The following is a 72,089-nucleotide window of genomic DNA, read 5'->3' on the forward strand; positions in this document are numbered from 1 at the left end:
ACAATCTGACTGATCCCTGAATCTGAGAGTTGCTGCTCAGATTTTTCAATGGTAAGGCACCCGGTGTTGAGACTTGTTTGCTTCTCCATCCAACACACAGTGCAGCAAATATTATGCCTTAGTTTTCAACGGCAGTCACTCAGGGATGCTGTACTATATGTTTGATTGCTGCATATCTTTAGACCCCTTTAATAATAAAGTTTATTCAGAAATCAGACTATTGTAGAGTGACTGTAATCTTCATTGCCCCCTTTTGGCCTCACCAGGTGTGGTTCCTCTTACTGTTGCCTATTGTGAGGTATCCTACTTGGGTCCTGGATCCCATTCTGGATCTGATTTCTCATCCAGCAGGGCTGTATCTGCCTAATCTTTGAACACTCAGGTTAACTGCTTAGTTTCTCCACTTCCCTTGATGGCCAGGAGTCCCAAGCTGTCAGACAGAGTTGTACATATCTTAGCTTCTTCCCAGAAGATTTCAACTCGTAAGGTATATGGTAGTAAGTGGAAGCTCTTCACCTTGTAGGCTTGTATCATTTCTCAGCTCCCTTGAAGGCCATCTTGACTTCCTTGTGGTTTGGTTTAACACAAAGTTTGGTTATTCTACTATTAAAGTACAATTGGCAGCTATTTCCAATTTTAACATTGGTAGGGATAATGTGCTAAGATTTCAAAGTCTTGCCTCAAGTGAACTTTTTGCTTCACTGTCCTCTCCAAGACCCTGTACCACCTTGGACTTGCCTTTCATGCTCCAGGTGCTGGCAGCACCTCATTTTGAACCCTCTGCTACTGTTGATTTGAAGTTGCTGTCTTGGAAGACTCTTTTCTTGGTGGCCATTACTTCTTCAAATGTATGTGAAAGCTGCAGTGTCTCTGTATGGTCCCTCCATATTTTTTTTATAGAGACAGAATGACCTTCAGAAGAGATCCTGATTTTCTACCTAAGATGGTATCAGAGAATAATTTGAACCAGTCTGTTCATCTGCCTGTGTTTTTTCCTTATTTCTTCAACAGAGGTGAATATCTATTGCATTGTTTTGATGTCTGTAGGCAACTGTGATTTTATTTGGAACATAATACAACTATCTCCACCTCTGATGGCACCACCAATTTCCAACATCCCTCCATTAGCAACTTAAGCATACTCTTTCTTAATACGAACATTAGAATTATAATAAATAATAAACAATATTCACAGAATAGACAGAATAAAAAATGAAGAGTTGGTATTGCATTCATTTACAAAAACAATACTGAGGTAAGACTCCACCCCAATAACATATTCATCTTTAACAATGCTGAAATCCTTAATAGGGATCTACATTCAGCCAGGTAATAACATCTCAATAGCAGAAGATATTTTCCAGTGGATATCACAAAACATGCATCACAAAGCCATCATAATGGGAGACCGTAATATTAACTGGCAATCCTGTAACTCAAAAACTCCATCAAACTCCATGAACCTACTCAGTTACAACCAACAAATCCAATCAACAACTAGAATAGATTAAAAAAAAAATAGACAATCTCCTGTTGATTGGATTCTAACCAACAAAAATCTTCCTGGATCCCTCCTGGACAGTATTAGTGATAATCTTCCTATCTATATAGGTTCACATAGAGAGAGGGACCCGAATGGAGAGATCATAGGAAGTTACTAGGCTATTGGCCTTGAGGTCTTTAGAAGCCTAGCCAAGAGTTTATTCCATGTTTAAACAAGTCAGCACCCAAAGCCCCTGTCCAGCAAGGACACAGGTGGAATCCTAGGGGTGTAGTTTCTGTTTCCCATCCAGTTATCCAGGTTGTGCTTAAAAAGGGAAAATGAGATACTCTGCTTGATGTGGAGAGGGTGTCTATTCCACAGATGGGGGAGTCTCTGGGACACAAATCTGTCACACCAACAAGTTCTATTGATGTCACATGCCAGGTTGAGGTCACGCTTGTGGGTTACTTAAGTGGAGCTTGACTTGCAGATATGCAGCAGTCCCATCAAGGCGGGTTCTGGGATTGCTTTGTATTCCAGACAGAGGTCACCTCTGAGGAGTTTGTATGAAACTGAGTAGAGGGACAGGGCTTTTAGCCAATCTGTATAGGGTAGATGTTTGAGGCCCTGGATTCTCCTGGTGAGGAACCTCTATGGTCTCTCTAGCTGCTGCATGTGCTTTATGAGGTGCACTCCAAAGGTGGCATTGTACTTAATAATTGGCATTATAAGGGAAGAATGCAGGGATGTTATGACCTCCTTCTCCCTGGATGAGATACCCTTACTTATGAGGTGGGCCATGTAGAAATCTTTCCGTATAATGGAAGCAACATGGTGGTCAAAAGTCAGGTTGCTATCAACCTGGGTTCCCAAAATCCCTCATGACTGATTGCATGCTTAGGACATTGTTATTAATGCAATAATATATGGGGACGTCACTCTCCCCAAAGGGGATGATGATGCGCTTTTTGGCATTCAGCTTGAGACCATGTTTCTGGCACCAGTCATTTATTTGGGTGAGACCCTCATGGAGGACATCCACATCACTCGGGGAATTTATGACCGCTCCCAGCTTGGGGTTATCTGCAAACTAGGTCAGCCATAGCCCAATGGTTTTGTCCTGCACCTCAAAGAAGTATATCCCGAATAACAGAGGCTCCAGGACCAATCCCTTGGGTACACCATTCGTTACAGGTCTACTGCTTGAGGTGGCTTCCCCTATTTTGATTTGGTGAGTTCTATCAGTGAGCCAGTTTGTTACCCGTCCAGTAACATATGGATTGATGCCTAGATGAGAGAGTTTATCTATTATGAGTGGGGAATAGTGTCAAAGGCTTTAGCCCGGTCAAGGTAGGTGTTGTGCACCTTCTTCCCCTCATGCATGGCTTTGGTGACTGTCTCAAAGATGTCAACCAGATTTAACAGACATGACTTTCCCTTGGCAAAGCCAAACTGTGTGGAGTTGAGTGTCTGGAGGTTGTCAATGTCCCTGTTAATGAGGTCCATGATAATCCATTCCATGGACTTGCAGATCAAGCTAGTTAGGCTGATGGGTCTATAATTTCCTAGATTGGTGGACACTCCACCTTTGTGTAAAGGGATGACCATGGCTGTCCTTCACTCGGCTAGGACAAAGCCGGTACTCAGGCTTTGGTTGAATAGGGTGCATAATGGTGCGGCAAGTTCATGCCTTAGTTCATGTAGAATGCAGCCTGGGATGTTATCGGGTCCCATGGAGGCTGTATTTTTTGCCTTTGAGAGGGCAGTGATGACCTGTTCCCTACAGATAAGGAGATGGGGCAGCTACTGGAGATGTCCTGATTTATTGAAGAGGGGAGAGAGGGGTGAAGTTTTCACTGAATCTGTCAGCCAGTAGATTGGCTATATCTACAGCATTTATGCATGTGATATCCTTGACACCAGTTTTGAACAGATCTGGGTGCTTCCTTTGAGATTGCAGACATATGTGAAGAAGGCCTTATGATTATCTCTAGCAGATGTGGCCAATTTGGACTTGAAATTGGCTTTAGAGGATTTCACTAGTGCTCTTGTTTGCTTGTTCAGGCTAAGGAGAGATTGCTTCCTATTGGAAAGCTGCTCCTTCGTGGTGCTAGACAGCAATTTTTTCCTTTTGTTATATAGTTTATTTATTGCAGATGTCCACCAGATCACTTTACTCTTCCTTGCAGAAGATGATTTTGTCCTGTCGGGTATTCCTGATTCCATGCATCTGTATAAATGCTCATATAGTACTTTGGTGTAACTTTAGACATTGGGGCTAGTTCCTGCAGAGAGGGCGGGGGCTGTGAAGCTGTTTATACCATCCCTCTGGAGGTTATAATCAACTTTGGAGAAGTTTTTTTGTTTAGCCCTAGCTAGAGGGGGGTCAGGGGAGATGGTGACTTCAAAAGTGACCTCTTTATGGTCAGAGCTTACCAGGGAGGATGGTACTCTAGGGTTGCTGCAGTGGTTACTCATGTTGATTAATACCAAGTCCAAGATATTATCACCTGTTGTGGGGGCATTGACTAGCTGTTCCATGATATTTGCACTGATAAAATTGAGGAATCGCTGGGCATTTGTGTTCTGGCATGAGAAGTTTTTCTAATCTATGGTTGGGTAGTTAAAGTCACCCAGGATCAGGGTAAAGGGTTGAATCTTGATAGATTCAAAGAGGTCCAGATAGGTGGGGTGGGCATCTTGAGTCAAATATGGGGGCCTGCAGCTAACTATGATTTGAATAGGGTCTTGTCAAAGGTTAACTGCACCTGGAGTGCCTCCTGTGTGTCATACTGTTTGACCAGCCTGGAGGGGTGTGTGTGTCTTTAATATATTTTGAAACTCCACCTCCTTTGGCTTTTCTGCCGACAGGTTGGAGTTTGAATGTATGATAGGATGAGAAACCAGGTAAGGCTGGGGTGCTCTCTGCAGCTTTGAACCAGGTTTTTGTGACTGCATAAATGTCAGCATTTTCCAGGGTTAAGAATGCTTGCAATAAGTGCAGTTTCATGTTTAGACTCCTAGCATTTAGCAACATGACTTTTAATTTGCGTGATAAGTCAGCAAGCAAAGGAGAGTAGTATTGCTGGAACTGAAATCATTCTCAAGTCTTGATGAGTACCTTCATAAGCTGGACCCTGTTTTTTACAAAATCTGAATGGAGAGATAAGTCAGCAAGCAAAGGAGAGTAGTACTGCTGGAACTGAATTTATCCTCAAGTCTTGGTGAGTACCTTCATAAGGTGGATGCTGTTTTTCAAAAAATCTCACCAAGACGACACTGATATATAGACTGTATTCTATATAGCATATATCATGGACAGAAGTAGGTTAAAAATAATAAAGATAGCTGAAAGCACAAGACTCAAGATAAAAAAGTGCCCAATCCTAGTAGGTGCACTGGAAATAAAGAAAACAACAAAGTGTAAAGACTTCTCATCTTCTTTTTGTAGATGATTTAAAGTTGTACAGTTCATCAGATGAAAAACTGAAAGTACAACTGCAGGTGGTCAAAATTTTTTCAGATGATATAGGAATTTCATTTGGTCTTGATAAATGTACAAAAGCAACATTTAAAGCAGGAAAGCTGCAGCACCTAGAAAACATCAGTTTGGGAGAGGAATATGATATAAAAGAACTTGAGCAAGAGGGACTTAATAAATATTTGGGAACTGATGAAGGATTAACAATAAAACATTAACAAATGCGAATAAAACTTAGTAAGGAATATTTTAGAAGACTTAAATTAATCCTAAAGACAGCATTGACATCTAGGAACAAAGTCCAATCTATAAACCAATGTGCTCTTCCTGTGCTGACTTACAGTTTGGAGTGACTGGCTGTCCCAAAAAGGTGTTGGATAGGTTGGACAGGAATACAAGAAGGATGCTTCATGTTCATCAAATGATTTATAAATACCACAATTATATACTCCCCCTTCTAAATGAGGTATGGGCCTCCTCAAAACTGTACATGTATAGATCTATAGATCTGGAATCATGGGACTGCATACATATCTGCTGATGTCACAAGACCCAAAAATTGTGAAAGTTTTAAAACATGAGAAAAATAAGTCTAAGATGACTTCTCTGCTTTGTTTAGCAGAAGCATATTGGTGTCAAGTTAGAATGGAAATCAGATCAGAAGTAGATTAAAATCAGGCAGCAACTGAATGTGCCAAAAACAAAAGAAGAATATAAGTTGAAGGATCAGATGAGAAGGTAAAAAATGTGGAAAATGCATATGTATAGTTGCAAGTATAGAAAACTCTTGGAACAACCTCATTTTAATCAGGATCGAATGCAGGAATGGTTAAGAAGAGGTGAATTTAAACCAAAAGACGAAAGTTTAATATTGGTGGCCCATGATAGTGGGCTACATACATGTTGTTTTACAAAGTCCATTGAACATGTGGGAGAAAGAGACAAATGTAGGTTTTGTAAAACAGAATTGAAAACAGTTGCACATCTTGTTGCTGGTTGTGATATATTAATGGCAGAAGGCCTGCATACTGAAAGGCATAATAATGTGGCAAGACTGTTGCATTAGGGATTGTGCAAGCATTATAATATTGAAGTAGCTGAAAACAGTGGAAACATGAGCCACAGAGCATTATAGAAAATGATGAAGTTTATATTACATGGGGTCACCCACTACCAACAGTTCAAAAAATAGATGTAAGAAAACCAGATATAGTAACCCATGAAAATAAAATAAAAGTAGCACTGATCATTGAAACTGCTACATCTAGTGACTACAGTGTCTTACATAGAAAGAGGCACAAAGACAAAAAAACAGGATTTGCAGGCAGAAATGAGGGAAATGTGGAAGGATATCCAAATAGCTCCAATAGTAGTAGGAGCAAATAAAACAGAGTTTACAATAGTACATAGATATGTTACCGATACATGTAACTCTGTTTGAATTGCAGAAGGAGTCATTGCTGCAAAGAGCACTTCTGGCTAACATCAAAAATTGAAACAATACTAGTTTCATGAACTTTAATCATACTTTGACTTAGGAATAGGGTCCATTCCCATCATGGTATTATAAACCCAAAAGACTTAGAGAAATTTTAAAAAGTTCATATGGAGAAAGGGATCCGAATGGAGAGATAAGTCAGCAAGCAAAAGAGAGTAGTACTGATGGAATTTAACTCCTCCTCAAGTCTTGGTGAGTACCTTCACAAGGTGGATGCTGTTTTTTCAAAAAATCTCACCAAGACAATACTGATATATAGTCTGTATTTTATATAGCATATATTTTGGATGGAAGTAGGTTAAAATATATAAAAAAAGATAGCTGGGTGCACAAGACCAAGGATAAAAAAGTGCCCAATCCTGGTAGGCACACTGGTGCCAGGACTGGAAGAAATTACATTGTAGAATCCTGGAGGCAAAGAAACATTCCAAAAATGGGGATAGGTCAGGCCCAGGGGGAGGATGCCCCCCTGATGTAGAAGGAAGGAGCAGTCCACAAAAATCACAAAAACTGATAGGCCAAAAAAGAGCCATAAAGATGATAGAGTGGACTATTGGAGATAAAAAAGAAATTATGTATTGCTATTATTTTGTAAGAAGCCCAGACATTTCAGACAGAAGAAATACAAAAAGGTTAAGAAAGAAATTAGAAGAAAGAAAACTACTTCCACAAGAAAAAAACTGTCATAATCTTCAAATAAAAAATTGTGTTCATTAATGCAACAGATTTATGGAAAACATTATATAGACCAAGAAACCTTGGGCCATTTGGAAAAATATGTGATTCAGGAAGTGCATAAATATAAAGAACAAAATCTAGAGACTTTTGAAAGGTATAAAAAAGAAATATGGACATTGGGAAGAAAGAGAGAAATCTGATATGGTGCAATACTTATACAAAGAAGAAAGCTAAATTAATCAACACAAAAAAGGCAGCCCAAAAGATATTCAAAGAGAAATACAGACAAAGGCATCCTTATATGGCAAATTTCACAATAAAAAAATAGGATTACAAAGAAAGAATGTAGAACGGACAATCCATAAAGAGCAATCCAAGACTGAAACCTAATTAACTTACTGCATATCTGTAAATCAAATCAGACTAGGACTACCCATGCCATTGACCTAAATGTGGCCTGCAACTTAAATAGGCCATGCTGGAGGGATAGATTTATCTCCCAGCGACTGCCATGTCTTTGGAACAGGATACCAATTCATGTGAAACAGAGCACCTCTATGACACTGTTCAGGAGGAACCTGGATGAATGGATGGAGCACCATAAATTCTTAATGGGGAATGAGCCACAATCCTCCTGGACATGGGCAGTCATCATTAAATACAATCTTGTGTATTGACTAACAATTCTATGGTATTACATTGGGATGAAATGACTAGGCTTAAAATGACCTCCAGGTTGATAGCCAAGTAATCTCCTATGATCCTGTTAGTAAAGTAGAAGCCAAAAAAATAAAAGATGAGGTTATGGAGTGAAGGACATAGTGCAGAAAGTCTACAACAGGTTACATCACAACATGATGAAACAGCAAGTCTCCTAAGTAAGAAGGAGCAGGAGAAATCTGAAGAAGAAATATGGACATGGGAAAGAAAAATAGATTTAATACGATAGCAAAACACAAAGTGAACAGCTGCATCGAGAAAAGACTGCACTAGTAACCAAAAAACAACCAGGCAGCAACAACAGTAGTCCAATGAAGGTCTATCCCTCAGAAATGTACCAGGATAACAGGAAAAAAACAAAGCTCCCAACAATACAAATTGAATAAAACTTTATTTGATTGGAGCGCTTTTTGTTTCACCATGTGAAACTTCTTCCGAATAAATAATCTACTCACTGTTGTTCTTAAATACCCATGGTGGGTTGGTACACCCTGGATGGACTGAAGCAGGCGTCAAGTTGGAGTTGCCATATTAACTCCCAAAGCTCTAACCAGGCATCCCAGTCCCCTCCCAGAAGGTTTCACTTGCTCAATAACCCAAAATCTAAACTGTGCATTTTTACATACTGGTAGACCCTGTTAAAGCTTCGGGAGTTAATATGGCAACTCCCAACTTAACACCTGCACCAATCCAGGGTTAAATGACTGCCCCTCTATTGTTTCTGGTTTAAAATTGAGAGCACTGGTGTAGGTGTAGGAACATAAATAAAATATAGTAGACCTAATAGATGCACTTTTTTGCATGTTTTTTTCGTTTACACTAGATCACAAAATAAAATATTTAAACCCGTATTCATGAGATGAGTATACATATTTTCAAAGTGTATATTTTTAAAATGGTTATTTTATGTAATATAAAAAACATGCACTTTATATTTTAAAATTCTGTGATTTTCTATGGTTACTCAAGTTAATTGTTTCAAACTAGTATCCAATGAAATGGTTGATTTAAAATTTGTACCAGCCCACCATGTGTATTTAAGAACAACAAGTAGATTATTATTCTGAAGAAGTTTCACATGGTGAAATGAAAAGCAATTCAATCAAATAAAGTTTTATTCAATTTGTATTGTTGGGAGCTGTGTTTTTCCTGTTATCCTGGTACACTGCTGAGGGAGAGACCTTCATTGGACTACTGTTGCTGCTGCCTGGCTGTTTTTTTTTGGTTACTAGTGAAGATTTAATTTGATGCAATATTTATGCAAAGGAGAAAGCAAAACTAATCAATACAAAAAGAGTAGCACCAAAGATATTTGAAGGGAAATACTTGCAAAAGGATCTGGACATGGAAAATTTTATAAAACAAAAAAATAAGAAAACAAAGAAAAAAAGTAGAAAAGAGGATTAGTAACAGGGAAGTTAAAGAAATAGAAACGGAGGTTATGGATTACCTACAAAGTGAGGGATTTAGTGTAGAAAATCTAACTCAGATAAGAGCACAGCAGGATACAGCAATGGATCCCCAAACTTAGGAGAAGCCAGTGGACCGGAAAACATCCAATCGGTTGCCATATGAAGATATTTTGAATCTTTTCACAGGAAACCAGTACAAATTTTCAGTTGGAGTTGTATAGCAAGAGAAGGAACAGGAAACTGTGGCAACTCTGATGCAGAAAGTATTGTAGAGTGGTAGGCCAGGAGTTTCCTTATGAAAGAGGAACAGATAACACAGGATGAAACTGAAGAAAATGTGGCACAGGAAGATGCTCTAGAACTTTCTAGAGAATGCCTGCAGGAAATGGAGAACAAAGAATGTGCCTTCAGTTTAGATGAAAATGATCTAAGAAAAGAGTTGCTTGATTTAGTAGAAATGGACAAACATATTAAGATCAATGAAAGAAATAGACTATAGAAAATCAATAAAACCCAAAACGTTAGAAGTTTGATAAAACAAACAAACACAGTAATTAGGTTGTCCATAGAGATTCATGTGATATAAGATAATTAATTATGATATATTACTGTGCATCTAAATTAATAACAGATAAAGTTCTACCACAAAACCACAGGGTACTAAGGGAAAGGAAGGGGAGAAATCAAATGCCATCATGGAAGTATCAAATAGAGAAAACTATAAAGCAATTAATACAAGAAATGTCACTGCTTGAGGAGTATAGAAGAGGGACCAGTTGCATTGGAGATTGTGCAAACATAATATTGAAGTAGAGTCATAAATAAAACATCAGGTACTTGTGCGCCAAGTGGTTTCCATAAAAACGATATGTGAGATAAATCCAAGTGCAATTCAATCTGAAAGTGTTCAATCAGATTCGAAACAAGTCCAGTATAAATCCAAGTTGTTTATTATATTCGGACTAACAAGACAAAAAACAGAGATGAGCGCTTTCACTAAAATTAGCTTCATCATATCTTAGCATTCTCCAGTTTAAATCAATGATTTATATAGTGTTGTCATTAATTACTAATTGAAGCAATTGATGGCAATTAAGCAATTATATAAGAAAAGAAAAATGATGCGTTCAAACATTTAAAAATAAGATAAAATGTCATTTTATCTTATTTTTAAATGTTTGAACGCATCATTTTTCTTATCAATTGCTTCAATTAGTAATTAATGACAACACTATATAAATCATTGATTTAAACTGGAGAATGCTAAGATCTGACAATTTTAGTGAATATAATAAACAACTTGGATTTATACTGGACTTGTTTCAATCTGATTGAACACTTTGAGATTGAACTGCACGATTTATCTGATGTTTTATTTATGACTTATCTTGAATTCTATGGTGTAAGTGCGTTAATCCGTTGGGCTGTTAATCTCTATGTTTATAAATACATAATATTGAAGTAGCTGAAAAACATTGGAAACATGAGCCACAATGCATCGTAGAAAATTATGAAGTTTATATCACATGGGATCATCCATTACCAATAGTTCAAAAAATAGATGAGAGAAAACCAGATATAATAGTCCATGAAAAGAAGACAAAAGTAGCATTGATCACTGAAATTGCTACACCCACTGACTGCATTGCCTTACATACAGAGAGACACAAAGTTATACAATACCAAGCTTTGCAGGCAGAAATGAGTGCAATGTGGAAGAAAGATACCCAGATAAGTCCAGTATCGTATGAGGAATGGGTGTTATAAAAAAGAATTTTCAGTTATACTTAGATATGTTAGCAATACATGTAACTGTGTATAAATTGCAGAAGGAGTCATTATTGGGCACATTGCAGATGCTGCAAAGACCACTTCTGAATAATATCAAAGATTTAAACAATACTAATTTCATGAACTTTAATCATATTTTAACTTAGGAATGGGGTCCATTCCCATTATGGTATTAGAAACGCAAAAGACTTGGCGCAATTAAAGAAAGAGTTTAAGGGTTCGTAGGTGTTTACTAGGCTAACAACAACAAGGGCTTTTTTAAGCCTAGCCATGCATCCCAAATCTTTGACAAGTTCTGGTCCTCTTGATAAGTGTAGGCAGGGGCTTGAGAGATGCAACATTTACAAGCAGGGACCTGAGAGATGAACCACTTACAGGTTGCCAGTGTCTATCAGAGACATACATTGCAAAAACTCAGCACTCAAAAACAAGGAAAAATATAGAAAATGATGTAAATATTACTAAAAATAGGGAAAGTTAACTGCCAAGAGAACTGGAAAATTTCACTTGCCAAGAATATTTTAAAACAAGTAAATATCTCCAGCCTCCAACACCCCCATAGGCATCTTAAAACTTGTGCATTCAGACTTAAAACAAATACATTTGTTTAATACAAAGAAAACAAATTAAGATTTATTTTATGGATATGTATGAAAGTTTGCTTTAATTTACAAAGTGCTAACCATTGTCTTGAAACATTTTTAAGAATTATATCTTAAAGCCATTGCAACCAGACTAAAACCAAGTTTTTTTTTTTAGATGCAAAGGAAAAGATAAGCCCCCAGATTCATTAAGCTCCATGCGGGAATAGTGTTATTCCTGCACGGAGCGGATCATGCCCATGTAGAGCAGCAGCACGCCTTGCATATTAATGAAGGCATGCTGCTGTATTCTCTACACGGACATGATCTGTGTAGGAATGCAGGGGGGGTGTCCGTGCAGTGCACTCTGTGCTCAGAAAGTGCTGTACAGCACTTTCTAAGCTGTGCTGGCATAATATTAGAGTATAGCTCTAATATTATGCCAGTATTTCAGTGTCTGCGGACACTGAAATGTAGGACACTGAAATGAAATCAGCAAAGAGGAAGGCAATACAGGGGGTGTGTCACAGAAGCTGTGACACACCCCTGTATTGCTAAAGCATCGTAAGGCACTTCTGCATCCTGCAGAAGCAGAAAATGTGTACCGTACAGATTCTCACAGAATTCCAGATTTTAGCCTTATATATTTGGTCCACTCTCCATAAAAGAATGGTTTCTGGCAAATTAGTGTAAAATCATTAAAGTCCGAAGTTGGAAAATAATGAGAGACATTTCAGTCTCAGGCATTATACCCTTCAGAAAATTCATGCAACTGCAAAGCCTGTTATTCTATTCAATTTCTAAGTTGGCAAGAGCAATATTTAAAAGGTTTCCCTATGTTTGGGGCTTTGTCCCACTTTCATTTATGGCTATGTCCAGATTTCTTGTTCTAAGAGGTTGAGAGGTACGCACACATAACAGGGGAAAACTCCCCCAAACGTAAATAAGCACAAGCACAGCCCCACAAAGCAGGATAGTCCATAGAGAACATGTCATGCATCAGCATGAAACATGCACAGAATCCTGAAAGCCCAATCATTGTCATTATGTCACAAATACAGTCCCAAGTAGTTGTCAGAACACCACAATGCACGCCCATATTACCTATAAAAAATAATAATAATAATATATCCTTGTTTTTAATGCCCTAAGGAATGTTTAAGTGTAGCTAAGTAGGAGTGTACATCACAGCTTAAACATCTCAGAGGAGCTAAATGAAAATAGAGAGGTGAATTTCCAAGCCAACATAGCGTAGTGGTTAGAGTTACAGCTTTACATACAGGCGTTCAAGTCCCAAGATAGGTTCTTTTCTCATGTGAAAACAGTGTTAAAATTAGTTTAGTAAACTTAAATTATGTAGCAACTATTTTTTGTTAATGAGGGTAGTGTAGCAGTTCCAAATGTGAGATGTCAGTGTATAAAAGATGTGAAACTCCCATATAAACACACATGCCCCATACAGTATAGTCACACAAGAATCTAATGTAATAAAAGCACATAGGGGCATGTCATGGAACATAAATGTAAAATTGAAATGTGTACTTAAATATTTATGTTATATTATACAATGACTGGCCATTAACATACAAAAATGAGTACGTTAAATGGTCAGCCCAAACAGAGTGCCCATTGTAAATCCGAGAATATACTGATGGAAAAAGGTCTGGTTGCCTGGACATTTTCCATTTGTATATCTCCTGTTTTTTTCTTTTTTCTTGTCTGCAGAGATAGCAATGGAGAAATGAAGATCCCTGTTGCTTTTTTAACATATCTTGCTATGTGTTACGAGTTGAAGAACATAGCGAGATATTATTAGAAAAAGCAATGGAGATAATGCTTTCAACAGAGAAATTAAGATCTCTGTTGCTTTTTTAAATATATCTCACTATGCTATACGAGTTCTTCAACTCGTATAACATACCGAGCTATGTTAAAAAAAGCAATGGAGATCTCCCCATCTCTGTTGCCACCTCTACATAGCACTGATGTACTGTGTAAGTGTGGGAACACGTCCCTTATGCATGCACAGTACATCAGAAATGCCCCAAGATACTGAAAAACCACGGAAGGGCAGCACAGAGGCATGATACAATGATATTATATAAGAAAGGTAAGCATTGTTTTTCTTAAATAATGTCATTGTATAATAGCAATAACCCATGGCTGGGTGTGAACAATGCTGGATTTACCCATGGTTGGCATTGCTTGGTCACTTGGTCTTTGCCCTCATGACCATACCACACTGACTGTGGGTAAATCTAGCATGACCAACACCAAGCCATGGGTTATTGCTTAAATATAACATTATAAGTATAATATGCATAGATGGGCCTTAATCAGTCTGTATCCATCAGACCTTGTTCTGCCCAGCAACAAAATAGTCAGTGCTGTCAAGTCTCAAACCCAGGTTACTACCCTCTACAATCAAAGCATCATACCACTATACCATCTGACTTGAGTGAAACAGTAGTACTTTAACAAACATATCATGCATTCAGGTCATTTAACATTAAAACACAGCAGCTGCAAGTGTGGAACCCATGACCCTGAACACTATAGACAGAGAACTATACCACCATACCAGCTGAGCTGCAAAAGGTAATGTTGCTTTTTCAAACATATCACACAATAGAGGCATACAACATTAGGGAGAAAGCTTTGTGGAACCTTTTGTGTGTTGTATATAGACATACATACACACACACACACACACACACACACACATATATATATATATATATATATATATATATATATCTGATGAAACATATATATGTAAACGTACAGTCATAATATAGATAAAAATATATAAAAATATAAAGGAAGGAAAATAAAAAAATGTTATTTATATATATATATATATATATATATATATATATATATATATATATATATATATATATATATATATATATACATATATATATATATATATATATATATATATGTATATACACATATATATATATATATATATATATGTATGTATGTATGTATATAACATGCAGTGCATTTATATCTCAGAACCATCCCTCTCAACCTGTTAGTGCAAGGAACCTGTACAATGACTGTAAAGGGGGGTGTGAATAGGCCACATATAGAGACATATTTCAAAATTTGTGTTACAAATGAAGACGTGTTACAGCAACAGTGTGTGTTTTACTGGACAATTACTGAAATATATAATGAGGGAAACTGAAATGTCATGTCATTTATTTACTGACATAAATCCTTGGATCATCACCGTGATTTACCAGACAAATAGAAATAAATTGTGGAACTGAACAAAAGTATGATCCAAATATCTGGACATCCTGTGAAAAATCTGGCAGTACAGCAGTATGCTCAGAAACCCTTAGTGCAATGAATGTGGATAAAACCTGACAAAGTGGGGAGACAAAGGCATGAAAATATGGACATGTCCAAAATATGTCAGTAGATAAGCTGAAAATGTTCATGTAGTAACAGTGTATGTCCTAACATATATCCACTGAAATATCACAATTCTAGGACTCAGTTGCATCTCATTAATTACTGACCTCAATCACTACATCATCTCATTGATGTGTCATGCATACTAACAGTTATGGGGACCAGACCAAGGATATTGGCCACACGACTGGACATCCTATGAATATGTGGACATAGCACAACATTAGGAAAACTCCACTGAGCTTCTGAGCAATGTCCAGACTACAATCAGACTGACATAACACTACCTAGGTCCAGATCTGGGGCTGCACACATGCATTAGCAAATATAGCAGGCACTACATGGATGTAACATTAATGGAAAACAGACACTGGTGTGAAAGTGCATACCCCCAAACAAGTGCACCACAGTCACAATGACATACCAGTAAACATACTCAACATGACAGTATAATATTGTGTGAGCAACCACATACCATTTGCCACTCACACGGTACCCCATATATACTGCCCAAATTCATAGTGTACTGGGATTCCTAAGGTGTTACATGACATTTCACAGTCAGCTCCTACAAGCTATGGAACTGACAGACCACCACCAGCTGTAGCAGTATGCGGAGTCAGATAGGTAAAGGATGCATTGCACTCACAGCTGTTAGTCTCCCTACCCAGCCCAACAAACATATGCACACAATACTGCTACACAGTCTTAGCAGTCTGTTCACAATGGCCAGACAGATATAACAGTCATATGTCCAGATTTCCACAGAATTACCAGGGTTTGGACCCACAACCCTGGTCACCACTGCATACCATGGCCAGGAGTTTGCCAGATCATTGACATGATAAGTGGAGTGCAGTTGGTAATTACTGATATACCATACCTCTACACCTCGTAGTGCAGGACATGTGGACAATGCATGGCATACTTGTGGGACAAGGCACTGGAAAGAAAGACATAACACACATAATGGTGTTACAAACTGAAACAGTAGCTGCTGTTACATGTATTGTTGTAACATCGCATCAATGAGGGATATGATGTCTGGAACACCAATGGATTACAACACTTACTGACTACAAGCTTCACATTATCCTACCAACCCCATAAAACAGATGTTGCTTGAAGAACAGACCAAGCATAATAGGCAAACATCTGACCAGTCTGTGGACAACATGCCAGTTGAAAGGTATGTCAGAAGCATATCACTGTCAGATGTCAACTTACCCAGTTAATGCATGTCCAGACAAACCCTGTCAATGTAGCAACCCCCATGTGTATAACAGCAATAATGACATACAATCTGTACCAAATTCTGGAGCCTTGTCCCCCATGTTGTTGAGCTATCACCACATGTCCTGTCCTGTGAAGTATTTCCACCTACTATCTTTGAAGCTGTAGCCCCCACACCTCCATAATGTCCCCCACACAGATAAGGGAAATGGGCAAGGCCCACATGAAGGGCATTCCATATGTTAGAACCAGCAGCTGTGTCCAGGTCCACTACACAATACTATTTGGGCACCTACATAGCTTTATGGCCTCAGCAATACCCAACAGGACATCAGCCCCCACCCCCAAGGTAGGCTGAACACCTGTGGTGGACAGCAGCAATACACAAACCACAGACTTAGTCCCTAATATTGGCCGTACAGGGCAAATCAGGAGCATGCACCAACTTGGCATCGTCAGCCTTTGTCTGGTCAAGCATATAAGGTCACAGGTGGAGTACTGTAAAGCTAGTTATGAGTACATATTGGACACATCCACCAAAGCCAATCACAAGCCCATCTTCACATATATCTGCAATCTCTGAGGCAACAAACCAACCCACCCTGTAATGGTGGCTAATCAGACCACATACACACACAACATAGCTATAGGTAACCTGCTGCAGAAAGGTTTAGGGTAAACATCACCCCCTGGCTCAGCAGCACTATAGCTGGATATGCACAGCACCCACACCCCTCCCCTCATCACCAGTGATCAGGTACATATTGCCTAATGAAAGGCAACAAACGTTAGAATCCATGGCACCTGATAAAATCTCTGTCTGTATCCTACATGAACTCAGGCATGTGCTCCCAGCTCCATTACACAATGTAGCCACACTATGCCTTGGCACCATTCGCACCCCATTTGCATGGAAGATGGCCAATATCATCCCTCAACGCATGCATGAATGAGGAGTACAGGAGTATGAAATTAACTAGCCCTCATTTGGGGGGAATATGACACTTCAGGACCAGAAGTGCAATGCAAGCAGATACAGTGCTGATACAGTGCAGGGGTATGGCGTGGATGTGAGTGGTGGCTACTGCTATTCAATGTAGCTGTACAGCATCTGTACATACTGTTGCCAAATGTATGAGTTCCTGTGATGTGCTTCCTTTTTTTTTTTTATGTCTTTCAGGTGTAATGTCGCATCAGCAAAGGTCAACTTTCTCAGTGGCTGAGACAAATATAGTCATAGAAGCCATACTACAGAACCATGCCATAATGTTTGGCTTTAGCCAGCAACATCTGCAGGAGAAGACCGGCATGTGGGATGACCTTGTCCACAGGGTAAATGATGTTGGCCTGCACGCATGTACATATTGAGCAGGTCCAGCATTGTGAAAGTGACCTCATACACCATGCCTGGCAAAGGGCTGCTGCAGTGGCCATGGACCACACAGCCACAGGTGTGGGCCTGACCTTGCAGCCCCACTGACACCCCACTGGGGAGCTCCTCAGGTACCTTGGGGCAACCAGCCCAGTACAACATCAGAGTACAGACCCTCACAAATACTGTAGGTGGATTTCATCCAGACAATGGATGTGGAGTGTGCAGGTAAGGCCCCAGTGTAGATTACTAGACTAGTGTAGCAGACAAACTTGTAATTGTAGAGTATTTATCTGCATGTGTCAGGTCAGATTGCAGTTGTGGGTGGGGTTTTCTAATACACAGACGTGCACATCTATGGTGAAGGACAGCAAGTTGTGTAGTATTGGGGATTGTACTGTAAATGTGCAGACATGCTGCATCCATCCTGTACCAATGCCACATGTGGGTCTGCTGACAATACTTCCCTCCCCCAACTACCTAGGTCCCTCTGGTCTGCATGTGGGATGGCAGCTTGCAGCTGGTGAGTATGCAATTGTTCTGTTGTGGTTTGCCAATACCCCAGGCATGTGAAGGCCATGCAATGTACCATGCACACAACTGTCACTCATAACCATATTGCTTTATATGCATGTTCACTTGTGTTGGAGTAAACTGCATTGCATCACAGTGGTCACCACAGGGGCCTATCTGATGAGAGTGTAACATCCCTGTAGCATACCTCATGCCCTGTCAGTGCAAGACCTCTGGACAGAGACCAACAAAACAGGAGATCAAATGGCCTAAGGTAGGGACATGTGTGAAACATTATTGTCATATAGTGGATACAAACAGGGTACACACCCCTGTTAAGATGCCAGGTGTTTGTGATATATATATATATATATATATATTTATATATATATATATATATATATATATATTTATATACAAATTGAGACCACAATATGTCAGTCCACACATTTCCCAAACTGTTGTGTGACCTATGACATGAACAGTTCACCTGTAAAACCAACCAATCTGTTGGCCACCAAATATGGAGTATACAAACCTGGCAATAAGCTGGATGCATATATATGCACACCCTTCAAATAATATGTTATTGCAGCAGCTTGTGATGCACTGACAGGATACGGTCTGCTTGGGTACACACCTGCCATCGAGTAAAGGCACTCTGAGTAACACCAAATGACAGTTTGCTGTCCAAGTGGGATAATCATGACATGCTCAGTTGCCTTCAACAGCAACAGCCATGGCTTGCAGACAGCTTACAAAGCAGCAAAGGGATCTCATATTTGAAAGGTATCAGTCAAGAGTAGGGTAGAACAGCATCACCACAGCATTGCATACACCATGGAACACAGTGGAGACGTTGTCAAAAGGTGGATTGAATATGGGACAACAGTGCTGTTGAAAAGAACCTGACATCCCTTCAAAAATGATGACACCACATGTCAAGACCTTGTCAGGGAGGTTGCCAGGGGACATACAGCAACACCAAGGGAGTTGCATGAATCTCTTGCTAGTACTGGTGTTGTATACTACCTGTGAGAACACTCTCCAGTATTCTGCATATGTCTGACCTATGGAGTAGGGTCAGAAGATGGAAGCATTTCCCCACACATAAAAAACATCCATGGGTGGATACAAATTGCAATACAGCACATCACATCTCCCAAAGCCAGGTGAGGAAATGTGTTATGGTGTAATGAAACTATGGATCAACCTCACTGCCACAATTCCAAAAGGTATGTGTGGTGACAAGCAACACCTCTCACAAACTGAAGACCAACATCCCCATGGTGAATCACACTGGTGGCAGTAGCCTGCTGTGGGGATACCATTCCAAAGCCAGAACAGGGCCTGTAGTAATGGTGGTGGGAATTCTAAACATTTCCGAATAACACCCATGTCTGCCCAAACTCCATCAAACATCTGCAAGAACACTAAGGATGAGGAGGTGTGTCAGCCTTCAATATGACAAAGAACTAAAGCTACATCCAAAGCTACCAAAGAATGGCTCCACCTGAACACACGCATGGTTATGGATTGGCCCAGCCAGAGCCTACACCTACACCAGACAGAAAAACCCCAGTGTGACCTGACGAGGGCTGTGCACATGAGCTGCCCTTGCAATATGACAAAGTTGGGTGACCTTTGCGTGGAAGAGTGGCCAAATAATGTCAAGTCAGGATGTGCCATGCTGATGGACACCTTCACAAGAAGAGTGAATGCTGTAAGCCACATACAACGTGCTTCAATAATGTATCATTATATGGGTGTGCACACTTATGCAATCACCATATTGTACATATTACAGTCATTATATTTTACATGTAACACGTGTTTGTTTATCAATTGGATTGCACAGGTCATATGCCATATGAAAGGTGGGTAACATATTTGGATGCATTATTGTGATCTCATCTTGTATATTACAAGAACATGGCATGTTAACAGGGTTGTGTACACTTATCATATCCACTGTAAGCTTAGAAGGTTGATGGTGTAACAGGAATTGTATGACTATAGATTCACTGCTTGTTTGGAGGTGGGACACTCACATATATGTCATTAATCAGTGATGTCACTCTTCATATCATCCCACTTATGTATCAGAGAAGCACAGTGGCTATGAGAAAGAGAGAAAACATATGAGCCAGACTGCTACACATCCTGTGAGGATATGTACAGTTGTGAGGTATGTGCTGTAATACTTACCACTGTGCTATACAGGTGAACAGTAATATATTAATACTAATCACATATCCCAGAGCTCTATATTGTCAGTAACATGTAGTAAAACTGGCTGCAATACATAATGTTGAGGGCCATGTGTCATGCATGCCACCATGAGGGTAATGTGTGGTCTGTGTAACAAATTTGTGCCACCTCACCTGTAAGTGTGTGTGTGTGTGTGTGTGTGTGTGTGTGTGTGTGTGTGTGTGTGTGTGTGTGTGTGTGTGTCAGTACCAGCCAACATAAAAGTACAGGTATTAATGTACATATGTTGTCTTCCCTTCACAGGTTGTGATGAGGTTTGCTTCCCCCCGTTTTGGAAACTGATGTCATTATCTCTGCAGACTCTGACAATGATGATATGAATAGTGAGGTAGAGGTGGGGTTGTCAGGGACTGAATCTGTGCCATTAGTTGGCATCCTGCTCTTGTGTACACCATTGCTGCACCCAGTGACAATTCCCTCATATACCCCATCACCAGTGGCCACAGATGATGGACAGTTAGCAGGTGGTGGCATTGAACAGGCTAGTGTAGTGACTTTGCAGGTGTGAGTGTAGACACTGGTCATAGCCCGAGTGCAGGCAAGGTCCCACACAGGTGGATGGACATGGGTGCTTGCAAGAGGAATGCTGGTCATTGGGCCACTGTTGCAATTGCTACAGAAGGAGTCACGTGACACATGTTCCAGGGTGTCATGGATACACAGGCACATAGTGAATGCCACAACACACAAATACTCAGGTTGGTGGATGCAACTCTCCCTGATGTACATGGTGACATACATGACCTTGTTGGGTCCACACATCAAAATACTGAGGTAATTAATAAATGCTGGGGTGAGACCTTGGCAATCCCCAACAATGGCATGTCTGTGATAGAGCATGTGGTGGGAGGTGGGCATTGTCCACATGGATGGAGATCATCACCAACAACAGCTGAGAGTGTATGGGGCCATGCACCGTCCCACTCCCTTAGTGGCAGTGACACCAGTACTACCAAAGGGGGGTTGCCATCCACATCACACTGGAGCAGACCATGGCCACATGGTCCTGTCCTGTCAGGGGCACAGATCCAGTGGACAGCTGTCACCATCAGGAAGGAGTAGTGCATCTAGCCTTCAGCTCTAGTGGTGTCAGTGATACCCCTGGCAGGACCAGTTCCCGTGTCTATGCCTGGAGATGGTGACCTGGACACACTGCCATGTAAGGTCCACAACTGTCCAATGTACCCCTGTGTAGGGCTGCCATGTGGCATGACTGTGTGCATACATGCACACACATATCTGTATCACAGGTAGGTCACCTCTAGACACACACAGCACCTCCGCACAGCCCATCTATTGGATACCCCTCCAAACACACACACACATGATGTCAACTGTATGGCCCAGCCTAGGCCTCTGGCAAACACACACAACACCCTGTGCACATGATGATACTTGTGCCACATCCCTGTCATCCATACCATTGATGCAGGGACATGCTAATATGGGTCTGATGCACAGGGTGAATATATTACAGTGTAGGTATGCAATCCTATGTAAGGTGCTGTCTGCTTGCATTTCTTATGGGTACACATACAGATGTATGTACCTTATTACCCAGGGTGCATTATTGCTGTTAGTATCACTGACTGAATGTAGTCTGACATGTTGTATTCTGTTTATGTCCCAGGTGTCTGTGTATCTGCAGGCTGTGGCTCTGCAGGCATTCCCAAGAGGGATTATGTCAGAGTGGGGATACACTGACCACGTCATAGGCAAGGTACAGCTTCATATGTACATGTTTCAGGTGTGTATGCATGCCACAGTGTGTGACTGACACTATTGTCGCACAGTGTCACCTTGCTTACATACCCCTTGTCATAGACAGGTAGCCCTCAGACATGTTAGCTGAATGTTGTGTACTACCCCAGGCTCATACATACAGAACAGGTTACTGCAGTACTGTCAGCAGGTCCCTCACATGCGTAGCCATTACATTAACTGCAACAGATTCAACTGTCAACACCTGTTGGCCCACCCATGTCTTTAACATACACTCAACCCTGATGCAGTTGATTAGGGCATGCATGATACTGTGTATGACAGGTCTGTGGTATGTATCCCTGAGTCCACCAGGTGGAACAGTGTGAGAAAATGGATATATCCTTGGCATACACACAGTAAGGACTGACACATGGGATGTGCACACAGCAACATCAACACAGTTGACAATACACGGATTAGTAAACCTACATTTTCACCATTATGTACTGTACTACTACATACACATTACATGCCCCATATAGATTATAAGCATAGGACAGAGCACACAACCTCTTACAACATGTAATGTTCTGAATGCCTTTATGGATGGTGAGGTGACTCACCACACATAAGATGTGAAGTCACGTATTTTTTCCTACAGGCCTGGACAAGTGATAGTGTAGCAGATGTTGTATCGGCATGATGTTTCAGGCAGGTATGATGCATGATGCTGACATGTGTGTCACTACCCATAATATCACATACATGGGCATTGTTAAGGGACACAGACCACATATAGTTTGCCTAAATAATAGAATAAAATAAAAGCTCTACGCTTGTTTCTGCTTTTCCTTTAACTAGTCTAGTCCACATACAGCTTTTCTGTAACAGGGCCTGTTTGTAAGCCTCTGAGCAGTGCCAAAAGGTCTGCTCTTCAATTCTTTCCTTACATCTGCTAGTTCTCTCCTCTCCCGCACTTTTACTAGTTTATTACTCTAGCACTTTACCATACTTCTTGTAGCAATTATTGTAACACACAAAAGGACTACCAGTACTAAATATTCTACAAGAAAACATCTCAAGTACTTATTAGTAATGCCCACCCCTCCCTGTGCTTTCTCCTATTAACCTGGTGAACTTGGGCATCCTGAGGCAATGTAGCAATTGCCTCGTGTACACTGACAACCCTCTCCTCTTACATCCCAACACTCAGACTTCCAAGAGATGCACTTATATATGCAAATTGGAAGCCATACACTGTCCTGCCAAGACTGGAATAGCTGGTCAAGAGGAGTAGGTCAACACTTGCACCACACCACATGGAACACATAGCCCTCAAAAACACACACGAGCACTTCCTGCACATAACAACACACACCACACCCCCACCTTCGTGGAGGTTCTCATTACAAATCTACCATAACAGCAGAGGCCTCCAAGGGAGAAATGCAATCGACCACCACAACACAACACCAATCACAATGCACATAACTCTCCTTAACAGTGTGCCACTCAACCAAAGCCCCTAAGGCAAGACAGCATGCACAACACACTAGTCATAGGTGACTCGATAGTGAGGCACACTGATGTCCCACTCACTAGACTGAATAGGGAGAAAGTAACAGTCAGCTGCCTGACAGATGCCAGGATCCACCACATAACGGATGCACTCAGGTTCCTCAACAACAGGTACAAATATGACTCTGTCATTATACATGTGGGTGTGAATGACCTGAGATGTCCCTCCCTGGACTACATAAAAAGAGGCATGGAGGTACTCCCGTATTATGTAGCCCAGCCGGATATGACCCTAGCTCTGACCAGCATCCTATCATCACCCAGAATGATACTACAGTACAAGCAGACAATTATGGATTTCAACAATTGGCTATATTTTTGGTGTCATTCCAAGGGGGTACAGTGTCTGTCTGCCTGGGATGAAATGATTGACAGACCTTAATGCTTTGCCAAAGATGGCCTGCATCTGTCACCCCCTGGCCTTCTGGATACTGGCCAAGGCTCTTGACACCCTTATAGTGCCTTGTTTAGGCTGTGTACCAAAGATCAAATTACCACCATAACAACTACAAACAACTGCAATCTGATGGTCATGCTGCTCAATGCTAGAAGTGCAACTCTCAAAATGCACTCACTCGAAGCACTCCTTAAAATGGTAAACATCAACATTAGTGCTGTAACAGAGATCTGGTTCAAAGCAGCAGAAAGCAACCCTGCACTTCCAGGCTATACCTCATTCCACACCTTTCGGCCCAAGAAATTGGACCAAAGCTCCCAAGGCAGTGGTGTTTCCATACTCATAAAGGATGCGCACCTCCACACTGGAAGCCCAGCATAATGCATCACAGATACTGCAGGTGCAGCTAACATTGAGTAATACAGAGTTTCAGGTCATAGCCTGCTATAGGTCCCAACCATGTCCCAAGACTCACACTCCTGGTTCCTAAGCACCTAGGAGAATATTAGGGTCCAACCTAACACTCTCATACTGAGTGACTACAGCTACCCCTCCATTAACTGGGAAAACTACTCATGTACCAATACACTTAGCCAATGTTTCCTGGATTCATTAATTACAAAGCCCTGGACCAGCTAATTTGTACCCCAACTACAGGTGGCAACATCCTTGACCTGGTCATTACTAACATGGGCAACTGTTGCCCTACACCAATAGTCAAATCCTCCCTGGTTAGATCCAACCACAAACTAATCACCTTGGGAATCCACATCCCTCCCACCCCCCCTTGCAAAAGTAACCACCATGACAAACTTCTCCAAAGCTAACTTTGGGCTCCTTAAAACAGAGGTGGATAAGTTCACAGAACCCATGCAAATGGAGAATATTTGCATGACCAGCAAATCATACACAAATGCACTGTACAAATTACAGTGGCAAACATACACATATGCATGGATCTTGCCATACCCAATAGAACCAAGACACTGTCCTCCAAAACAGGAAGCCAATCTGGTGGTCCCCTGTCATACACAAACTCACCAACAGAACAAATAAACTGATGTGGAATAAAGTGAAGTCCCAAAACTGGACCAACTCCCTTATGGGCCTCAACAAAAGGTTGAGCTCACTCATCAAATCCTTTAAAGCTAGCTATGAAAACAGAATTGCAGCAGATAGTAAAGACAAACACAAGGCCTTGTACAGTTATGTAAATAATCTCCACACCAATACCCAGATGTGCTCTGAGCTACTGCACAATGGTCCCTCCTATACTGAGCCAACAGATATTGCCAATATACTGTTCGACAGATTCAGTGCCAACCTTACCCCTCTCCCCCCAAAGGACCAATCACAATACCAGTAGATTGCCAGACACCCAGTATTACTGCTGCACAGGTTAAAGTAGTACTGTCCAAGGCCAGGAATACATCTTCTATGGGACCTGACAATATTTCTGGCTGTGTTCTACATGAACTGCATAATTCAAGCAAACAGCAACAGTTTTGCAGCAGCTCCAAATTATTATGATATGTTTGGCAAACTTGAAAAAGACCTGTTAAAATTAAAAAAGGTTACAATGGGACAATGTTTATTTTGAAAGTTGTCTGAAAATTCAGAGGGTGCCCAAAGGTTTAAGGATATCTGTTATGCCTGTGGGTAATGACTTTCCATCAGATTTCCTGAACATGTGGGTATCCCTAAATCAAAGAACTGGGTTACGATATGTAGAAATGTGTGATTTCAACCAGAAAAAGAAGATTTAAATAAGAATATTAGATCTGTCTTTTTCAAATTAAAAGACAACTTGACTGCGGAGAACTTTGATGCCAAATTCTCCTTGATTCAAACTAAGCTCAATAAAGAAAACAAGCTTTTAAGAAAACGGAAAACCGACACATTTCTAAGAGATAAGGCCAACTATGAAGGAGGAGATGTGAACGACCAATCTGAGAGGGGGGGGGGCATCTCAATGACGCAGCAAGTGACATCAGGGATGACAACCAGAACCGAAATGGAAGTTGTGTAGGCCAAGGAGAACACTACAAGGAAATCTAAGTGACTTGCCCAAAGAAATGAAAGCACTAGTTTGCCAAGTGAGCTGGCATAGTAAACAATGTCTGAAATGAAAGTAATGGAGCTGAAAACGTGAATAAGGGTTTTCAGAAAAAACAAGCAGTCAATTAGGGAGAGTGCATCAGCGGAATGGGAAACAGAGCAGGACTTGGACAGAGGTAGTGTCCCTGCCTCACAAAAACAATCATCAGAAGAAAAATGTGAAGAAGTATGAGCAACAGTAATCAGAACAGGTACTGTTGATGCTGCTTTTGTCATTGTCAGTTTGTCAAGTTTATCAATTAGTGATAAACTATGCCATGTCTTAAATAAAGATTGGAATTTTTTAGATTGGAATTTTTTGCCCTCGAGAAGGGCTGATAAATGCAACACGATCAATGCCTTAAGAGACTATGTCAGAAAATTGCACTTTAAATTTATGTTTCCTAATAATCCAATGAGTTCTACAGTCTTTTGTAAACCAAGTATTTACAATCCACCCTTAAAAAAGGAGTTGGAGCTTTTTTTTATGTTTTGTGAACAACAAATAATAGAATTGCTTGAAATATGACCTGAATTTAAATATTATAATTTAAGTCTGACCCAAAGAAAGTTACTTAATGAGTTACTTAACAATGCTGATATTTTAGTAACCAAAGCAGATAAGGGGAATGCTCTAGTAATTTTAGATAGAAGTTACTATGTACACAAAATGGAAAAGATGTTATTAGATCAAACTTTTTAAAAAGTGGTTATGTTCAGTGAATTCAAAAAAGTTTTTGCTTTTATTGACAGTCAGACTGAAGAATGGTTTCTAGCTGGGCATATCACTGACCAAGTTAGGCATGTTTTGTCTGTTGAGGCACCCAGAATAAGTCGTATATTCGGTTTGCCCAAAATACATAAAGATTTAAATGACCCATCAATGCGACCACCAGTTGCAAGCAATGGAAGCAAAACTGAGGCCATGGCTATTTTTATAGACAAGCATCTACAACAGGTAGTAGAAGAAAGTACTTCATATACAAATTATTCTTTTGAATTTAAAGACAAAATTAAAAACATCAGGGTAGAAGAAAATGACTATCTTGTTACACTTAATGTAAAGTCATTCTATATGGTCATACCTAATATTGAAGGTATGGAAACAGTAAGATTTGAACTAATTAGATCTAGGAAACTTTCATCTGGCATGGTGAGTCTATTAATGGAGATGTTAGACCTCATTTTAAGTTACAACTATTTTTAATTTAATGACAGACTATATAGACAGACAGATGGTGTAGCCATGGATGCGGATATGGCACCCAGTTATGCCAACATTTATATGCATGGATGGGAAAGATGCAATGTCTTTGAAAGTGTTTGTATGAAAAACATTTTTTTAAAGCGCTTTATTGAAGACGCCTTTTTTATTTGGAGAGGTGATGTCGAATCTTTACGGATTTTTTTGAGATAGTTGAATGAAGTATGCTCTTTTTCAAAATTTACTTCTGTTTATGATGACAAAGTTGTAAGCTTCTTAGATCATAATATTTACAAGTAAGGTGACAAACTATTAACAGCCATTTTTAAGAAAAAAGTACAAAATAATGCTTACTTGAATTATGATAGCTTACATCCCAACAAAACCAAGATAAATAGGGTTCCTATTAAATGCTCAAAGACGCATTCTTTCAAATGTGCTTGATCAAACTTGAAAGTACGAAAAGACAAAATAGCTCAATGGCATATCAGCGATTTCTTCCCCTGGGAAAGAAATTGCTTGTCCGCTTCCATTACTTTGCCATTTTCATGACTGTAGTGTGATCTCGGTGTTGGTATATTTAAGTAGGGGGTGTGGGGGGGTACAGCTCCTCCACATCAGGGGTGTAGGGGCAAAGCCCCCCACTTTATGTAATATTTAATTTTTTTTTTTTTTGTGGAACAGAGATTTTTTTTCCCTTGGAAAAAATTGCTGTTCTAAGCATTCGAGATTGTAAGCTTTCACTTACATGGGCTCGATAAATCATTGTTCGCTTTTTTAAGCGTTCGATGATTTAACATAGACCCGATTAATATTATTAAAAGTCAGTTAAAAGAGTGGCTGCATTAATGGATAAGGATATTGATTTTGAGAGAGAAAGTGTTGCCTTATGTAAGAAATTCATTAGCAGAGGGCACCCTGAAAATATAGTTAAAAAGACTTACAATAAAATATATCAAATAAGAAAGGAAGGGATACAGAGGGAGAAGTATCAGAAACAAGTAGATTTTACAGCATCTATGCAAATAGAGAATAGTTTAGATAATCTATCAAAAATATTATTTCAAATAACTGGAAACTTTTCAAGTTAAATTCTGAGGTTACAAAAATAGTAGGTGAAGCACCAGTTTTTGTACAAAGGAAGGGTGAAAGTTTCAAAAATTTCTTTCAAGGCAAATTAAATCCCCCTCAAAAAAGTGTGTCAGTCCTGCAATGTGCAAATGTTTGAGTTGCAATTTATGTAAAATTTTAATGACTGACACAAAATAAATTATGATTGGGAGATATCATATTCAGTTGAAAGGTAGATGTACCCGTAAATTAAGGTGTTATTGTTTATTTAGTAGTATGTTTGTCTCGTAAAGCCTTCTATGTTGGACATACCACAAGAGAATTAAACAGAAGGATCTATGAGCATAAGTATGCAGTTAATATCAAAGATGAGAAAAATGCATTAGGTAAACATTACAAAAACAATTCATGTGAAGTTGATTTTAAATTTTGTGTTTTAGATGAAGTGTTAAATGTAGAATGTAAGTTTAATGCAGAAGACGAACTTGGGTGGAAAGAATATGAATGGCAGGTTAGGCTGAATGCCTGCTATCCACCTGGGTTGAATGATAGAGCAGATTTTGTTGCCTTTTTAAAAAGGAAAGGCTTGCATCATTAATTATTGGGTCGTGTGTCTTGAGTTTTTATTTAAAAGTTTGGAAGTTTTTTAGTCACATTATTCAGTCTGAAGAAGTCCAGTGTGGATGAAAGCGCTTGTTTGATGTGGAAATCTTGTCATTAAAAGATAATTTTATACCTTGGCTTATTTCTCCAGTTTTGTTGTTTTGTTCAATTGTTGAAATCAATCAATTTCTGCTTGTACGGTGGTATCATTCTGGGCGATGGTAGGATGCTGCGCAGGGCTAGGGTCGTACCCGCCTGGGCTACATAATCCGAAAGTTCCTCCATGTCTCTTTTCATGTAGTCCAGGGAGGTATTTATCAGGTCATTCAGACCCACATGTATAATGACAGAGTCATATTTTTACCTGTTGTTGATGGATCTGTGTGCATGCTTTATGTGGTGGATCCTGGCACCTGACAGGCAGCTGACTGTTACTCTCTCCTTATTCAACCGAGTGAGTGGGACATCAGTGTGCCTCACTATCGAGTCATCTATGACTAGTGTGCTGGGCATGCTGTTTTGCCTTAGGGGCTTTGGTTGAGTGGCACACTGCTTAAGAGAGTTATGTGGCTTATGATTAGTGTTGTGTTGTGATGGTCAAGTGCGTTTCTGCCTTGGAGGTTTCTACTGTTTGGGTAGTTTTTATTGAGAGCCTCTGCGAAGGTGGATGTGTGGTTTGTGTTTTTATGTGAAGGTAGTGCTCTTGTGTGTTCTGGAGGGTTATGTGTTCCATGTGGTGTGGTGCAAGTGTTGACCTCCTCTTGACCAGCTATTCCAGTCTTGGCTGGAGAGTGCATGGCTTCCAATTTGGATATATAAGTGCATCTCTCTGAATCTTGGAAGGTAAGATGAGAGGGTTATCGGTGTGCATGAGGCAGTTGCTACATTGCCTCAGGATGCCCACGTTCACCAGGATAATGGGAGAAAGCAAAGGAAACTGACCTTTAGACATGCCTGGAGGGGTGGGTATTGATAATAAGTACTGGAGCTGTTTCCTTGTAGAATGTTTAGTGCTGGTAGCACTTTTGTGTGCTACAATAATTGTTACAAGAAGTCTGTTATGGTAAAGTGCTAGACTAATAAGCTTCAATCACAGCCTCACCTCAGGCTTTGATCCTCCCAAATGGTGCACTGCTTCAATCATCCCTCTTCACAAAGGATGAGCAAATACAGACCCTGGGAACTATCACCCCATTAGCCTGATGAGTCTGATATGCTAAGCTATGGGAATGCATCATCATGGACCTAATAACCAAGGATATAGCGAATCTCCAAACTCTGGATCCCACAAAGTTTGGTTTTGTGGAGGGTAGATCATGCCTGTTTAACCTGGTCAACTTTGTCAATCGCCAGAGCTGTGGATAATGTCAAGGTGGTCATACAGCCTACCTCAATATGGCCAAGGCCTTTGATACCATTCCCCATTCTGGAATCATAGAAAAACCACTAAGGTAGGCATCAACCCCTATATCACTAGGTGGGTTGCAGACTGGCTCACAGATATGACCCACGGTGTGAAAGTAGCTGACTCCAAGTCAGACTGCTGACCAGTCACGAATGGGGTACCACAGTGTTTGGTCCTGGGACCTCTCATGTTTGGCATCTACTTCTCTGAAGTCCATGCCATCACAAAGGTACTCTGGTTGACAAAGTTCACAGACGATTGCATGTGTGGAGCTATTATTAACTACCCAAGTGATGTTGACATCCAGCAAAAAGGCCTCACTGAGATGTATGGTGTCAGAAGCATGGCCTGAAGTTCAATGGGCAAATATGTGTCAGCATCCCCTTTTGGAAACACTCAGTTTGCATAAATTACCACATCGATGGTAGTCCACTGAACACAGAAGAAATTATAAGAGATCTGTGAACACAGGTTGACAGCAACCTCTCTTTTGGCCACCACATTGCCACTGTGGTCAGACAGCCCTTTTATGTGGCACATCTGATTACTAATGGTTTTGCATCCAGGAAGTAGGGGGCCATTATCTCCCTCTACTCTTCCCTCATTAGGCCAATCATCGTGTACAATGCCCCATTTGGTATGTACCTCAATGGACACCTGCAACAATTGGAGAGGCCGCAAACATACCTCACAAAGATGATCCTAGGTCTTAAACAGTTGTCCTATATGGACAGATTCAAAACACTCTAACTATTCTCTGTCTCATATCGCCTACTTAGAGGCGATCTCTGCTTGACTTACAAAGTCATGTCTGACCCAGCTCTGTTAAAAATGCTACATCCAAAGATATCCCAATCCTGCCACACTATATGCTCCAGAGACCTCAACCTCATTACCACAAGCAACAGAACATGCCAGACGGATGGATTCATAACCCAGTGACTGCCCATGCTATGGACTAGACGTCCCATACATGTCAAACAAGCACCTCACTGGTCCTCTTCAAGACAAATATTGATGAATGGATGGGAAATAGGGAATTCACCCTGGGGATTACTGCAGTGGCTCTACTCCTCTCTACCCTTATGTATGCCTCCCCCTGTACTCACTAACCTATCCAAAATCGATCTCAACAAATTATCAGGGTGTTACAATCATATAGCCAGATTCGCTATAGGCATGGCTTTTAGGACCCACCATTGCCAGAACCTCAAAGCACTGGGATGGCTAGAGTATTCTACCCTTCTACAGTTCAACCAGCTTATAGTAGTGCATAAAATACTCCATCAACCTGATAACAACCCTGCCCTCAAAAATATTCTCACCCCTCATAGTGCCCCCAGGCCATTATGCTCAGCTGATAAACTACTGATACTGACCCAAACATTCAGCAACTCTGCAGGTGATGCTATATTTGCCAACTCAACCGGTAAAATCTGGAATCTACTCCCTACTACCATTACCAAGGAAACCTCACTACCCCTATTTAAAAGGGAACTCAAAAAATACCTCACATCTCATTGGCTGAGCTCTTGTTCTAAACTTGACTAACAACTTCAATAATACATGTCTTGCTACCCGAACTGCTGTTTAGCCAAGTATCTGTGCCTCATAGCATTCGAATGCCTAAGTATTGTGAATTATGAAATCTGATTGTATTCTATGTTCACATTTTCTGATACGTCTCTGCCAATCAGATGTAAGTCTGCACATTATGTATATTGATATCTGCCTGTATTCTTTGTCTATATTTTTGTAAACATATCTGCCTGAGTTTATCACTCAGTGATGTATGTATTGCCTCTTTTTTGGTATGTGGAGCATTTCTCCCTGGGCATCCGCTGAAAATGTACATATATCCTGTTAGACTATCCCGGTCAACAAATGTAAAATAAATAAATAAATAAATAAATACTCCACATAGGCACCTGGAACTAATGTTGGGCAGCACAATGCCATGGTAATCCTCTGGCTAGGCTTGTAAAGGCTCTAAGACCATTAGCCTAATAGACACCTATGAACCTAAACATCTGGATATTCCATAGACATCTGTACAGAGCACTGGAATGGTCTGCACAATTGTTTAACATGCTGCATGTGATGCTGATGCCATTACCATGCTATATAAAGTAATACCATCACAAGGTGGTAAACAGGCATGGATGGTACACCAATCAAAATGCTATCAGCCAAACAGGAGAGGATATTTGCCCAAAGGGACACATACAGATACACACACAGTTACCATTAGTGAAATTAGAACCCCTATCTATCTGGTTATGTCTACTATAGCATTATGTAGTTATCAGATGTGCCACAGAGCTTATAAGATTTCTTGTACTCTCAAGGTACTTCTAAGTTGAATGACATCAGCAGGTCTGGTAAAGTAGGGTAATGGGGCAATTCCAGGGTGGTACACAAATAAAAATGGTACAACCCAGACAGTACATGATTACACACACACACACACACACACACACACACACACACACACACACACACACACACACACAGACACACACACATACATACACACACACACACACACACACACACACACACACACACACACACACACAGTTGCCAGTATTGAGATTAGAACCCCTATATAGTTATGTCTACTATAGTGTTGTGCAGTTATCAGACTTACCACAGAGCTTACTTGAGTTTCCCTCACTCTCAATGTACTTCTAAGGAGAATGACATCAGCAGGCCTAGTAAAGTAAGGTGATGGGACAATTACAGGGTGGTACACAAATCAAAATGGTATAACCCAGACAGTATATGATTCTCACACTCACAGCTGTCAGTACTGAGATGAGAACTTCTACCTATCGAGTTATTTCTGCTACAGTGTTATGCAGTTAACAGATGCACCACGGAGCTTACATGAGATCTCTTAGAATCAAGTAACTTCTAAGGTGAATAACATCAGCAGGCCTAGTAAAGTAGGGTGATGGGACAATTACAGGGTGGTACACAAATCAAAATGGTATAACCCAGACAGTACATGATTCTTACACTCACGCACACAGACACACTTGCCGGTATTGAGATTAGAACTGCTTCCTATCTAGCTATGTGTACGATAGTGTTACACAGTTACTGCATGTGCTACAGAGCTTACTGGGTTGACAACTGGCCAAAGGTGCTGATAACTGCACAGCTGAGGTGAACTGTTACAGGTGCCAGTAAGTCTGCCTTCAGTCTTTCCCTTAGGTCTTGCTAGTTGTTTCTTTCCTGCACTTCAAATAGCCTAATAGCTTTGCACTTCAGCAGGTTTATTTATCAAGTATTCTAGCACATCTGAGAGCCATCAGCAGTAGTCATTCCTCACAGACATAGCTTCAGTACTTAGTAGTCATGATCACCCCTACTGACATGATTAAAGTGCAGTTCTCTGTGCTTTTGCCCATTAACCTGGTGCACTTGGGCACAAATCCAACCACGGAATACTGGAGCAGCCCAAACACTGGAACTCACCCAATTCACCAAATTCACTTACACGTTTATTATACTTAGACAAGTTAACCTAGGTTTCGTCCTACATTCACGGACTTCATCCGAACAATGTATTCAAACCCACACTCTCTTTAAACATACCTCTAAATTAAACAATTTTTCAATTACACCTATTTAATATCCATGACAATGTTAAAGGAACATGCCCTCAAGTGTTTCTTACTACTAAAACTAAGGTTATTGAATAAAACTCATATACATACATATTGCCACATTTCAATTACATCTCCTTAAAAACAACATTTCAATTACATCTCCTTAAAAACAACATTCTGTAAAGCCTTTTACAAACTGTAATAAAATTAATAAGGATAGTCAAGGATGTGTATTGGATGTCCATTTGGATATCTGCGAAATGAAATGGCAGATAAGGTGAGATGCCACCACCTTTCCGGGCATTAACGACAGTATTAATATTTCCCCTTTATTAAAGTTAAAACATATGTTAGGTTAAAGTTTAGCTGCAGATTTGGTTCTTTGGGATATAGGGTAGTAATTTAGAATAATTTGGAACTTTCCAAAGTTTTTATTATCTATTTTTATTTTTTATAATAAAACAATTATTTTAAATGTTATTTAATGTATTTTGAATGCATTGGTGAAGTCTTTTTCTGCTAATTAATTTTATTATAATTTTATTACAGTTTGTAAAAGGCTTTACAGAATGTTGTTTTTAAGGAGATGTAATTGAAATGTGGCAATATGTATGTATATGAGTTTTATTCAATAACCTTAGTTTTAGTAGTAAGAAACACTTGAGGGCATGTTCCTTTAACATTGTCATGGATATTAAATAGGTGTAATTGGAAAATTGTTTAATTTAAAGGTATATTTAAAGGGAGTGTGGGTTTGAATACATTGTTCTGATGAAGTCCGTGAATGTAGGGCGAAACCTAGGTTAACTTGTCTAAGTATAATAAACGGGTATGTGCATTTGGTGAATTGTGTGAGTTCCAGTGTTTGGGCTGCTCCAGTATTCCATGGTTGGATATGTACACAGACAAACCTCTCCTCTAAACTCCTAACACTCAGACTTGTGAGAGATACCCCTATATCACCATATTGGAATATATGCATTCTCCAGCGAAGACTGCACTAGCTGGTCAAGAGGAGAAGGGTCAGCACCTGCAACACACCACATGGAACACATACCCCTACAGAACACACAGTATCACAACTCTGACATAAACAATAACCACACACCCACCTTCACAGTGGCACTCAATAGACATTTATTCAAACATTGGAGACCACCAGGATAGACACCCACTCTACCACCACAACACAGCACAAACCACAGGCCACATATCTCACCTACACAGTGTGCCCCTCAACGTAAGCCCCAAACGCTAAACACCTTGCCTGATACAGTCATCATAGGTGACTCAACTGTGAGACAACAGGATGTGCCACTCACTAGTTTGAACATGGATGAGGTAACAGTTAGATTTCTATCAGATGCCAGAATCCAGCACATAAAACACACAATCAGGTCACTCCACAACAAGTACAAGTATCAATCTGTCATTGTCCATGTGTGTGTGGATGACCTGAGATGCACATCCATGGTCTATATGAAATGTGACATGGTGGAGCTCTCAGATTATGTGGGCCAGGCAGTTATGGCAGTAGCCCTGAGAAGTATACTATCATCACCTTGAATGATGCCGCAGTACAAACAACAAATGATTGCCTTCAACAATTGGCTTATGTGTCTGGCGTCGCTCTCATGGGAACCAGTATCTGTCTGCTTGGGATGACAAGATTGATAGACTGCAATGGCTTGCTAGAGATGGCCTGCATCTGTCACCCCTGAGTTTCCAGGTGCCGGTTAAGTGTCTTGCCACCCCTATAGTGGATTTTACAGTGGTGGTCCAAATCGCATTACCACCGTAACAGCTACACATATATGCAATCAGGGGGTCATGCTGCTCAACACTAGACATCTACATCCCGAGATGCAGCCACTCACACCACTCCTCAAAATGGTGAACATTGCCATTTCTGCTGCACTGGAGACCTGTTTTACAGCAGCAGACAGCACCCCTGCTCAACCAGCCTACAACTCATTCCGCACCTGCCATCCCCAAAACATGGGCCACGGCTGCAAAGGTGGTGGTATCTCCATAGTGATAATGGATAAGCACACATCCAGAGTAGTATCCCAGTATAATGCATCTGACATACATCAGGTACAACTGACATTGGGTAGTAGTAGTGCAATCCAGGTCATAGCCTACTATAGGTCCACATCCATGCCCCTAGACTCTCAATCCATATTCCTCAACACCTTGGAATCAATCAAGGTCCAACCCAACACTCACATACCAGGAGAGTTAAACTACCCCTCAATCAAGTGGGAAAGATACTCATGCACCAATACACTGGCCCAACACTTTCTGTTATACATCAGTTCCAATGCCCTGGACCAGCTCATATTGACACCCAGTAGAGGAAGCACCATCCTTGACCTGTGTTGATTACTAACATATGGGACTGTTGCTTGACAACAGTAGTCAATCGCTACCTGGTCAGATCAAACATACAGTAATCACAATGGAAATCCAGTTCTCACCCACAGCCCCTGCAAAGGTAACCACCTTGGACAGCTTCTCCACAGCTGAGTTTGGACTCATAAGAACAGAAGTGGATAACTTCACAGAAGCCATACCAATGGAAAATACCTGCATGGCTGCCAAATCATACACAATTGCACTGTACAGACAAGTACATCAATGGATGGAACTAGCCATAACCCCACATAACCCTGACATGCACCTGCAAACACTAGAGGCCAGTCAGGTGGTCCCCTGCCATTAATAATCTGTACAATAGAAGGAAGAAACTGTTGCAGAAAAAGGTGGAGTCCCAAGAGTGGTAAAACACCCTTATTAGCCTCATCAACAACTTGAGATCCCTCATGGAATCATCTGAACCTGCCTATGATGGCAAAATTGCAGCAGACACAGACAGTGATCACAAACCCTTTGATAGTCATATCAGAAACCTCCACACCAATACCCAGATGTGCTCTGAGGTATTGCACAATGCTACCTCCTATACTGTGGCAACAGATATTTCTAACATTTTTGCTAACACATTCAATGCCAGATTTAGCCCTGTGTCCACCCAGGGGAACAGTCAGAATGACAGAGGAATGCCAGGCACCCAGGAGTACTCCTCCATGGTTACACCTGCATTGTCTATAGGTGAGAACACAGATTCTATGGGACCCCAAATAATCCCAGGCTATGTTCTACATGAACTACAGAGAAACCTGGCAACACATCTGTGTGCTCTGTTCAGTCACAGCCTCACCTCAAGATATGTCCTTCCCAAATGGCACACTGCTACAGTCATCCATCTCCATAAAGGTGTGGGAACTACAGACCCTGGGAATTATCATTCCATTAGCCTTATGTGTGTGATATGTACAGCTATGGAGTGCATCATCAGGGACCTGATCGACAAGCATATAGGTAATCTCCTAACTCTGGACCCCACACAGTTTGGCTTTGTGAAAGGGAGATCATGCCTGCTTAACCTGTTTGGTTTCTTTAGTCAGTCACCAGGGCTGTGTATCACAGTAAGGCACTGCATACAGCCTACATCAATCTGACCAAGGCTCCTGATACCATTCTTCAGTCAGGGATTATGGTTGAACCCACCAAAGTAAGCATCAACCTCTATATCTCTGAGGGCATTGCAAATTGGGTCACAGATAGAACACACAGTGTGAACATAGCATGCTCCAAGTCAGACTGCCAGCCAGTCACAAGTGGAGTCCCACAGGGATCAGTCCTTGGTACTCTCCTGTTCACCATCTAGTTCACAGGACTCCAGACCAACACAAAGGAACTCTGGCTGACCAAGTTCACAGACAACTGCAATCTGAAAGCCATCATTAACTCCTCAAGTGATGCAGACATTCTACAGAAAGGCCTCACTGAGACCACTGACTGGTGTGGACACCATGGACTGTAGCTTAACACCACAGAATGCATCATCAGCTCCTTTGGTAATATCTCAGTTCCCACTATGTACCACATCGATGGGAGCCCACTGAACACTGTAGGCATTATTAGAGAACTGGGGACACAGGTTGACAGCAACCTGTCCTTTCACCACCACATTGTCAGTGTGGTCAGGAAATTCTTCTATGTGGCATATGTCATTATCAAGGGTTTTGCATCTGGGAGAAAAGCGGTCATCATCTCTGTTTACTCTTCCTTCATTAGACCATCACGTATAATGACCCATTTGGCATGTACCTCAGTAGACACCTGCAACAGCTGGTGAGGGCACAGAAGTACCTCACATTGAGGATCGTAGGCATTCAACATCTATCTTACACAGACAGACTCAAAGGAAACCAACTACAGTATTCTTTGTCTCCTGTCACCTACTTAGAGTTGATCTCTGCTTGACTTGAAAAGCCATGTCTGACCCAGCACTTTTACAACTGCTACAGCTAAACACATCCCGATCTTTCTGCACCACGCATTGCAGAGACATTGACCTCATTACCTCAATCAACACAACATGCTGGGGGGACAGTTTCATCACTCAGAGACTGCAAATGCCCTGGAATAGACTTCCCATACATGTCAAGTAAAGCACCTAGATGACTCTGTTGCAGAAAGATCTTGATGAGTGGATGGGTAATAGATAGTTTACCCCAGGGATCACTACATGGGCTCTACTTGCTGGAGGCACTGGTAACTAACATCAGGTGGCACAATGGCAGGGCACATCTATGGCCTAGGCTTGTAATGGCTTCAGGGCTTTCAGCCTAGTACACACCTATGTACATATGTCTCAATCTCTTAGAGCAAGACATTTGGACAAAGCCATAAATAAAAGTGGGAAAAGGCCCAGAAATAGGGACAATTTCTAAATATTGCTCCTACAAACTTACAAAGTGTATACAACAGGTTTTGCATCAGCAAGAATTGTCTGCAGGTTATTAAGTCTGACACTCAAATGTCTGTTATTATTTTCCAACTTCAGTCTTTACTGATTTGCTACTAATTTGCCAGAAAATCACAAGTTTGTTAAAAATAGTCCAAAAATATGTGGCAAACTTCTGGACATTCTGTAAAAATCTGTACAGTTGAGAGGTATGCCTATCTACCTATAAGGGGGTTGACATCAGCATGAGGCCAGTGGGTGGGTAACTTATCAAAATACTTCTTCATACAAACACAAATTTGCCAGATCTGAGAAAAGAACCCCTGCTTATCTAGTTCTTTGTACTATAGTGTTACACAGTTATCGCATACTCTACAGAGCTTGCCAGCCTAACAACACGCCAAAGGTGCTGATAAGGGGAATGGCATCAGCAGGCTTGTAAATTAGTCCAGTGGGTGTGAGACTTGTCAAAATAGTACATCTTACAAACTTACACATATACACCACAATCGCATTTGTCACATCTGAGAATAGAACCCCTGCCTATATACCCTTTTGTACTATAGTGTTATGCAGTTATCACATGTGCTACAAAGCTTTCTGGGCTGACAACTGGCCAAAGGTGCTGTTAAGCATGGGTGCCAGAACCATAGAGCCAGGGGGAGGGGGAAACCCCCCCACACTTTTACAGCTGCAAGACCTGTCAAGAAAAATTAATGAAGTGGAGTTTTCACTCTAACATGGATTCACTCAGGGAAGTTAAACTAACTAAACAAGCTGTTCTTGTCCTCTTATTGCTCTGTGTTACAGGAGTTATGCTGGCACTGTTCTATTGGTGTTGCCAGAGTCATGCTGGTAAGGAGAGTTTTGTTCTTTTATTTGCAGGAGTTATGCTGATCCCATGCCCGCGCGCTCGTGTGTGTGTGTGTGTGTGTGTGTGTGTGTGTGTGTGTGTGTGTGTGTGTGTGTGTGTGTGTGTGTGTGTGTGTGTGTGTGTGTGTAAGATGCCCCAGTTATGTATACCTGGTGGTTAGTGTCACTCAGGCTCAAACAAGAGCCTGAATTCTCAACCTATACCACCACTTGTCATTCAGGGATTTGTGTCCATAGCTCTCCACTGTCCAGATTTTCACAGAATATTTGGCTCATACATTTCGTCTGTTCCTCTTAAAATTTGTGATTTTCTGGCAAATCAGTGAGAACTGAATTCACTAAATAATGATAGCTCTTTAAATTTCAGTCTTCCTATCTTTCAGGAAACACATAAGACAAACACTTTATTTTAGCAACTTTCTAAGATTATACAAGCAATATTTAAAATGTGTCCCTGGTTTTGGGCCTTTGCCTCCCCATATAAATTTTGGCTTTTTCCAGATTTCTTGTGCTGCGAAGTTGAGAGATTTAGTTGATCGTCAAGTGGATTTTACAAGGAGCTGAGAGCTTCAGGGGAAGAGAAGTTTAATGCTACTTATGCTAAGTCATTTCCATTGTTAGTAGTACAACAGGTAGTATACTTGCTTTTGATGCAGAAGACTGTAGGTACTACTCCCACAGTATGCAGATGGATCGCTGATACTGTACTGTGTTGTACTTTAATGAGAGTGGATGCTGCAGTCCTATGAATGTCCTGCTTTAGAAGAGTTACTTAGTAACTATTAACCCATTATCAGTTTGCCATCCATTCCCCATTGCAAAATTACTAGCTTATCATTTTCTAATGTAGCATAGGCAATTTATTCTTCAAGAGCAACATGCACTTTATTTGTAGATGAAACAATGAAATATAAAGTTGTTTGCTAGCAGCAACCTCTTCATTAGTTACAGATCCCTTTAATGTGGAATTATTTAGATGACTTACTTTTGCAGAGATTTTGCATATTTACTGATATTGGTGGATTGTAATGACAGAAATTTGAGTGGCCTTTTATGGTTGAAATTTTCTGAAATGGGTAGTTTTGTCATTATTGGTTCATACATTTTATTTCATTGCTCACTAGAATACTGTTCCAAACTACAAATTTAAAACAAATTCTAACAAGTGGTGCTGTATTATACAAGGAATATAATTTAATACAACCAGGTTAATATAATCAGGAAGGTGAATCAAAGAACATATACATGTATGCTTGCTCATATGATGCTGAAATTCAAAACAGGGGTAGAGACCAGTCACCAATGGTGTCCCCCAGGGTTTGGTGCTGAGACTTTTTTCTGTTTGGCATATACATTTCAAAAGTAAAAGGAAATACCAAAGGGCTTTGGCCAACTGCTGATTGCAAGTTAAAAGCAGTTATTGCATCCCCAAATGACTTAACCATCACACAGGAAGGTCTATCCCAAACAATAACTGGTACCAGAATCATGAATTGAAACTAAATTCCAAGAAATATATTATTGCATCCTTTGGGACTCATCTACTCCAGGGAACTGCCAAACTGATAATGTCCCCTGAGAACTGACCCAGTTGTTTGGCATTTGGGAACTTGTGTGTACAGTGACCTAACTTTTGATCAACATATGCCCAGAGTCATAAGAAAGTCTTTCTATATTGCACAGTTTATAAACAAATTGATTGTGACTAGATCTAGATATGTTATTGTTCACCTTTACAAAGCCCTCATTAGGTCAATCATTTTGTATAATGCCCACTTTGGCATGTATCTGTCTAAACCCATGCAACTATTGGAATACCCACAGAGATACCTTACTAAACAGATACAAGTCCTAAACTGTAGGTCTTGCATGGACCACCTAAAAGATTTATCACTATACTCAGTATCCTACAGAGTGCTTAGAGGTGATATATCTGGCATACAAGGCATCCTCTGACCTAATACAGATGGACCTACTGAATATCAGCAAGTCAAATGGCATCAGAAATACTCAGTCCAGTTATCTAAACTGAATGTTGTGGAGAGATGGATATATATCCAGAACAGACTATCCATTCAAGTAAAACAAAACTCATCCCTGTCCATATTAAAATACAACTTGGATCTAATGAAGGGTATTAGAAAATGTACTCCAGGATCACCCCTCATGCCACTAATGGATAGAGGCAGTTCCTAAATGCTGCATCCCTTACATGGGTCCCCTCAAATTATCTACAGTGTGATCACATTTATTCTCACTAGAGCTAATATACAATTATTGGCCATGGGATAGGTAAGACCAATCAGGAAATGTTAATTCAAACACCAAAATGAAATTTGGCTAAGCTTAAAATGCCTTCCAAGTGAGCCTATTTTGTGGTAGTAAACAGTTTTCAAAAAATGCCCTTTTTAGATCACTAAGCGTCCCTGTCAACTTCCACCCCCCACCCACCAGTATTCAACAGCTTTTGGTACCTCTGCTTTTAAGGGGAATGACATCAGCAGGCCTGATAAGGTAGGCTAGTGGATGTGAGACATATCAAAATTCTTCTTCTTACAAACATATATATACACATACACTCATTTGCCAGATCTGGGATTAGAACCCCTGTCTACCTAGTGAATTGTACTATAGTGTTATGCACTTATCACACATGCTAGAGTTTACTGGGCTGACAGCTGGCAAAGGTAACGATAAGGGGAATGACATCAGCAGGACTGATAAACTAGTCCACTGGGAAGTGTTGTGGGTGGGAATGGCCTAAAACTGTTTCACCTACAACAAAACAAATACACAACCCCTCATTGTTACATACACAACTGTCACACACACACAGCTGCCAGTATTGAGATTAGAACCCCTACCTATCCAGTTATTTGTACTATAGTGTTATGCAGCTATCACATGTGCTACAGAGTTTATATGGGTGAGCACTTTCCAATAGTACTTCTAAGGTGAATGACAGCAGCAGATATTGTGAAATAGGGCAATGTGAAGTGTACTGCATGGGAAGAGTCTCCTAATACTTGGACCTATGGGGTCATACACACACAGAGGCAGATTATGTGATATTATAGACTCAACTTCAGTACTGTTACACAATGGGGCTCACATTTTATGCTAGAATGTACAACTGTTTACAACTGGTATGCCACTGTACACAGCAGGGCCTCATTGTATGTCATTCAAGGTATTTGTGTGTGTGACTCACTATGTCTGTGTCCCCCTGTGTCTCTCTCTGTATTACTGTCTGTCTCTCAGTTCTCCACATCTATGGGTATATATGCTTGACACATGTTATCTTTTGCCCATATATATGTGTGTGTATGTGACACGACAGATGCAGATATATCACATATAGACCACCTACAGCTAGCTGAGGGTAATCCTGTTTGATATGTTTGTGTGGAGACAGTTTAGGTGTACATAGCTGCTTGCATGCACGGACAGATAAACACAATACAGTCATATATTCTGATGTGGGTTCCAACATGTCCTGTGATTCCCTAAGTGTATGAGCATGCCCAGTGTGACCTTCTATAGTTAGTGTGGGACTCCATTCCAGAAATAGGTGTACTTCAGTCCAAGGTTTTGTGTGCTACAGCCATACCTCTCAGGAGTATGCAGGAGTTTTGTTAGGGTACTTGTTTTGTTTAGTATATATTTTCTGACATATCCATAGTCTGAAACTGCAATGTATTGTGTCATTACCTAGTGCCAGACATCCTCAGATAATCACAGTGCTTTACCAGAGGACTACTAGTTGTATGATGCATATACCAATATTATAATGGCAGCTATGTAAATTCTTGCCCAGCAAGGCCATTTGTGAGGTGTAGCTTTAGGCAGTGTAGTAATGGCATACAGCTGTGTAAACAGTCCAGCAACCAGCCTAGTCAAAAAGATTTGGTGCATAACTCTATCATTTGTAAATATAAATGTTAAACTTAAAACAATGTGGCAGCATTGCCATCTGCTATAAAGAAAGCTAAGTCAACATTTCTTGTTGGTCCAAGGGTTGGAAGGGTGACCTAATGGTTAATGTGTTTGCCTTGCAAGCATTAGGTGCAGGGTTTGAGGGATAATTGGCTAGGATTAAAATGGCTCGCAAGAGCAGTTAGCTTAGTACTAATCTATGAACCTATGAATTAAAATTATTCCATCACTGCCTTTGATGTTTTACAAGTCGGCTCCAGTCTGGCTAGATGAAGGCTTCCTACCTATTGTTTTAAGGCTAAAGTTAATGGCCAGAATTTATGTGTGGAATGTCCATTATTGCTCTGAGTGTAAAATAATGTAAATGCAGTTTCTGTCAGCCTGGGAACACCAGGAAGGTGTAAAAGATGATGTAATGTTTAGCAGAACTGGAGTTAAATTTAAACAATGAGAACCAGAGATTATTAAGCATTTTTGTCTGACTAGCCATCTCACAGCAGAGGAGTATGGAAAGCTGACAAGGAGCCAGCTGGCATAGATGTACCAGGCTAGGGGGGCTGGTGCATGGAAACCTGACTAAAGCAGACCTGATTGCAGCCTTGGTTACAGCTGCATCAGAAAACAGCAACCAGGAGGACAATCAAACTGGCAGTGGAGATATAATTCTCTCGGAGAATGGACAGCTCAGCCTTTCTGCAGTGGACTTAAAAATCCAGCTGGAGCTAAAGAGACTTGAGTTGGAGGCCAGGCCTGTGGAATTAGAAGCAAATGAGAGACTGCAATGTTTGCAGGCTGAGGAGAATGAGAAACTGTTATGTCTGCAAGCTGAGGAATAAGAGAAGCAGAGGCAGCATGAGAAGGAGATGCTGACTCTTCGCCAGAGTCATGAAGATAATGAGGAAGGGAGTAACTGGACCCCAGAAGCATAAAAGGTCAGTAAATTTCTTCTGCAGTTTAAAGAGGGGGATAATTTTGATAGTTTCATTCAGATGTTTGAGAGGGTATGCAAACAGTATGAAGTTGACCAAGGGCTCTGGGCATGGTTCCTGACCCCCTTACTCCATGGTAAAGTTGTAACTGCATTAGCTAAAATGTCAAACGTTGCATGTTTTGATTATACTGCTGTAAAGAAATGTATTTTAGAACTGTTTAAGCTAACACCTAAAACGTATAGGAAAAAGTTTCATGAGCATAGACACAAGGCAGATGAAAGGGTGTGTGAATATGTTGCTGAATTGAGCACTTATTTCCACAGGTGGGTGAGTGGATGTCAGGTCACTACTTTTGATGGGCTGGCAGACCTTTTGGTGAGGGAACAAGCCCTTAGCACTTTGCCTGAGGACATGAGGAGCTGGTTAGCTGACAGACAATGGGCTACTTCAGATGATTTGGGGAAGGAGGGGGACCTATACCTGGCAAGCAGGGCAGCCCTGCACAGGAAGGGGACCCCAGTACTGCTCATGGGTCTCAAGGAACCCATGGTGGGCAGCACAGACTGCCACAACAGAATCTGCCAGTAGCAGGGGAAGCCACTAGTCCAGGTGCATGTCCAGGAGCTAGGGTTAAATGTTTTGAATGAAACCAGTGGGACCATGTGGCATACAGGTGTCCACAGAGGCAAGGTGGGGAACCAAAGGTGAGGAAACCAGTAAGTGGGAAAGACAAAATGCTAATAGTAGGTTGTCTTGAGACAACAGGGGTACTAAACTACCATCCCGCAGATGTCCTGATAGGGAAGGATTTGGATGAGGCAGTACTATGTGCCTATGCAGTTACATGCAGTGAGGCTAGGAGACAAGCATGTGGATCTGCTAGCCTGGGGGAGGCCCAGACTGCATACTTGCAGCCAGGACTGATGAGGTGGTTACTTCAGGGAGTGAACTACTCTGTAGCAGTGAGACTGAAGGTGAGCCACAGCTGCTTGTGGGTACAGATGTTCCCTTGGACAGAGTGACTTCAAAGGTAGAAGTGAGTAGTAGTACCCAGGCTGACAGTGAGGCACCACTGTCAGAGGATGCCAGACTTCCTGTGGAAGGGGAGCTGGGAAGGGTTACAAGGAGAAAGTTGAGACAGGCTCAGCTCTCAGACCCTACATTGCAAGGCCTGAGGCAGGTAGCTAGGGAGGCACCTGATTCTCAAGGAAAGAGGGAACCTGTATAATGGGACAAAGGGTTACTATACAGAGAGTGGACCCCTGAGAGAGGGCTAGGAGGTGAGAGAGTACAGCAGTTGGTAGTGCCGAGAGCTTACCATCTGGCGCTTCTAGCCATAGCCCATGATATTCCCTTCACAGGTCATATGGGCATAAAATGTACAAAGAGGCATATTATACAGAACTTCTATTGGCCTGGAATTTCCAGAGATGTAACAGGGTACTGCAGGACCTGTGAGCAATGCCAAAAGGTAGGCGAGCCAAGTGACAAGGTGAGAGCTCCTTTGATGCCTTTGCCTGTGATAGAGCAGCCATTTCAGAGGGTAGCTATGGATATTGTGGGCCCTCTGAGTACTCCAAGTTCCACAGGGAAAAAGTATTTCCTAGTGGTAGTGGATTATGCTACATGATACCCTGAGTCAGTAGCTTTGTCCTCCATTGAGGCAAAGAAGGTGGCAAATGCTTTGTAAGAGACTTTCAGCAGGGTAGGTTTCCCAAAAGAAATACTGACTGACAGAGGTGCCAATTTTGTGTCAGACCTGCTGGCTTGTCTGTGAAAGTCCTGTGGAGTGAAGCACATGAAGACCACCCCCTACCACCCCCAAACTAATGGTCTTGTTAAGAGGTTAAACTCTACAATCAAGTCCATGCTACGGGCATTTGCAGATCAGTTTAAGAGGGAGTGGGTCAAATATTTGCCTCATCTGTTATTTGCTTACAGAGAGGTTCCCCAGGAATCCACAGGTTTTTCTCCCTTTGAGTTGCTGTATGGGCATAAGGTGAGGGGACCTCTAGATTTAATTTAAGATGAGTGGGAAGGTGAGTGTGTGTCTCACAAGGAGCATGTTGTGGCATATGCCCTAAACCTCAGGACAAGGCTCAGGGAACTCATGGGCTTGGCCCAGGAGAACCTGGCAGAAGCCCAACAACAGAAAAAGGTGTGGTATGACAGGAATGCTCGAGCTAGAGAGTATGCTGTGGGGCAGCAGGTAATGGTTCTCATTCCTGTCAGATACAACAAACTGCAAGCATTTTGGGAGGGACCCTACAAGGTGGTAAGAAAGGTAAGTGATGTTGACTACATGGTGGAACTGCTAAACAGACGGCAGGGGCACAAATTGTACCATGTTAACATGCTGAAAACTTACCATGATAGGGAGGCCCTTGTGCTGAGCATTTGCAGTGGATTACAGGAGGAGTCAGAGGGAAATCTGGGTACTGATCTCCTCAGTGAGGCTCGGGCTGACACCTCAGTAGAAGAGGTAGCAATGTCCCAGCAGCTATCTCCTACCCAGGTTCGAGAAAGCTGAGTGGTGTTGAAGGAATTTGGGGACATATTAACTGGGAAACCAGGGTGCACCCACCTGGTGCAGCACCAGGTAGATACAGAACCCCAAAGGCCTATTAGGCAGACCCCCTGTTGGGTTCCTGAGAGAGTCAGACAGACCCTGAGGGAGGAGGTGCAGGAAATATTGGAACTAGGGGTGATTCAAGAGTCCAACAGTCCCTGGGCCTCCCAGTGGTGCTGGTGCCAAAGAAGGATGGCAGCACCAGGTTCTGTGTGGACTGCAGGAAATTAAATAGTCACACTGAGACAGATGCTTACCCCATGCCTAGGACAGATGAGGCCCTCAAACCACTGGGTGGAGCTAAGTATCTTACAACCATTGATCTTACCAAGGGTTACTGGCAGGTGTCCTTGACTCCCAGTGCTAGAGAGAAGTCAGCCTTTGTGAATCCTTTTGGCTTGTATGAGTTCACAAAGATGCCCTTTGGGATGAAGAATGCCCCAGTGACTTTCCAGAGGCTGGTAGATAATATCCTAGCAGGAGCAGGAGGGTTTTCCCTTGCTTACCTGGATGATATTGCAATCTACAGCCATTCCTGGCCAGAGCACCTTCAGCATGTCAGAGAGGTGCTGGGCAGACTACAGAGGGCAGGGTTGACCACTAAGATGAGCAAATGTTAGGTGGATATGGAAGACGTCTCCTACCTAGGACATAGAGTGGGGAGTGGTAAGATAAGGCCATATCCTGCCAAAGTGGAAGCCATTCAGGCATGGCCTGCACCTGTTACTAAAAAGCAGGTGAGGTCATTTTTAGGGACAGCAGGGTACTACAGAAAGTTTGTCCCCAGATATAGTACCATAGCTTTCCCCTCACAGACCTGACAAGGAAGAACAGGCCAGATAAGGTAGTGTGGACCCTAGCATGTAAGCAGGCATTCCAGAAGCTTAAAGAAGCTTTGGGAGGACCCCCTGTATTAGCCAGTTCAGATTACAGCAAATAATTTGTTGTGCAGGTGGAGGCTTCAAACCATGGGGTGAGGGCTGTACTTAACCAGATTTCTTCAGAGGGGGAAGAGCACCCAGTGGTTTATCTCAGTCGTAGGGTCCAACTCAGGGAGGAATGCTATGCAGCTGTAAAAAAGGAATGTCTAGCCATAGTGTGGGCATTGCAGAAACGTCAGCTTTATCTGTATGGAAAGAAATGCACTGTTATGACAGATCACAACCCCCTAATATGGTTAAACAGTGCCAGCCAGCAAAATGCCAAGTTGTTAAGATGGAGCCTGGGGTTTCAAGCATATAATATGTCAGTGCAGCATCACAGTGGGAGTAGCAATGCCAATGCAGATGGGCTCTCAAGACAACAAATGGGTTAAGTATACTCATACCTAACCCTCTCAAGTGGCGTTTCTCAAGGGTCACTTGAAAAACTAGCTTGAGTTCTCTGGGAGGGAGGGGAGAAATGTGAAGACTAGTACAGATGGGTGAATGCTGCCAGCCTAGTCAAATAGATTTGGTACATAATTCTGTCTTTTGTAAATATGAATGTTGAACTTAAAACAATGTGGCAACATTGTCGTCTGCTGTAAAGAAAGCTAAGTCAATCATTTCTTGTTGGTCCTTTGAAATTAAAATTATTTCACCACTGCCTTTGATGTTTTACAAGTCGGCTCCAGTTCAGCTAGATGAAGGCTCCCTGTCTATTTTTTTAAGGCTAAAGCTAATGACCAGAATTTACACGTGGAATGTCCTTTATTGCTCTAAGTGTAAAAGAATGTAAATGAAGTTTCTGTCAGCCTGTGAACACCAGGAAGGTGTAAAAGATGATGTAATTTTTAGCAGAACTGGAGTTTCAATTTAAACAGTGAGGACCAGAGATTATTAAGCATTTTTGTCTGACTATCCAACTCACAGCACTACCTGTTGCTAAATGTGTTTTTCTGTAGCAATAGCTAGGAATTAGAAAGTTTAGACTAAGTGTTTTCTGTGATACCAGAACTGCACTACTGATTTATTTTAAGTATTTCTGTGCGATCTCTGAACTTTTGACTAGCACTGTATAGTAGAAAGTATTGTCTTGTGGTTTTAATTCTTTATTATTAAATATTTTAAAACCTTTTAAATGTGGCTGGTTTGTGTAGAGATAAGTTAAGCTCTTAAGAGTACTTGCATGCCTTTGGTAAAACTGTACAAGGCCACTCTAATAGTGTTAGCCCTCGGCTATACTACCAACTGGATATTAATATTGCACAGTAATAATTGGACACCCGTTTAAGGGTATTTGAGTAGCTGATAAATATTAGCTGGGTGGTAGCAGTAATTACTACCATATAGGACAAAGGGGCACAGCTGGAGAACCTGTGTCAGCCTTCCCCAGGAGCGTCTGTGTGGTTATATAACCTCTTCTCAAAGTGCATATGTGTGTGTGTGTGTGTGTGTGTGTGTGTGTGTGTGTGTGTGTGTGTGTGTGTGTGTGTGTGTGTGTGTGTGTGTGTGTGTGTGTGTGTGTGTGTGTGTGTGTGTGTCAGCTACTTGGGCAGGGACACAAAGCACTGGTTGGGCAGAGAGGGTGCTGGAGATTTTAGCATGCCCAGCTAGGCTGGGATCTGGACCCTATAGCTGTGCCAGTGGGAAGTCTTATTGGGGACCTGGGGAGCAAGGGAGTGACCAGATCCGGACTGGCTGTGATCTCTGTGTGCTCTTAAGGGAAATAGCACTATACTGTGTGTATTTGTTATCCTTTCCTCATATATGAGACGTCCTCTCTGGTGTTAGTAGTGAGGATTGAGGCTCCTTGATTGCTCAGCCAGGGCACGGGTGTAACACAGAGTTTGTGGAAAAACAGTCTGTAAGGGATTTCCATACTTTATACTGTTGTGCTGCTGATGCTGCCTGTATGATTGGCTGACTATGATACATTCCAGCTGTCAGCTATATTACTCATGGCTTTTCTTTGGCCACTGTGAGTGTTATAGGCATTAGTGGTAATTTGTGAATGATTGCCTTTATTCTGCTGTTACCCTTATTGTAATTAATTGTTACTTACATCTCCTCCCATTTTCAACTAAACAGCCACCTGCCAGCTATATTATATCTGCATGGCCCATTCTGACTTGCAACACTCCCATAGTAATGATTTCTAATTCATTTATCCTTTATTTTGTGCTGTTGCCCCTTATTTTTTATCTGAATCTCCTCCCATTTCAGCTATGCAGCCACCTGTATTATTGAGTGCTTTGATTGGCTCATTGTGGGTTGCAGACTCCCATATTGCTGATTTGTGATGCATTTCCCTTGTTCTGCTACTTCCTTTGCCTTTTCCTTCCATCTTCCTCTTTCTGCCTGTAGGTTGCATAAACAACAAGAAATGCCCCCCCCCCGCCCCCTGCACATGAACATGCTCATCAGTTCATGGAATTAAGAGTAAACAGCCTCAGACATGACCCCTCACTTAGCTGTGCTTAGCTAAGCAGAAACCAGTCAATAGAGCTCCAATGTGCTTACAGCAAGCATGACATACCCCCCTTTTCATGTTCCTTGCTCCTCCTGCCTTCACTATTGTGTTAGAGCACCTACACGGTTAGGTGCAGTTTGACACTTAGAATAATTCCTTAAAAAGTTGTGATTCAGTATATGTCCCCACATTAGCATACCCCACTGCCTTAAGCCCCAGATACTGCACTATTCATGAGCCTTTCTCCTTAGCAACCACTGGTCCTTGCCAATGTTTACTTTCTGCATGACATTGACTTTAATGGCAAAATGCAGAAAGTTGTTCTAATGGAGTTTCTCCCCCATTTATGCATATTCTCCCCCCTCCCACTAGCGTACCACTTCTCCTGCCCTCAATGGCTAAGTTCGGCCAACAAAAATTAATCTTTATTTTTCTTTATTTTGAAATGGTTTTGCATGCCAATGGCCATATATTTGCTCATTGGCATACATAACCTGTTTAATACATGCTTTCTGGAGTGCTGGCATGCTTCTGTTGTGTACTTTGCAGAAATGTATTCGGTTGGTAATGGAATACATTTCTGCAACTTACACTGTTCCGGAACGGAGACATGGCACTTTGCTAGATCACTAATCCAGCTCATTTGCATGGTTTTCACCAGCAAATGAGCTGATTAGCATCCAGCATGGTTTTCTGTGCTGGAACAGTGTAGGACCGCTTGTGCACATCAAAACGGCATGTAGCTGGATCGCAAAGCAGCCATTTTCCATGCAGGAGCGACTACACTGTTCCTGCGTTCAATTACTGCTTCATGAATCCAGGGGAAACTATTTTTGTGTAAAACTATAGGAAATGTTGCTTGAATTTAACATTCAGTGCTGGCTTAAATGTCTTGAAATGAGACAAAATACCCTGGAATGTACAGAGAAAAGAACGCTATACTACAAATTGACTGACTGCTTAAATAATTCTTTATCCAGAGGCATGTATCGCAAACAACATGCAAAAACAAGGCCATTGCCAACTGTGGAAATGAGAATGTCAGCATATGCCATATATCAAATACAGTGTCCTTATGAATAGACAAGCAGCAAACTAAACCAACGCCCTGCCAAACAATTAAAGATGAAATCAAATTTGAAGTTTGTTATGTCTTGCACTACAAGGGACAATCATGACTGGGAATGAAAAAAAAGGTTCTGTGCATTTCTACTCAAGAAGGAACTTTCTCCACTTAGCCATAGCTTTTCTATATGAACAGGTCATGTCACAGTCATGGTTGGCATCTGCTGGTATTTCAGTCAGCAGCACAGAGAGTGGTGCCACAATGCATTTAGGTTATGTAAGATGAAAGGTCTAATAACATGCCATGAGATATATCACACTTTTATAAATGTCCTCTTTTGGGAAGGTCATCAAAGGCATGGTTCCAGTGGCCAATAAGCAGTTGGTTTTGCAGGCAATCATGACAGGGCTGAAGAATGGCCGTGTCTGAAGAAAGGAGTTGGGATCTTCTTTACACTGATGAAAATAAGGAAAAAAATAAAACGACTATGACCACAAAATGATTAATTGTAATTTGTGCTGAAGTAATATATAAATTATCAAAAATTCACAAATTTCTTACCTCAAGGATGTGAGGCATAGCCTCATTTGCATGTAACTTCTTGGGTGGAGCCACAGGTGATGGGAACATGTCTGGTAAAAACTACATCAATGCAATCAAGTGCTTCACTGTTAAAAACAAAAGCAGACATCCGATTTAGTGGCCAGCTGTTTTCAAAACCACAGGGAAGTTCATATTTTTTGTATACACTTAGCAGGCTGTGATGTCATGATACAGGAAATTTTACATTTTGATACAATGGCAATAAAAGTATTGAAATTCACTACCATTTTCTATACTCAACACAGTATATCTAAATCAAAGCGTATTTACATTGGAGTTTTGTTTGCATGCAGTAAAGTCTTTTCAGTGATAAAGAAACACTGAGATATATACAGAGTTTAATTTTTTGATAGGTTTGAGGTAATGTGTGGTGGTAGCCCATTCTCAATACTCAAGACTGAACTGGAAGTGCATGTTATAGAGTAGATACCATGAAAAAATAAATTGAAATCCATGATCAAATTGATACTTTCCATATGTTTGACAACAGTAGTAGGAGATACTTATTATCCATACTCAGAATGTTACTTATAGTATGACGGTATAAGCCCAAGTTTGTAGAAGCGAACAAGAACATGGAAGCAAATAAAAGTTTTGTCCAACAACGATGGCTTCATGAGCTTTCTAAATACTGCATAAAACTGTGCCTTCTCATAAAAGGTCCCCCAGCAAGTCTGCAGATCAGTTAAATATCTCATCCATAAGCTGACATATGCACACAGCCAGAGAGAGAGAGTGAAATGTCAAACATATATAAAAGCTATTGCTGGGTAAGTAATGATTAGCCAGAAAAGATCAAAAGTTTTAATATTTTTTGTGGGTATTCAAAAATAATACATTTTGCATCTTTCATTCTGCATTCATTATTGTGACTCAGATGATATTGCTTCACCATATCTCATCTAGAATTTGGTTACATATATGTCTACTTAAAATGAACACATTTGCTTACACGAGCCAGTTCCCTGAAGCAAGGATATGCTTGAAGAATCTGGGTAGGCTTGTCCTGCTCCTTAGTAACATCAGAGTCAGTGAAGGCATGTCTTGCTTGGAATTCAAGGTCCACGAGCTGTGAAACATCCTTCTTGTTGGGTCTGACCTTGCTTTTGTACATCTCCTGTAGAGTTTTATAATATCTTGGCTGTTTCTTTAGACTATCTGTAATTGCAATTAACACAAAGTGTGAAATTTAATGTTTTCTTTGTAGACATTGCGTTTATACAAAAAAAAACTATATTTCAGTTTGTGTTCTTACCATCCAACTGGTCAAGCTCTTGGGTGCTACATTGTGGTGATCTCTCTATCACAGAGGTGGTAGAGTCATCAGTCTCATCAGTGGACATCTTCTGGCTGTTTTGAAAGCTAAGGTGCCATGGTCTCGTTCTTGAAGGGTTAGCTCCCTGCTTCTTTTTGGGGTACTCATATTCTGAACCCTTTTCACCAGCTGCTTCTTCACTGATTCCTAACATGAAACATTCAAACAAAAATTTGTTAGTGTTATGAATCTCATTTAATAAAATCAAATCCATAAATTAATAGATACAGATACATGTTGGCCTGATTTAGATATAAAATGCCTCCTAAAACCTGTGTCAGATGTTTATACTTTGCCGGGCAAGTATATAGTGCTGCATTTGGAAACATGAATAGCAGACTACTGACATATCCACTGAGCTCCACTGGGTACAGATTTGTCCCACAACATTTGGAGATGCTTTACCATAACAGTAAGTTCACGGCTGCATGGGTACTGGAAGCCATCCCCCAGATGCTCTCGTAATTGAAATCATGCTGTTCACTGTATTTCTGATTAATTGACAGTGAAGCTCTTTGGAAAGGGTGTAATCTCCTTTTTGTCCATCACACTGCTTTTCAAGAAAGATGTTTCTCGACTTCTCCATCTCTGTGTATAAGACATACTGTGGACTTACAAACTGTACAATTTTGTTGATACCATGCTGGTCTTTTGACTTTGGAGAATGGTGGGTGAATGGAGAGGGATGAGGGCTAAGAGAGGGACTGAAATCATAAGTCCCAGAGGAGGTGCCTGGTCTACACAAGTCTGATTCTTTGCCCTGTATATGAAAAACATATATTTAATGGTAATTATAAAGCAAAGAACACTGACCATATAAGAACAAGGAAACACCAGAAAAAAATACATTCTTTAAATGTATAATGGCCATGAAATGATTTTTGATAATAGAACATACTGCATGGTTATATTAAAAGATGTCCTGTGTGAAAATTTGTCAAAAATGTGATTACCTCACTTTCATCATGAGTAAGTCTTCAAATGGTTCTCCTTCTGATAAAGTGCTCTGGGCCAAGAAAGAGATCATATAAATCCTCCTTAGAGAGGCTGGGCAGCATGTCTGTGGTTATATTAGCAGGTGAAAAAACATTTACTCACACAGTAAATGATCAAGCAGCTTATTATTTTCAAAAACTTCAATCTTCAATTCATTTAAAAGTGAAGTTTTATTGTAATGCACATCATTATAATATCCACAATTTTATCACATTTTTATCCAACTTCTCTTAATGTGACTTTTACATCAATGAATAAAAGAAGTATAATGTGTCATGAAATGCAAAAGCACTAAAATGAAACATTTCACCCAAGTGACCCCTTCAGTAATGTCTCCAGGTATGCACAACCACTAAAAAGTCAAACATTTCACAAAAACATACCACAAAATACAAGGAAAGACTTACAACTTTGTCATCTGAAAGAGAAAAAATCACTTGTTTGTGGCATAGGAACGGCCCAGTAAACAACTCTGTACTTGTTTTTCAAATGAAGAAAACCTGCAGTGTTGGCTAAAAAATGAGCTGGATTTCTTGAGTCATTGCAGTTATTTTTTGCTAACAGTTGACTTTACCAATTAGCACCTAAGTTGCCCCAGTGGCATAACTAGAGTTTATGCCGGCTGGTGTATTTTTTTGAGTTTGCCACCCCTCTCCCCTTCCCCTTATAAAATAAAACATACTTTTAGAGGGGATTTTTCTGATCATACCTGCCAGTCCATAAACATTTAAAACATAAAAGAGAAGCCAAGTGCTACGGATTATGCAGAATGCTGAACAATTGACCATAAATTAACCCACTGTTCTGCCTTAAACAGCTTTGGCTCCACTACACAGCTTTTGATTGGTTCATATACTGCAATTACTGTCAATCAGCATCAGGGCCCCCCCAGAGCAGCTCTTTTTGTGGCAACCCCCTAGCCCTCCAAAGCAGACGTAGCCATTCCAGTGTTCATGACTTGGCTTTTTCTCCACAGTTACCATAAACACTGTTCAAACCTGTTGCATACTGCTTTCTTATTTACTTCTACAAGATTATAGATACTGAAATAAGATAGCAAAAAAAAAAAAAAAAATGATAACCATTTGCCAAACAAGCAATACAGTCTTACAATGACAATAGTCTTAGCATGGCCAGTAAACTTCTCTGCCTTGAAACTCATTGAAACAGCAGTAAAACTCACATTAAATAAAATGCAGCTGACCAGTGGAGGATTACATTTAACTTTGGCCATTTTCAAACCATAGGCTCCTTGCATAAATGTTAGGGCCATGTGTACATGTATGTGTTCTTTGGATAACTTTCCTGATTATATTAAATTATATTCCTTGTATAATGCAGCACCAATTATTAGAACGTGTTTTAAATTTGTAGTTTTGAACATTCTTTCAGAAAGCAATGAAACAAAATACATGAACCGATAATGACAAAACTACTCATTTCAGAACATTTCAAACATAAAAGGACACTCAGGCATCTGTCGTTACAATCCAGCAATATCAGTCAATAAGCACAATCTCAGCAAAAGTAAAAATCATCTGAATAATTCCACATTAAAAAGAATTGCAAGACGTTGCTACTGGCAAAGAACTTTACATTTCAGTGTTTCATCTACAAGTTCAGTGCCTGTTGCTCTTGAAGAATTAAATCGCCGGCGTTAGATTAAAAAAAAAACCCGGTAAGCTGGTAATATTGCAAAATGAAATGACTGACAAATAGACAAGTTCATAGTTAAAAGGCATCTCATACAAAGGAGGGCGTACTCAGGACTGCAGAACCATATCCTCCATTAAAATGCTCCAATTAATCAGCAATCAAAAGGGCATTGCAATACCAGCACTCAATCTGCATCTGCCTGATGTGGGAGTAGAAGCCTTTTGCATTAAAGGACAACTATGGGTATCTGCACACTTTTTCTATTATTTAGAAGTTATTTCCCCCCTTCCTAATGATCACATCACCTTGAAATGTCATTTGCCCATCAGAGACCTTTTTCCCATCTCTTTCTGATGTTATCTGCAATCCTTTACCAGTACAGCTTGCCATTGCAAAATAAAAGTTACTGTCAAGTTTCCAGGAATATCCGACAAGTCGCCCATCATTTTCACTGTTATTTTCTGCTGAATGCAGTTGTACATGCCCATTCTTCTAATTCTCACCCAGTATCCACCCACTCAGTAATTATTCACACCCTCTTTATCACTTCTCTGCAATCGTGCCCCTCTTTTTCTGCATAAATCCACCCTTGCCCGCAAGCAGGAACTTCTTATTCAGCATTCAGTTGCTGCGCGCCATTGTTTCCTCAACAGATCATTTGGCTGCTATGGATTATTACATTATTTTATAAAGTACTGCAAGAGCTGCCAATTCTGTTGTGGAATCACAAAAAAATAGCATAATAAGATCTCAGAGTGCTTCTGGTTCCTGCTGCCTTATTGTATTTGGTGAGTTTTGTCACTTACTTATTTTTTTGGGTCATAATAAACTTTGATTGATGTTGTATGCAGCAGTTGTTGAGGATTACTTTACATACGGATGTGCAAAATGTAGGCAAAATTGCAAAAAAGAGATGTAATTCTATAGGAAACTTTTTACTTTGGCTAGAGCAGTACTTGCCAAGCTTAATGGAAAAATCAATGCAGTGCATGTGCTTTATAACTTTTAATTTAAATATCATTAGCAATTGACTCCCACAGTACAAAGGGCACATTTTACACGGATTAAAAAAAGAACGACTTCAGTGGAAAAATGGGTTTAAAAACACTTCCACCCTTGTTCATTTGTGCTGATATGGAGAAAATAAAGACCATACCATTAGTCATACCTTTAAACTGTCCAGAATATTTTCAGAATGGCCAGATTTTTGCCTCATAATTTTGATCAGTTCCTCATAAAATTTCTGGTTTTCTGGATTTTTGTGACAAATGAGTGAGGATTGACTTTACTAAATAAGGACAGGCATTTGCTTTTTGACTTCCTACCCTTTAAGAAGTGCATGGTAATACAAAACCTTTTTATTCAAGCAACTTTATAAGTTTGTAAGAGCAATATTTAACATTTATCCCTATTTTTGATGATTTGTCCCCCACATTATTTATGTCTTTGTCCAGATTTTGTGTGCAAAGAGGTTGAGAGCTATGCATATATTATTTTCTGTGCATCCACTTCTACAGCAGAAAAAAATGTTGCTAGTTTTTTGCAGTGCTTGCACATGGCTAAACGTATTATAGAAATGCTTTCTTGGGTAACTACCATTTCTTGTACTTATGCATGGTGGTACAGATTAATGTAGTGGTCACTTGGGGAACATATTTCATCTTGTTACTTGATCATATACCTAAAGTGGTCACTGGGGATAAATTATTCATTTTTGTGTTTCTGCATACTTGCACATACAAATGAAGGGGTCACTTGGGTAAATGTTTCATTTTTGTGCCTCTGCATAGTAAGACAAATGACTACTGTTATCAGTTGACAAAATGGTTCATTTTGATGCTTGCACATGCCTTAAGGTTTTTCTGAAGAGATTGCTTTGGCAATTGTTTTTTTGTTTTTGTGCTTGTGCATGTTTAGACATATTACTAAAGGGGTCATTTGGGGAAATGTTTTCTTATGGTACATGTGCATACTTGGATATATTACTGAAGGAACCACTGGGATAAATGTATAATTTTGGTGTTTGTGTATACCTGGCCATATTACTGAAGGATCATTACAGACAGTGTTTCACATTTGTGCTTCTCCTTGCTGGAACATAGTAAGGAACGGGTCACTTGCATAATGTTTCATTACTGTGGCAATGCATTATTGGACATATAACTGTAGGGTTACTTGGGTATATGTTTCATTTTGATATTTGTGCTTACTTGGACATACTAAAGAAGAGGTCACCTAGTTAACTGTGTCTCTGCATGTTTGAATACATAACTGAAAACTGAAGTGATTGCTGAGGTAACTTTTACTTTGGTGTTTCAGCATACTTGACCATATCAATGAAGGGGTCACTTGGGTAAATGTTTCACATTTCTGTTTGTGCAAGCATGGGGTTTGTGCTTACTTGGACATACTAAAGAAGGTGCTAGCTTAGATAAATGCTTGATGTTTGTGCTTGTGCACACTAGGAGTTTATAACTGAAGTGGTTTGTGGGCTAAATGCTTTACTTTTGTGTTTCAGCATACTTAGGACATATCAAGAAATGGCTCACTTGAGTAAATGTTTCATTTTTGTGCCTCTACAAACTTGTACATTTTACTAAAGGTGTTACTTGGTAAAATGGTTCAGTTCCATGCTGGTACATGCCTGCACTTAACATATTACTGAAGGGATTACTCAGTTGACTGCTCCGGCTTTACCACTGGTGCCTGTTTTGGATACATTACTGATGGGGTCCCTTGCAAAACTCTTTCTTTTTGGTAATTGGACATATAACTGAGGTGGTTGCTAGCATTAATGGTTTATTTTTCTAATTCTGCAACCTTGCACATATAAATGAATTAGTCACTTGGGTAAATGTATCATTTTTGTGCAGCTGCATACTTAGACCAATTACTGAGAATGTCACTTGGGAAACTGATTCATTTTGATGGCTACCCATGCCTAACCATATTACTGAAGAGATGGATTGGGCAATTGTTTCATTTTTAGTACTTATGCATATTTTGACATATTACTAAATGGGTTGCTTGGGGAAAAGTTTATTTTCTGTACATATGCATACTCCAACATATTACTGAGGGGGGTGACTTTGATAAAGGGTTCATTTGGGGGTTTGTGCATACCTACCCATTCAATTGATAGGTCCTTAGTGTAAGTGTTCAACATTTGTGCTTATGCCTGCTTGGAGATAGTACTGAGGGGTTCACTTACTTAATGTTTCATTAATGTGGTTGTTCATAATGTGACAATTTACTGAAGGGTCCCTTGGGTATATGTTTCCTGTTGGTATTTCTTCTTACTTGGATGTATTAAAGAAGGGATCACCTCATTAACTGCTTGATTTTTGGGCTTGTGGATACCTGTATATGTAACTGAAGTGGTTATAGTGGTAACTTTCTTACCTTTGTTTGTTTGCATGCTTGTACATATTAATGAAGGGCTCGATCAGGTAAATGTTTCCCTTTTTGATGATTCCTCAAACTTGAGCATATTACTAAAGAGGTCACTTGTAAAAATGGTTCCTTGTGATGCTTGCACATGCCTAAATATACTACTGAAGAGATCGCTTGGCTAACTGTTTTATTTGCAGTGTTTCATTTATGATTATAATACCAAAAGGGTTGTGTGAGGAAATGCTTCATTTCAGTCCTTGAGCATACTTGTACATATCACTTGTAGGACTTACCAATATACAAGTTTCCTTATGGTGTGTGTGCACAACTGGCCATATTATGGAAGGATATTCAGGATAGATCTTTCACACTTGTGCTTGTGGATGCTTGGACATATCAATGAAAGAGTCAATGGTTTAATGTCTCATTATTGTGGCTATGCATATTTGGACTTTACTTATTTAATTAAGTATTTGACATTTGTTTACTGGGGTCATCGTTATTGTGTCTACAGAACCCATTTTTAGCAGAGGCCCGGGGAGAAAACCTCCAAATACTGTACAATACAAATGCAGTATATTCCAGTTCAATACAAATGGCATGAAAAATACCATACAAAAAATAAGTTGAAAGAACGTAAACTACATCACAAGATGTTACAAGATGCACTAAAACATCTAGGTAATTCTATAGATTTACATAGAGTTACATTTTTCTCAATTCCATTTTGAGATTGCCATAAAGTTCCATATTAGTCAAGGGTCACTTGGGTGTGTGTCTCATCTTGGTATTTCTGCATACTTGGACATAATGAAGGAGTCACCTAGTTAAATGTGCCTTTGCATAGTTGAGTATATAACTGCAGTGGTTGCTGGTGTAAATGCTTTATTTTGATCTTTGAGCATAGTTGGCCATATTAATGATGGGGTCACTTGGGTAAATGTTCCATATTTGTGCTTGTGAATGCATATTGTTTGTGGTTGCTAGGACATATTACAGTAGGTGACCACTTATTTAAAAGTTTGATTTTTGTGCCTGTGCAAACTTGTACATACAACTACAGTGGTTTCTAGGCTAAATGTTCTAATAATGTGCTTCAGCATACTTGTACATATAAATGAAGTGGTCACTTGGGTAAATGCCTCATTTCTGTTCCTCTGCTTACTTGGTCAAATTACTGAAGGTTGTCACTTGTGAAAATGGTTTATTTGGATTCTTGCACATGCCTAACAAATAGGTTCATAGGACGATACTAGGCTATTGTCTTAGAGGCCCTTATAAGAATTTCACCCATGTTCCCACAAAATCAGCCAAGCAATTGCTTGGGTACGCTTTTTTTATTTTTTGTTTTGTACATATTTGGACTTATTACTAATGCAGTCATTTGGGGAAATGTTTAATTTCAGTACATGTGCATACTTGCACATATTCTGAAGGGGTCATTTTCATAAATGTCTCATTTTGGTCTTTATGCCTACCTTACCTAGTCATATTATTGAAGGATCCTGAGCACAAATGTTTCACATTTGTGCTTGTGGATACTTGGACATAGCAATATTGAGGTCACTTGGTTAATGTGTCATTATTGTGGTCATGTATATTTGGATACATTACTTAATGGTCACTTGGGTATACATTTCATTTTGGTATCTGTGCTTACTTGGAGGTACTAATGAAAGGGTCACCCAGTTTAATGTGCCTCTGCATACTTGAAAATATAACTGCAGCGGTTGCTGGGGTAACGGCTTTATTTTGGCCTTTCAGCACAGCTGGACATATTAATGATGGGGTCACTTGGGTAAATGTTCTATATTTGTGTTTGTGAATGCTTGGTGTTTGTGGTTACTTGGATATATTAAAGTAGGTGATCACTTAGCTAAATGTTTGATTTTTGTGCTTGTGCAAACTTAGATACATAACTGAAGTGGTTTCTGGAAAACAATTGTTTCAATATTGTGTTTCAGCATACTTGCACATATTAATGAAATTGTCAAGTGATTAAATGCTTCCTTTCTGTTCCTCTGCATACTTGGACAAATTACTGATGTGTCACTTGGAAAAATGGTTCATTTTGATGATTGCACCTGTCTAAACATATTACTGGAGCAATTGATTGGATAATTCTTGTTTTTTAATGTTTGCACATTTTTGGACATATTACTAAAATGGTAGCTTGGGTTAAATGTTTCATTTCGGTACACGTGCATAAGTGGACATATCACTGTAGGGGTCTCATTTTGGTGTTTGTATATACCTGGCTATATTAATTAAAGGTTTCTTATGGAAAATGTGTCACATTTGTGTTCACGCATGCTTGGACATAGCAATGAAAGATGTCACATGGGCAGATGTTTCTTATTTGTGCTTGTGCATGTTTGGATCTACTAATGCAGGGGTCATGTGTGTAAATGTTTCTCATTTGGGCTTGTGCATGCTTGGTGTTTGTGCTTACTTGTACATATTAAATATGGTTGTTGCTTTGTTAAATGTTTGATGTTTGTGCTTGGGTAAATGTGTTAGTTTGTGTTTCAGCATACTTGGACATATTGCTTAAGGGTTCCTTGGAAAAATATGTTTCATTTCTGTCTTTCTGCATACTTGAATATATTACTACAGGCATAACTTTGGAAAATGTTTCACTTTGCTACTTGCACCTGAGTAAACATTTTACTGAAGAAATTGCTTGGGTAACTGTTTTGTTGTTAGTGCTGGTTCATGTCTTGACATAACACTGAAGGGGTCACTTCAGGAATTGCTTCATTTTGGTACTTTTCCGTACACGGGCATGTTAATGAGGGTGGGGTCACCTGGGGAAATGCATCATTTTTATTGCTTGTGCATACTGGGAAATATCCATGAAGGGGTTGATGTTGGAAGTAAAACCATTGGTGTGTCAGGGAAGTACTTGTGCATACATGGTCATACTTCTGAGGTGATCACTGGCTAAAATAGTGTATCATGTGTCATTGCAGCAATTGTTCATAACTGATTCAAACAGATGATGGGGTTGCTGATAGAAATGATTTGGTTTTGTTTCAGGGAATTGCTTTGAGATTAATTGGACAAATTACTGCAAGAATGGCTACATCCATAATGATGCTTTTGAATAGCCTAACAGGTAAGACTCTTCAAATTGGTGACTCAGCATTTACTGGGATGAGATGAGTGCTTAGGTGCTCAATTCTACTAGCACATAGTCTGTTTTCCATCAAATATTGAATGTCTTCTGCAGGGTGTTTTATAGGTAAAGTTTGAGGTCTGGTAATAGTCAACAGGTGATGTTGACTGGCATGAGAATGCACTGCTCTCAACCTTGAATAATGCTTTCTGGACTTGTACATGGGACAGTTTGAGGCTGCCTACACAAAATACATAGATTAGGGGATTGTTGGCCTATAGGTATCAACTTTGATTCTCCACTAGCAAAATGGCTGTGAGCTTTGTGTCTCACTAAGTGTTATCAGGTACCATTAGTTCTGAGCATTTGGGGAGTATGGAACAATACTACTACTGGCTGTTATACAGTTTAATTTTGAATTTCTAAAGACAGATGTGTGCCTGTGTGTGAATATGTATGTTATGTATCTAGGAAGATATATATATAAATAAATTAGCATGTGTGTGTGTGTGTGTGTGTGTGTGTGTGTGTGTGTGTAAATATATATATATATATATATATATATATATATATATATATATATATATATATATCCTAGGAGCATGTACTTAGATGTATAGATCAAACATTATATAAATATACAGAGTTACATAGGCTTATAGCTAAATACATTTGGAAAGATATTTATATCTAGAGAAATACATGCATCAATAAATTGATCTGTGTGTATATGTGTAACAAGAAATACCCACATCATAGGTTCCTAGGTTCATAGGTGTTTACTAGGCTAATGACCACAAGGGCTTTTTTAAGACTAGGCATGCATCCCAAATATCTGACAAGTTCCGATACCCTTGAAAAGTATAAGCAGAGGATTGGGAGAGGAAACATTTACAAGCAGCGGCCTGGAACATGAACCATTTACAGGTTACCTGTTTGCATTAGAGACATAGGTGCCAAACCAGGGATGAATTTCTGGCTTTCCATTCAATAGTCTAAGTTGCACTTGAAATGGGTTGAGCAAGAACTCGGCTTCACATGGATGGGGAGCCTGTTCCATAGATGTGGTAGTCTCTGGGATGCATACCTATCTCTCCAGCAGGTCCTATTTATATCACAGGCAAGGTTTAAGTCTTTGCAACAGGTAATTCTGGTGCGGTTTGTTTTGTGGATGTGCAGGAAGTCTATTAGAGTTGAATTTGATAATGCCCTATATGCCAGGCATAGATCTCCCCCCAAAAGCCCATAGGAAACAGAATACAGGGATAGGGCCTTGAGGCAGTCTGCATAGGACATATTACTTATGCCCTGTATTCTTTTAGTGAGGAATCTCTGTGGATGTTCCATTTGTTGGATATGCTTGGTTAGATACATACCAAAGTGGGCACTGTACTCAATGGTAGGTTTAATGAATGCCGAATACAATGGAACAATGACTTCCTTGGACTTATACCTTTGTTTATAAGTTGCACAACATAGAATGATTTCTTCACCACTATAGACACATGATGGTCAAAGGATATATTACTATCTGTGTGTGCCCCTAAGTTCCTGAAGACTGGGTCACATTAAGGGGTGTGTTGTCAATATGATAGTTACCAGGGAGGCATGACTTCTCAAAGGGTACTGTTATGCATTTCTTGGCATTTAGTTTTAGTCCATGGTTCTGATGCCAGTTGTTTGTTTGTGCCAGCCCCACCTGGAAATCATTTGTGTCAGTGTGAGATTCTATGACAGTCCTTATTTGCAATCATCTGCACATTTAGTCAGCCAGAGACCACTGTAATTGGCCTTGAGTTATGAGAAGTAAATGCCAAAAATGAACGGTCCAAGGACTGATCCTTGAGGGGTTCCACTTTTGACTGGCCTCTTTGTAGAGATGGACTCCCCAATTCTAACTTCCTGGGTCCTGTCTGTGAGTCAGTTGGCTATCCACCAGGTGATGTAAGGGTTTGTACCTAACCTCTTCAGTTTGTCAACAATGCCGGAGTGGGGTATTGTGTCAAATGCCTTGGCCAAGGCCAAGGTAGGCAGAGTGAATAATTTTGCCCTCCTCCATTGCTTTGGTGACCCTTTCAAAGAGGTCCACCAGGCTGAGTAGGCATGATCTGCCCTTGTCGAAACTAAACTGGGTTGGATACAGTATCTGGGGGTTTACTATATATCTAGTGATCACCTCTGTGATCATTTTTTCCATGGCTTTACATACAAGAGTAGTGAAACTTGTGAGTCTGTAGTTTCCAGGGTCTGTAGATGGCCCACCTTTGTGCAGAGGGATGACTGTCGCTCTTCTCCATTCTTGAACCACAAAGTCTGTTTGGAGGATACAGTTAAATAGTAATTCCCGAGGCCCTGATAGGTCATGTTTCATGTTATTTAGAAAGCATCCTGGGATATTTTCTGGGCCCATTGATGCAGTGTTTTTGGTCTTAGAGACAGTATTAATGACCTGTTCCCTAGTGATAGTAGGGGGAATTATATTTGATAATATTTTCAGATGGAAGGTGTAGGGAGAGAGAGGGGTAAAGCTGAAACTGAATTTATCAGCCAGGAGGTTTGTTATATCTTCTGGCTCAGTATAGGTGGCTCTATTTCAATGAGCTCTGCACTCAATTATGTATTACCTTTAAGGTTGTAGACATAGCTAAAGAATGCTTTGTGGTTGTCCTTAGCCTGGGAGACCAAACTTACCTCAATTTGGCTTTTGCTAACTTTATTTGTCATCTGAGTTGTTTGTTTAGTTTCATGAGAGTGCTTTTATCCTGCTGAGTGCTGCACCTCCTAACTTTTGCCTTGATTTTCGTCCTCCTGTTATACAGCCTCACTGATTATGTGTCCCAGGCAGGAATGTCCATAGGCTTAAGCAGCATTCTGCAGTCACCCAGAATGATGCCTCAATACAAACAGAAAATGATTGACTTTAACAATTGGCTTAGTTTCTGTTGTCATTCCATGGGGATCCAGTACCTGACAGCCTGGGAAGATATGATCGACAGACCACGATGCTTTGCCAGAGATGGCCTGCATCTGTCTCTCCCTGGGCTTCTGGCAAAGGCTCTTTTCTCCCCTGTAGTGCCTTTTTTTAGGAAAAGTGATGAGGTTAAAACTACCAACATAAAAATTTCAACAAAACACAAATTACAGGTCATACTGCTAAACACTAGGAGTCTAAACATGAAACTGCACTCACTGCAAGCATTCCTAACCCTGGAAAATGCTGACATCTGTGTAGTCACAAAAACCTGGTTCAAAGCTGCAGAGAGCACCCCAGACTTACCTGGTTACTCATCCTATCATACATTCAGACCCCAAACTGTGGCCTGTAAAGCCAAAGGAGGTGGGGTTTCAACATACATTAAAGACATATACACCTCCAGGCTAGTCAAACAGTATGATGTACAGGAGACACTCAAGGTGCAGTTAACCATTGACAAGACCCCTATTCAAATCATAACTAGCTACTGGCCCCAAATCTGACTCAATATGCCTAATCCACCTATTGGACCTGTTTGAATCTATCAAGATTCAACCCTTTACCCTGATCCTAGGTGACATTAACTTCTCAAACATAGATTGGAAGAACTACTCATGCCAGAACACAAATGCCAAGAGATTCCTTGATTTTTGTTAATGCAAATGTCTTGGAACAGCTAGTCGATACCCCTACAAGAGGTGATAATATCTTGGACTTGGTATTAACCAACATGAGTAACCACTGCAGCATCCCTATATCATCATCTTCCCTGGTAAGATCTGACCACAACGTGGTCGCTTTCAAAGTCACTATCTCCCCCAACCCCCCCACCCCCACCCCCCAGCTAGGATCAGACATAAAACCTTCTCCAAAGCTGATTACAGCCTCCTGAGGGATCATATAAACAGCTTCATCTCCTTCTCCCCCTCTGTAGGAACTGGCACCCATATCCAAAACTACACCAAAGCACAATACAAGCATTTATGTAGATGACTGGAATCAGGAATACCCAAAAGGACTAAATCATCCTCTGCAAGGAAGAGTAAACCTGTCTGGTGGACACCTGCAATAAATAAACACTATAACAAAAGGAATACAATTGCTGTCCAAGACCAAGGAGCAGGTGCCTAATTGGAAGCAATGTCTCCTTGCCTGAACAAGCAAATAAGAGCACTAGTGAAATCCTCCAAAGCAAACTTCAAGCCCATATTGGCCACATCTACTAAAGACAATCATAAGGCTTTCTTCACATATGTCCGCAACCTCAAAGGAAACACCCAGATCTGTTCAGAACTAGTGGTCAAGAACACCACATATACAAATGCCGTAGATATAACATACTTGCTGGTGAGAGATTCAGTGGAAACTTTACCCCTCTGTCCCCCCATCAGTAAATCAGGTCATCCTCCGGTACCTGCCCTCTTGCCCTTATATCTAGGGAACAGGTTATAACTGCTCTCTCAAAGGCAAAAAATACAGCCTCCTTTGCACCCAATAACATCCCAGGCTGCATCCTACATGAACTGAGGCAGGAACTTGAAACACCATTAGGCACCATATTCAACCAAAGCCTGAGTACAGGCTTCATCCCAGCTGAGTGGAGAACAGCCACTTTTATCGCTTTACACAAAGGTGGAGCATCCACCGATCTTGGAAATTATAGACCCATCAGCTTAACTAGCCTGATCTGCAAGGCCACAGAACAGATTATCATGGACCTCATTAACAAAGACATTGGCAACCTCCAAACACTTGATCCCACACAGTTTGGCTTCATCAAAGGGAGGTCATGTCTGCTAAATTTGTCGACTTCTTTGAGACAGACTCCAAAGCCATGGACGAGGGGAAGATGGTGCAGACTGCCTACCTTGACATGGCCAAAGCCTTTGACACTATTCTCCACTTGAGCATAATAGAAACACTCTCTCAACTATGCATCAATCCATATGTTACCAGATGGGTAGCGAACTGGCTCACTGATAGAACCCATGTAGTCAAAATTGGGCAAGCCACCTCAAGCAGTAGACCTGTAACAGTGTACCCCAGGGTTCAGTCTAGGGGCCTCTATTATTTGGGATATACTTTTCTAAGGTGCATGCCAAAACAAGGGGGCTATGGCTAACCAAGTTTGCAGATGACTGCAAGCTGGGTGTCGTAATCAATTCCCCTAGTGATGTGGACATCCTCCAAGAGGATCTCACTCAGACAAATGACTGGTGCCAGAAACATGGCCTCAAGCTAAATACTAAAAAAATGCATCATCATCCCCTTTGGGGAGAGTGACTTCCCCACAAATTATCACATTAATAACAACATCATAAGGATGCAATCAGTCGTGAGGGATTTGGGCACTCAGGTTGATAGCAACCTCACTTTTGACCACCATATTGCTTCCATTGTAAGGAAAGCCTTCTACATGGCCCACCTCATAAGTAAGGGTATCTCATTTAGGGACAAGGAGGTCATAACATCCCTGTATTCTTCCCTTATAAGGCCCATTACTGAGTGCAACTACTTTTTCATCATGTACCTTGCAAAGCTTATGCAGCAGCTGGAGAGACCGCAGAGCTTCCTCACCTGGAGAATCCAGGGCCTCAAACATCTACCACACACAGATAGGCTAGTCCCTCTTCTCAGATTCATACAGACTCCTCAGAGGTGACCTCTGTCTGGCATACAAGGTGATCATGGACCCCACCTTGATGGAACTGCTGCATATCCACAAGTCAAGCTCCACTTGAGTAACCCACACATGCAGCCTCAATCTGGTCTATGATATCAACAAGATTTGTTGGTGGGACAGATTTGTGTCCCAGAGATTCCCCCATCTATGGATTAGACTCCCTCTCCACATCAAGCAGAGTACCTCTTTACCCCTTTTTAAGCACAACCTGTATAACTAGATGTGAAACAGAAAATATACCCCTGGGGTTCCACGCATGTCCCTGCTGGACAGTGGCATCGGGTGCTGACTTGTATAAAGATGGGATAAACTCTTGGCTAGACTTATAAGGGCCTCAGGGCCAATAGCCTAGTAACCTTCTATGATCCTGTGAGATTCCACCAGGGTGGCTTGTTTTTTGAGTTAATGCTGTACTTCTTCCTCGTGGGTGCAGCTGTCAACATCCTTGTACAAGGTTTCTGTGAACAGTTTTGCATAGGCAGCAGTGTTCTCAGGGTTTATGGAGGCTTGACAATTTGCCAGGTCCTTACTTAATAGCAGGAGGTTAGCTTTAGAATAGTTTGTTATTATTCCAGGTTTAGCTGGGGGTCCAGGTTTTATTTTTACTACAAAGGAGATGATTTTGTGGTCTGACATTACCATGGAAGGCATTACAGTAGGGGGTGTGCAGAAGTCTCCCATATTAGTGAGGACCAGATCCAGTATGGCTGTATCCCTGGATGGTGTATTGACCATCTGGTTCAGGGAGTTTGTGTTTACAAAATGCAGGAATCTCTGTGCATGTACGTTTGGTGTCATACAGAATTTCCAGTTAATAGTGGGGTAATTAAAATCACCCATGAATATGGTATTGGGTTAGATGGCTAGTGTTTCTAATAAGTTAGATACATGGTGTGGGTTTCCTGGGTCATACAAGGGGACCTATAGCTTGCACGAAAGTGGTATTGGATTTTACCTATGGTGATTTGGACACAGAGCAGCTCACATGCATTGTCCTGTTTGACTAGCCATGAAGTATATTTATTATTGATGTAAATAGAGACACCTCCACCTTTGGTCCCTGCCTGTAAAGTAGCTGACCTAAATGTGTGGAAGGAATTATAACCTTGCACTGTTGGTGTGCTCTACTCAGCTGTACATTATGTCTCAATGACCACACAGATATCAGCATTCTGTAGGGTAAAGAGAGCTTCTACAAAGCTATGGACCATGTGTATAATAGAATGCTCATAGCCAGTGTTAAAAGGGTAGGTTATACTTATTTTATTTTTTAGTAATTAATTGCTAAATTATATATTTGCTATTTCTGTATAATGTTTCCATATGTAGCAATGGAGTTTGGCAGTAGGTAATAGATATGTATATTTTTCCACTGACCCTGGAATTGCATTACCTGCCTTATTTGTCTTCAGTTTTTCCATGTCCTTGTGCACATTGATACCATATACATAAATAATGTTTATAATCATTCAGTCATTTGGTTGTTGTCCTTATCTTGACATATTAATCTTCTTCTTTTCCCAGTTAGGGGCCACCACAACAGATCACCATCCGCTCATGATTGGCAGTGAAGTTTTACAGTGTCGAGTTGCCAGCCTGGTGTCCAACCTTCCACAGAAGGCACACACACGCACACATGCCTAGGGCCAATTTAATGTGTCCAATCCACCTACAGCATGTCTTTGGGATGTGGGAGGAAACTGGAGCACCCAGAGGAAACCCACGCGACCATAGTGAGGACATGCAGACTCCACACAGAAGGCACCCCAGCTGAGGATCAAAGCAGAGAACCTCTTGTTGTGAGGTGGCAATGCTAACCACTGCACCACCATGGCCACCCCTATCTTGACATATTAATAAAGTGGTCATTTGGATAAATGTCTTTAGTTATTTATTGACATTTGTTAACCAGGTTAGTCCAACTCAGCCAGGGGCCCATTTTCAGTGGAGACCCGAGGAGATAGGTTCCACAAGTATTTATTTATTTTCCGTTTGTTAAGCAGGAAAGTCCAACTTGGAATGAAGCCAATTTTCAGTGGAGACCCAGGAAGAAATGCTCCAGATGCAGGTCTTTGTGATGTGGGAGGAAACCAGAGCACTCAGAGGAAACCCACACGAACCCAGGGAGGATATGCAGACTCCGCACAGAAGGCACCCCAGGCGAGAATTGGTGAACATCTTGCTGTGAGATGACAACACTACCACTGCGCCAATCAAGTATTACATATTTTTACAAAAAAAAAATCAAATCAAAAATAAAAATGAGTAAAAAATTAAAACCACCATGAAACATAACAAGAAAATCAACAGTTAGAGAATATCTGTACACAGAGTAGGTTAAATAACAACTGACAGGTCTAGAGAATATCACACATGAAGTACATACAAATGGATATGCCATTCAATCAATTTTTTTTTAAATAAAGGTATATAAGAATATATATGTTATGGAAATGGGGGAGAGGGAGGTATAAAGGTATATGAGGCAAGTACAAGGAAGTAATGAGTAGAATAGAGAAAAGGAGTTAAAGCTGAGATGAAATTTGGTGTTCGTGCCTAGCAAGACTTATTATTGAAGGATCCTTAGGGTAAATGTTTCACTTTTTTTCACTACCTCCTGACCCATTTTCATCATGATCTTTCTTTTCTTTGATGAAAGATGCATGATAAGAGATCAGGAAGCATTATTTGGACAAAAAAACAAAAAAATAATCCTTGTTTTCCCTCCTCTCCTTGACTAGTTTAGACCAGTTTACAGGCATTGCTGTATTCTGGGCTGTGGTGTAGTTCCTGTGTTGTCCATTACCTTACTTGGATAGAGGGAAGTTTCTTTGCTCACCAGTGGGAGTGGGGAGCCTTGAGCAGCCTACCTGTCCCTGTAGGAAGTGACCTCAGCACAAGAAGCTGCAGTAATTGGTTGTTTTGGTCCATTTCTAGCTCTTTTGTAGTTCACTGTTTAAAATCCGCCTCTGGGCATTTTTTTCTGGCTATACTGCTCAGAAAAGCCCCTTGTGGTCCTGCAGAGTGGTCCTAGCTACAGGGAACTCAGAAAAGTGACTACTTTCTGGATTTAATCATCTTTGCTTTTTTTTACTTGCAATAGCTTCTGTAGCTTACCCTGAACTAGCTTGAACTGTTTTTTAACTGTTTGCTGCATAATTTTAAAATCTGCACTTAAAGTTACATTTTAGTCGAATTTGATCGAAAGTTTGTTTGTTTGTTTGTTTAATTTAACTGTTCAGGCTGCCCAGAAAAGTATGCCAGCCTGTGTAACTGATTTATCACTGTTTCTGCATTTTCTGTGTGTTTCTATCAAAAAAACAAAAAAACAAAAAAATAATCCTTGTTTTCCCACCTCTCCTCGACTAGTTTAGACCACTTTACAGGCATTGCTGTATTCTGGGCTGTGGTGAAGTAACTGTGTTGTCCATTACCTTACTTGGATAGAAGGAAGATTCTTTGCTCACAAGTGGGAGTGGGGAGCCTTGAGCAGCCTACCTGTCCCTGTAGGAAGTGACCTCAGCACAAGAAGCTGTAGTAATTGGTTGTTTTGGACCATTTCTAGCTCTTTTGTAGTTCACTGTTTAAAATCCACCTCTGGGCATTTTTTTCTGGCTATACTGCT

The sequence above is a fragment of the Protopterus annectens genome, chromosome 4.part0 (genome assembly GCF_019279795.1).
Source record: "Protopterus annectens isolate FY-2018-M chromosome 4.part0, PAN1.0, whole genome shotgun sequence".
NCBI lineage: Eukaryota > Metazoa > Chordata > Ceratodontiformes > Protopteridae > Protopterus > Protopterus annectens.